General features: G+C 41.0%; 4 protein-coding genes across 12 annotated transcripts in view; 1 reads left to right on the forward strand and 3 right to left on the reverse strand.

Moving 5' to 3' along the window:
* Positions 1 to 5,641: 5,641 nt before the first annotated feature.
* Positions 5,642 to 19,197, forward strand: SLC26A3 (solute carrier family 26 member 3). Its single transcript, XM_054631848.2, has 20 exons — positions 5,642 to 5,772; positions 6,597 to 6,736; positions 6,849 to 6,959; positions 7,052 to 7,209; positions 7,962 to 8,126; positions 8,825 to 8,977; positions 9,726 to 9,808; positions 10,621 to 10,768; positions 10,899 to 11,012; positions 11,124 to 11,201; positions 11,625 to 11,720; positions 12,451 to 12,557; positions 12,820 to 12,889; positions 12,977 to 13,069; positions 14,428 to 14,523; positions 15,135 to 15,368; positions 17,044 to 17,098; positions 17,596 to 17,741; positions 18,517 to 18,582; positions 19,174 to 19,197. The coding sequence occupies exons 1-20, from the start codon at positions 5,642 to 5,644 to the stop codon at positions 19,195 to 19,197; spliced, it is 2,268 nt and encodes a 755-aa protein (XP_054487823.1).
* Positions 19,198 to 25,975: 6,778 nt separating this feature from the next.
* On the reverse strand, positions 25,976 to 33,768 carry CBLL1 (Cbl proto-oncogene like 1). Of its 4 annotated transcripts, none has more exons than XM_054631919.2 (6): positions 33,704 to 33,768; positions 30,982 to 31,149; positions 30,537 to 30,634; positions 30,205 to 30,288; positions 29,318 to 29,391; positions 25,976 to 28,798 (listed from the first exon to the last, which is right to left on the reverse strand). In XM_054631919.2, the coding sequence occupies exons 1-6, from the start codon at positions 33,714 to 33,716 to the stop codon at positions 27,757 to 27,759; spliced, it is 1,479 nt and encodes a 492-aa protein (XP_054487894.1). In that variant the 5' UTR covers positions 33,717 to 33,768; the 3' UTR covers positions 25,976 to 27,756. The 4 variants fall into 4 exon arrangements, with proteins under 4 accessions (XP_054487894.1, XP_054487893.1, XP_054487895.1 ...); XM_054631918.2 differs by having other exon boundaries at positions 30,537 to 30,637; XM_054631920.2 differs by lacking the exon at positions 33,704 to 33,768 and adding an exon at positions 33,309 to 33,484 and having other exon boundaries at positions 30,537 to 30,637.
* Positions 33,769 to 34,656: 888 nt separating this feature from the next.
* Positions 34,657 to 59,752, reverse strand: SLC26A4 (solute carrier family 26 member 4). Of its 5 annotated transcripts, none has more exons than XM_077179094.1 (20): positions 59,375 to 59,748; positions 58,681 to 58,820; positions 56,456 to 56,562; positions 54,618 to 54,808; positions 54,003 to 54,167; positions 51,300 to 51,452; positions 51,106 to 51,188; positions 50,006 to 50,153; positions 47,537 to 47,650; positions 46,708 to 46,785; positions 46,420 to 46,515; positions 44,286 to 44,392; positions 42,877 to 42,946; positions 42,468 to 42,560; positions 42,271 to 42,366; positions 41,147 to 41,377; positions 39,640 to 39,694; positions 39,178 to 39,323; positions 37,940 to 38,023; positions 34,657 to 37,429 (listed from the first exon to the last, which is right to left on the reverse strand). In XM_077179094.1, exons 1-20 carry the CDS (start codon positions 59,678 to 59,680, stop codon positions 37,406 to 37,408), a joined length of 2,487 nt encoding a protein of 828 aa, XP_077035209.1. In that variant the 5' UTR covers positions 59,681 to 59,748; the 3' UTR covers positions 34,657 to 37,405. The 5 variants fall into 5 exon arrangements, 4 of the variants coding, with proteins under 4 accessions (XP_077035209.1, XP_054487574.2, XP_077035210.1 ...); XM_054631599.2 differs by having other exon boundaries at positions 56,452 to 56,562; positions 59,375 to 59,659; XM_077179095.1 differs by lacking the exon at positions 56,456 to 56,562 and having other exon boundaries at positions 59,375 to 59,659.
* A 6,134-nt stretch (positions 59,753 to 65,886) lies between these two features.
* Positions 65,887 to 70,871, reverse strand: part of BCAP29 (B cell receptor associated protein 29) — a 22,969-nt gene continuing 17,984 nt past the window's right edge. For both annotated transcript variants that reach the window (XM_077179102.1, XM_054631752.2), the window contains 2 exons: positions 68,201 to 68,301; positions 65,887 to 66,841 (listed from right to left, as the gene is read on the reverse strand). In XM_077179102.1, coding sequence (XP_077035217.1) covers positions 66,803 to 66,841; positions 68,201 to 68,301 — 140 coding nt within the window. In that variant the 3' untranslated portion in view covers positions 65,887 to 66,802. The remainder of the gene's footprint in view (positions 66,842 to 68,200; positions 68,302 to 70,871) is intronic.

Consider the following 70,871-nt stretch of genomic DNA (forward strand, 5'->3'; position numbering starts at 1 on the left):
CTAGTTAGTTTAGCTGTTTTTTGAGTATCTGGTACAAGGACAATAAAGTGTTTGCACAGCTGAACTTCTGCAGTGTGGGACACAGGCAACCACCCTCCTGTGTGGCCTTTGTGCATGAAAGCTCTTTCTGCACCATCAGGGGAAAATCATGTTTTTAACACTACTGCTGCAAACAGAAAAGCCAAAGTGTTTATTCCCTTTGTCACTTCACATTCCACCTTATTGCTTCAGTGAATTAGTGGAAATAATCCAAAAGTAAAGCACTTACAGGTAAATGTGATGAAGCCAAGGACAGGACCCTACTGACTTGTTTAGAGCCAAGGGTTCCTCCTGCATTTAAACCTAGTATTTTAAATCTGTTCTCTGGTTTATGTTGCAGATTCTTGTGATGTATCCTGAACACAAAGAATTTAAAATTTTAAAGTACTTCTATAATCACACCATGTGAGAAGGGAAGCTAAAAGCTGTTAAACTGTTTTATGGTTTTTATGGCGCTTTATATAGTTTATGGTTCTACTGCTTTTAACATGTTTGTTATTTTAATGGTATGAGTTAATAACGAAACTGTGTCAGTTTCACAAGCTGCAATTAATCCCTTCAGCCAACAGCAGGTACCAAAACAGGGTCTTGCTGATGCAGAGGAGGCACTCAGAACAGTTTGGGAGGTGACTTGGGAACTCTACTGACTAGACAAGCTTGTGGTCTTGGTTAGAAGTGTAGCTCTAACTTTCAAAAGAACCTGAGGTCTGTAACAACTCTCAGGGGGCTAAAGCACAAGAAGGAAATCCTGCTGAATGGTCTAATAGAGGTCACACCTTGTGAGATTGGATACTGGGGTTCTGCCTACTTCATCATATCTTGGTCTAATAATTGACTGAAATGTAGGCAAACCACCTGAGGACAGAATTCCAGGCTCCTCCTGCCTCTTCTCCTAGATCCATATGTGTGAGTGATCCTGCAGAGCATTAAGGGTACCCATCCTCATGTTGAGACCTTTCACTAGATAAAGAAAACTTTCTTCAGGGGCAGAGTCTGCAACTTCAATTCCCCAGAGGCTAAGTCAAGCTCTGACTTCTAGAGCCGAGGAGTACCCCAAGGAGCCTGGCAAACCACAGTCTCCATGATAACATAGGTATCAACAGCTGAATCATTGCTGGGTGTTCATGTCAGTGTGACTTAAGCAAAGGGGTGTAAGGATGGTTTTCATCAGGGCACATCAATGCTGGAGTGTTCTCAGCACCTCAGCTCACTGCTGTCATGAACACAGGCACCCAGAACTGAAGTTGCAACTCGAGGCCTCAAAATGCTATTTCATGTATCTCCTTAGGAGATCATTAGGTGGTCAGGACCTAATCATCAGGAGATTTTAAGTATCTCAGGGAAATGTTTATCAAAGGTTCACTTTGGCCTGGGGGGGATGATCCCCCTGGTTGCTCTGTGGGCAGTGGGGGGCAGCAGGAACCTGCAGTTCAGTCCAACCCACCCATGCCACAGCTCGTGGCCAGACCCATGGTCGGTGCCTTCCCCTGTCTGCCATGGGCTGCCACGGCTCTCAGCTCCACCAAGTCACAGCTGCCCTTTGGAAATCCCTGCAAAGATTATTTTTGGCAATTATCTGAGAATCCAGAACTTGACTTTGGAAAGGCAGTTTAGACACTGTTAAAGATGCTTTGGAGGAAGGTCTGGGGAGGCAAGCTTTGCTCAGAGCTGGCATGCCCAGCAGCCCATCTCCCTCATCAATGACTTAGGCCTCTTCAGAAATGAAGGATACCATAGCTGAGCTCTGTCCACACTTCCCTCTTCAGCTCAGCAACACACAGGATTGCATCAGACAGTTCTTCTTATTCATCCCTATTTTCCCATATGATCTCTGCAGACCAATCAGAAACAGTTCACTAAACAAAGATAAGAAATATCCCAGAGAACTTTAAGAAATTACTCCTTATCACCCTCCTGAAGATAGGCTCAATGGTCAAGGCCACAGTTAAATCTTCCTTTTCTTGTAAAAGTTAACTAAAGTTAGTTATTAAAGTGCTGGCAGTATTTAGGGAGGTTCTGAAGTGAAGAAGAGCACAAGGTACCTGCACTGCCTGTGAAAATTTCAGGGGCATCTTTATCCAAAAAATCTTGGTGTTGTTTCTTCTGAAGAGCTTCCTGGAACATATACCAGGTACAATTTAAAATTGTCATTTTAGGTATGGGATATGTGAAGTGATGCTTATAAATGAAATGCTTCTAGTCATGTGTTTTATTTTTTTTAAATGTAAAAGTTTCCTTTGTGGAATTTTCTTGTGTTTTTCAGTTGTTTATATTGCAGAGAAGTTCAATTTGTGAGTGATATACATAGATTTAAAAGTGAGATGGACCATGTTAATATTTAATTATTCAATTAAAATTACATATTTTTTGTGTAGTTCTTAGTCAATATTTAGGATAAATTAGTAAAGGAAAAAAAAATCCTTTTGTTAATCCTCTCAACAAAATGGGACACATGAAAATACACATTTCCAAGATTTCACAGAGCTGAGGGATTAGCAGTGGAGTTGGAGATTTTTACGTGTGAGAAATGCCAGTGCTGTTAGTTGCTGACCATGAGAACAGGATCAGAGGCTGTATGTTTTAAAACTGAACCAGAATGTTGTCTCTGGAGTTCTGTTTCAGATCTAGTCTAGGTCAATAGTGACTGATAATTGTTACCACTCAATAGCTGTGCAGTGTGAGCTTGGTCCATGCTGACACATTGCAGAAGTCATCAGAAAAATTGGTCTTGTCCCCCAGGGAGCCCAAGGCACTCTAGAGAGCAGTGTGGGTTATGGGAGTACAGATTTCTCTTTTAAGGAATTTGTGAAGGACATTGGTCTTCACCATGCTGGTACTTTTCACAATATCCTCCTTTTCTTTAAAATATCTAAAGTAAGTAATGTCTGATAAAAACCCTCCCTATACTGAGGGCATCCCATCTTTTTAAAGATATATGGGAAGGAGATGAGAGTGAGCAAGAGGAAGGCAATACTGGCTGCACTTGTGGTATCTGGCAGCTGCTGACAGAGCCTTGGGAGGGGGAATGAGACAGGAGAAGCTTGCCTAGCAGCAGTGGTCATCTATCTGAAGCAAAGTAGCTCCCTGTGGTCCTGCTTACCTGCCAGGGAGCAGGCTGAAGGCACCTTCCACTGCCCTGCAGGTGCTTGGGCTGGCTTGGTTAAACCTCAGTGAAGCACAGCACTGTGGTTTTTAATGCAGACTTCAGCTTGGCAGGGCTCCTGGTCTCCCCTGCAGCTCTAAGCCATCAGCCCCCAAGGCAGTCTGTAAATTGGGGGGGCATTCAGGAGGTAAAAAACACATGCAAAGCACTTACACCTTCAATAAGACCAGCACTAATAAACCAAAGGATGTTTAGAGAGTTGTACAGAAGATATTGTATGCTCCCTGAGATTGGGGCAGTAAATTTGGCCTGAAGAAAGAAGAATGGCTGGGCAAGGGACAGGAGGGACAACTGAACTACTCTCAAAAGCTTCAGCAGCTACAGCACTGAGGAAAATCTGAAATGAAAGAGTCACCCATACACTTCTTTTATTTTTATGGCTTATGAAATTTTCAAAGGGTACAAATAGTACATCTTGTGCCCTACAATGTAATGGCAAAACTATTCCACAGGACTTTCAGCAATATCCCTCTTTGTGACATGAAGTCTAAAAGGCAGATACCCAGACTAAGAAACAGAGCAATTTAAAAACCTTTAATAGATAAAACAACTTCTTGCAAATCTCAGTAACCAGGATTTATCAGGGAATAAACTGAACTAACAAATTTTTTTCATTGAAATTTTATCAGCCTCTGTTTTGGAGCTCTGATCCCAACAGAGGGAGGGACACAGTGTAAAATTACAGATCAGAGTATTATTTTAACTGGCTTTGGATCGATGTTTTGAATGAGCTTAGAGTTTGAGCATTTGCCTGCTAGAATTATTGCCTGCCAGTTTTTGGAAAAAAGAGTAAAAATGTTTAACCCATTGCCAGAATAGTGAATCCTTTGTGCAAGAATAGTATGTCAACAAAATATCTAAGATGTTTGTTGACATTGTTTGGACTTCTACACGTCTATGAATTTCCACAGAAAGAACAACAAGGAAACTAAAAATGAAATCATTTCAAGTAGGTCAATAATAGGCTCTGAGCTGTAGCAAATTTCAAGATGGGATTCACATTTTAATGCCAAAATTGCCATGGATTAAAAGCTTTTCATATGTTCATAACTATGCAAACAGCTTTGTGCCACATTAAAATCTGTGCTGTGATATCTCCAAATGTTGAGTACTCCCAGGTCTGAATTAGAAATGCATGTAGGGTATTTCAGCAAGAGTCAGATGTTAGATATGGGCAAGGAACTGGTGCTGGTCAGGCATCTGTCAAGAGACCACCAGCCAGCACCAAGGCACCATGGAGCATTTTCATTAAGGGAGAGAAAATAAATTGAAAAAACTCTATTATCAGTGTCCCAAAAGACTACTTGCTTCCTACAGCACATCTTAATCTCTGAGTCAAAACAAAATAGAACAGGATCGAACAGATTAGTTCCAGTTGGCAGGATCTTACAGTGATCATCTAGTCCAACTGTTGCTACAAAGAGCAAGTTCCACAGCTTCTGTCTGGGACTAACCCTATATTAAACATTTAACGGTGGCTTCAACTGAGAGGAATATTTTTAGACAGTACAGGTTTAAGGTGAATTTAATGTGGGAAGAATGTGTGGCATAATGGGAAATGTAACAGCACAGTGAGCAGCACAATGATGGCATCAATTAATTGCTGCAAAATACCCAGGGTATTGACTGAAGTGAGTGATGAGCAGATTCATTCTCATGTATAATGTGGGCTCCAGGGGTCATTTCTAGAGTGACCCAGGACAGTTTCTCTTCAGCACAAACATGCAAATCTGGGGTGGGACAAGGCAGAAAATAGCATTCAGGTGAGACATTGCAACAACTGTTTGTGAACATGAAGCAGAGGAGAAGCAGTCCAGACAGTTAGTGGAAATAAATCTTACAAATAACAAGCAGCAATATTATGCTTTTTTACTCCTGAGCCTGATCTCCTTGTCACACAAATCCAGCCCAATACCTTCAGCCTTTTCTCTGAATCCAAGAGAGGATGGCTGAGCCCTGCCTGGGCTCTGTCTTTCCCCTCATGTGTGGGTTACAGTGAGCTCCCTGCCCTCCCAGCAGTGCCACAAAGAGAAACTGCTTGGGATCTGCTTGTTTGTTCTTTAGGAAATTAATTTCCTTTGAGGGAGGAAGTTTTTGATTGTACGCGGCTGAGTGAGAGATAAATTAACTCAGAAACCATCTTGTCCACTTTTTGGCTGCATCTTTAGAAAGAAATACTTCATGCTCCAGTGAAACACTGCTCTGCAGTGGGAGGAGGAGCAGGGCAGGAGATCACCTTGGCAAAGTGAAGCGGGTGTCTCAACCATCCCTCTTTTGATCTTCAAAGGTGGTAACGCTCAGTTTGGAGCTCACTCAGCTATGCTATGGCTACCCACAGTACATAAGGAGCTAACCCTGTTCTTCATTTCAGGTTTTTAAGTGCCTGGAGCAGAGAGGAGCAGACACAAGTAACTATCCTATCCTGACATTTCAGGAGAAATGGTTGAACCTGTGGGTAACCATTATGTTATAGCCAGACCTGTATACTCGGAGAAAACATTCAATGAAGAGCATGAGAAATTGCACAGATACCATAAAACCTTTTGGGATCACCTGAAACTCTATTTTAGGTAAGAAGATTTTTTTTTTTCAAATTAGATCTAATAAACAGTTTTGACTGCTCTTGCACTCCATCTTGACAGTGTCCATCTCCCATTCCAACATAGCAAGTGAAAATTCATTAACTAAATTCAATGTCAGATTTTTCTAATGGATTTTGACTGCTGTTACCCTTAGAAGTCTTCCTACATCTGTATCTAAGGTAGCTTCTCTTTTTCTGGGCCCTCAGCAGCACAGACTCTAGGAAGACCTTACTGAACCCTTTCAGTACTTAAAGGGGTCTTATAAGAAAGACATACTCAGGCTTTTTACCATGACCTATTGCAGCATGGGATGACATGGTAAAAAGATGGGACATGGGATCATGATTTTAAACTAAAAGAAAGTATATTTGGACTGGATATCAAGAATAATTTTTTTATGATGAGGGTGGTGAGGTACTGGCACAGGTTGCCCAGAGACATGGTGGATCCCCTCTCCCTGGAAATGTTTAAGTTTTGATTGGACAGGGCTTTGAGAAACCTGACTCAGTGGGTGGCATGCCTGCTTATTGGGGTGGGGGTTTGGATTAGATGGCCACAGAGGCTCCTTTCCAACCCAAGCCATTCTAGGGTTCTATGGGAATTTGGTTTGGAAAGGACCTCTGAAGGCCTCTGGATATACCTTGAAGCACAGATGGCAGTGCAGGTTGATCAGGGCTGTGATTGATCAGGGTGAGATTTTGACTTCTGGCATCCAGAACCTGAATCCTTCCCCTTTCCTCACCTCTCTGAAACAGGCTGCAATTCAGCCAAGCTGTTCACTGACAAAATTTTCTTCCCTTGTGCCTTTGCAGCTGCTCCCCACAAAGGGCCAAAAAAATTGCTTTGCGTTTGTTTCCAGTCGTTTCGTGGCTGCCAGCGTACCACTTCAGAGAGTGGGTCCTGAGTGACATCATCTCTGGCATCAACACAGGGCTGGTGGCTGTGCTGCAAGGTACCTGGGGGAAATGTGTGTCCTGACACAGCCTGCTAAGCCAGCTGCTAAGGCCCTGCTGGCTTCGGCCTGCAACACACACATCACCTTCCCTGGGCCTCTGTCTTTGCAGGCCTGGCCTTTGCTTTGCTGGTGAATGTCCCCCCCAGTTATGGACTCTATGCAGCATTCTTCCCTGTCCTGGTCTATTTTATCTTTGGCACATCGAGACATATCTCAGTGGGTAAGTTCAGGCACACCACCTACCCTCCTCACTGATGAAGAGCTACATGCTGCCTCTTCAGATCTTTTAACCAAGTGCCTTGTGCTGCTCAGGTCCCTTCCCTGTCCTGAGCCTCATGGTGGGAGGAGTCGTCACCAGGCTGGTCCCCGATGACAGCACTGGAAATGGCAATTCCACAAATATCTCAGCAATAAATGATGAGAGGGTGATGGTGGCTGCATCTGTAACCTTCCTTTCTGGGGTTGTTCAGGTTGGTAAATGTATGTGTGTATGCACACCTGTGTGAATAGATGGAGGGTGGCCTGACCTTCCTCTCTGGTTTCTGCTGTTGTAGTCACCAAAGTAATCCTCTTCCACTTCCCATGGAGCTGACCCTGGCTCACTATTAGGAGACATCTCTTCCCTCCAGTGACCAGGCACTCACATGTGCTGTGAAACCCTTGGTTTTGCTCAGGCCTGAGCCCACAGCCTACACAGCTACAACCTACACCTACAGCAAAAAACAATCTACTGGATAGGAAAAAAATAGCTGTGAAAGTAATGTGTATGATGCAGATGCACCAAGGGTATTAAAAGCTCTGCCTTGCAATAGTAAAATATTTGGATTTGTTTTTTAAAAAAACCCACTTATCCTTACTCCCTAATAAAGAATTCCTATAGTTCCTCCTTTCCTAACATACTAATATATTTGCAGCTTTGTGAAACACTTGTATCATGTGAAAATATAGGAACTGGAAACCCTAGAAATAAAGATGTATATTTTAGCTGTAAAATAAAAAGAATGGGTTTTCACTACTGCAGCAGTTACTCATACTAGTAGTGTGCCCTCTGTTGCTATATATCAACTTTTGTTGCAAGTCTGGTGATGGTACATTCCTTAATCTCTGGATGGATGGGATTAGGTGAAAATCTTTACTTTCATTAAATATGACTGTCTTTCTTTCAAAGATTGCTTAAAAACACAAATTAAGCCCACTGACATATGCTAATTTTGTGTTTCAGTTGCTTCTGGGAATTTTCCAGTTTGGATTCATCGTTATTTATCTGTCACAATCATTAATCAGTGGTTTCACAACTGCTGCAGCTATCCATGTGTTGGTATCTCAACTGAAATTCATGTTTCAGTTACCTGTCCCCGGATTTAATATACCATTTGGCATCATCTATGTAAGTGCTAGGTGCTCATTATTTGCTAATGCTATTGATGTACCTGGGATATATTTCTGACTGTGTATCACAAGGCAGTAATAACAACTCAGCAAAAAAAAATGCAAAGCAGGAGGAAAAACAAGAGAAAAATGAGAATATGTTATTAGTATTTAGGCAATCTTTACATTTATTACCAAGCACTAAGTTACACCCTATTAGGATAATTAGATAATATTTACTATTTTGTGTTGGCGTACTTCAATTAAGCACTCAACTCTGCCTTAAGGATTTAATTATTCATTTTTACTGGGCTGATATTATACATATTTAATTTGCATATGACTCTGTGAGGGCTGTTGGATGAGAAAGGAGGGACAAGAAGAACAGGAAGGAAGGAATGGAGAAAGGCACCTGCCCAGCAATGCCATTGCCCACATTTCCTATCACGGACTTGCCTGTTGTTTCAGCCCTCCCTCAGGGGCAAATGTGGAGGAGAGGATCACAAGTTAGTGGCAAAGGAAAAGGTCTTTTGCAGATGCTTCTATCATTTGGCAGAGGCACATGCATAGCAGTCCACATCATCCCACAGGGCATAAATCCTGAACAGCATAATCCTTAGAGCTGCCCAGATACAAGGTCCTTCCGGAAGGAATAGTGCTACTGTGCCAGGGCACAAGTGTTTTTAAAGCACCACATGTCTCTTCCTGATCCTGCAGACTCTGGAGAGCATTTTCAGCCAGATCACAAAAGCAAACGTTGCTGACCTTGTTACATCACTGATTGTCTTGCTTATCGTGTTCGTGGTAAAAGAAATGAACGATCGATACAAGGAAAAGTTACCGGCTCCCATCCCAATCGAACTCCTTGTGGTGAGTCACTTCCTTTGATTTTGCAATTGCTCCATATTATGACATGGGAAGCAGAGTTTTAACTATTTCTTCTCCTCTTATCCACTAAATGATGCATTATCATTTTACCCATAAAGAAAAAATTGCAGCATTCAGGAGCTATTGTGAGATGTTTTACTTCCACATAGCTGTTCTTAACTGACATATCTGTGATGTTATAAACTATGATTTTTTTCCTTGGACAGTACTGGCTCTGACACCAGCCAGCTGCAGTCTCACAGCTGAGGCCCCTCTGCACCATACCTGCAAGCAGTCACTGAAATCCTAGATATCTATGGCCACACACAAAATTATTTTGCCCTCCAGAAATAGAAGGTGTTGCCCACTCTGAGCAGCAGAGGGGTGGAGGAAGCTTCACATGGGCAGCAAGCCCCTAAAATCCTGGAGGGTGTTGTATAAACTCAAGCAGCACTTGTTTTCCTCCAGAATCATTACAGCACCTTGTTAGAACATACCTGGTTTACTGGGTGGGATGATCTCTGTTGTTAGTAAAATATTCTGTTACAATCTGTGTGATTTGTGAATGTAAACCCACACCTGTAAGGTCATTCAGGAATGAAATCTGAAGGAATGTGAAAACTTGGGGCATAATTCTGCACTAGTGATGAGGCTGGACAGTGTGTAAGAGAAGGAAGGTAATTGTGTTTAATAGATTCTTCACACTCTTGCTTTAATGTGCCTAATGGAGGTGTGCTTTATTATCTTTCAGACAATCTTAGCAGCACTGATTTCCCATTTTGTCAACTTTGAAGAAAAATTTGATGTCGCTGTCGTTGGAAAACTAGAGGAAGGGTAAGTGACTTACAATTCACCAGTGGAGCAAGACGTTCTCTTTAGTTCGGCAGTGTTGAACGAGTTCAGCTATGTTTCTGATTAAAATTATCTGCTTCATCTTCTTCAGTAGGTAAATAAACATTTTTCTCTCAATGATATGATACACTTTCAGTACACAAAAGTTACACTTAGAGCACATCTCCTACTTATCAAGGAGTACACTGAGACATGAAATAATTGTGTACTTCACTTTCTGAGATAGCTGGTGAGCAGGAGGTTGATGTTTGTGCTTTTAATTGAACTACTCACTCCTGAACTCCTCCATTTCCCTCACAGCGCATGCACACTTCATCAGCCACCACCAACCCTGGGAAGCTGCCAGGACCCTGCACAATTCTCCTGTCTGGTCCCATGACCAGCCATCAGCATCTCTTCAGCGCCATTATCCTCCAGAGGCCTCAATATCTGCCCATCCAGAGCTATATCCCCATAAAGATTATTTCTCCACATATAGAATATTTAGCCTTCATCTGGCTATGCCAGAATTTTGGCATAAAGAATCAGGTGGCACATGTCAAGTTAAAAAGAGGGAGGAAGACATTTGCTAGGACAGCAGAGTGAGTCTGGGGTGGTCTCTGTAGCCCCAGGGGTGTTAGTAGGTGAAGCTTGCAGAGCAACAGCTATTTCTGCTCATGAGTCTCCTTTCTTCAGACTTCAGTTCACTGGAAAAAAAAAGAAGGGGAAAAAAGAAGTTCAGAAAGGAATTCTCCCTAGAATCTGCAAAAGACCCTTAGGCATCTCCTTCATGAGTTGAGTTTTTTGTCTTTCAGGTTTCATGCACCTGTTGCACCTGATGTAGGCATCCTCCAGAGCTGTATTGGTGATGCCATCTCCATCGCAATCGTTGGGTTTGCAGTTGCCTTCTCCGTGGCTAAAGTGTATTCCATCAAGCATGACTACCCAATAGATGGCAACCAGGTGGGCAATAACACAGAGATCAAGATACTGCATTTATCAATGGGAAATAAGTAATTTTAGGAAAGCTTTGCCTTGTGAATAACTGTCACAAAGCAGCTCTTAAAAACAATCTCTTCTATTTTTATTTCAGGAGCTAATTGCTTTTGGGCTGGGTAATATAGTTGGTGGATCATTCAAGGGATTTGCCTCCAGCACTGCTCTGTCAAGATCAGGTGTGCAGGAGAGCACAGGAGGCAAAACACAGGTACAAAAGACAACAAGTCATGATGGCATTTAATGAAAGACAGCTCTTTTTTCCTAGCTAACCATCATGCCTGTGGGCACTTATTTATTGTGGAATTGTTCTCTCATGCAGATTGCTGGCATTATCTCATCTGTCATTGTTTTGGTTGTGATCTTGGCCATTGGGTTTCTCCTGGCACCATTACAGAAGGTATTCACTCATTTCATCTAATGCTTCCTCCTGCTTCCCAAAGACAGGGCTAATCTCTGAGCACACTGAGTGTTCGTAGACTTCAGTGGGAGCCAAAAAGGTTTGAAAAGCTCAGTTCTTCTTCCCATGTTATGCCAGAAAGGACCCCTACATCTGGTCCTTCAAAGGGAACACAAGTACCCAAACACCAAAAACCAACTTTCAGGTGCCAAAAATAGGTGAGATTTACAGCCTCAGTGAGACACCTGCACTGAACTGTAGTGCAGTGTTGGATGTTCCAACAGCAGTATGCACTGGGAGCAGAGCAGCTCCCTGGCCTTTCAGCTGCACTTTGGCCCTATTTGTATGATCTTTTAATTCCTAATGTTTTACATTTTCTTTGCTTACTTAAACAAGGAACATGTGTTTTGGTCTTTTTAACAGTCAGTCCTTGCATCTTTGGCTCTTGGCAATTTGAAAGGAATGCTCATGCAGTTCAAGGAAATAGGCATCCTCTGGAGAAAGGACAAGTATGACTGTGTAAGTTGAGTTTCACAAGCACCAGAAGTTAAATGCTCTGAAAAAGTAATCTATCATACAAATGTTCTTTTTTTTATCCCAGTTTCACTTCACTAAACAGAAAGTACAAAATTTTCATGCCTTTTTTACTTGTATATCCCTTCTTAATGTTTTCCATTTTGTTCCATTTATTTGGAGTCGATCCTCACTCTTAACTTCATTTTCATCCATTTCATCAAAATCTGTTAAAATAGTGCATTATATAAAATCAAATAGAGAAGACAGTTACAGAAAATGCCTAAATGACAGAAAATATCCAAGTATCTACTGCATTGACTAAGCATTCAGGGACATTTCTCACAATCACACAATGTGTCATATGGAAGATACACAGCAACAAACAAATTAAAACTGGGACTTGAAGGGTCTACTCCAAATGGTAAAGCTTGTGGCTAGAGGGCAGACTCGTTACCTCTCAGAAAATTTAGGCTCACAAATTGTCCCAGGCTTCAGTTTTCCCAGCTATCAAACAGTTATCTGCCCCATGAAAATACTTTGAACTCTGTGACTAAAAGTTATTCAGCATTATCTAGTAATTTATCAGTCGTGTACACTCACAGGACCTATATTTGCGCATTTACAACTCTCAACTTTAGCAGATTTCTGATTCACTTCTAATCTTGCCTTTCTGCTGGATTTCCATTAGGTTCTTGACATGTTTATAATGTTGCCATCCACTGTGTCCTTACAGGTTATATGGGTGGTGACTTTCTTAGCTGCCATCTTTCTTGGCCTGGACATTGGACTAGCAACAGCTGTGGCATTCCAGCTGCTGACTGTGGTGATCCGCTCCCAGATGTGAGTACTAGTTCAAGGCAATGGTATCCCAGGGCCTCCTGTTATATAAGTTTTCTCCCTCTGTACAGGGAAGGGTAACAGCCCTGTCTGTGCTTTGGTCTGTCCAGAAACCGTGCATGGAAAAATAATTTACAGGCATAAAACCTTTGGATGTGGGGCTTGCCTCAGCGTGCCACTCTATCTGAGATGGTTTCATTTGATCCTTGGCATCTTCCAAGTTTCAATGTGGGACACAAATAATTGTGTGTGTGTTTGTTCACAGTCCAAGCTGCACTGTTTTGGCCAATGTTGGGAGAAGTAACATCTACAGAAACAGGAAGGATTACACTGATGTAAGAAATGTCTCATTTCTTTTACCACCTGCTACACTTGTGCTTCTATAGCAGACATTGCCACTGACACTTTTCTTCATTTTACAGATCTATGAGCCAGAGGGAGTGAAGATTTTCAGATGCTCCTCTCCAATCTTCTTTGCTAATATTGAATTTTTCAGAGAGAAACTCATCACTGCTGTAAGTGTCTGGGGCTGTTCTGAACATATGAATTGTGTGACACTTTAAGGTGGATACAGTTTCCCAATAATTACTATATATGCAGTTATTCCACAGTTCAAGGGTGAACTTTCTTTATACTGTTACCACTACTGTAATATAACATGTATGCACACACCTCTGAGAAAGAGAACTGCCTGTCTCATGCTGAACTTACACCATTGCAATGTCTATACCATACATATACCATAACAATACATATTTCAAGAACAAAGGAGTGTAAACATAGATAATATAAAGGAAAATTTATTTTATTTTATTCTCTTTGCTCTTGTACTATTTACACAGAATACGTTCTAGCTTACTCATCTTGCCCCAAGAATGTAACCACAACAGTCAGAAGAATGCCAAATGGAATCATCCTCTCAAAGAGGCCTTAACATCTTTCATAACAAACTGGTGAATGCAGCCAGTGTTTCCATAGCCAGCACAGAGATGCAGGACCCTGAGCCCCCACTGTGTGAATGAGGCTCACCATCCCCAGCCCAAACACAACTTGCACCATAACCTCCCCTTCCTGCTGCTCTTAGTGGGGAGTTGATAAGCAGTGACTCCCCTGAGCACTCGTAATGAGCAGTTTGCTCTTCACATGAGGGACTGAAACTGGCAGAGGAATGAGGGAATCTGACATGTTTGGTTCTCCATGTGCTTGGCTTTCACCTCAGAAGAGCCTGAAGCTTTTTTTCTGAGTGCAGATGTTCACACCACTCTTTCTCTACAAATACAGATACTTCTAACACCTTTCTCCTCTACACACTAGATGGATGAGGCAGAAGACTTGCAGGAATTTAGTATTTTAGCCTAATTTTCTTATTAGCCTAATTTACCTGCCATCTAATTCTTTAAAACCAGCTCAGCGTTTCAAGAGACATATGCAGGCAACATGATAAAATCTGGCTTTCTTCTTCAGGAAAAAGAGTGGGTGAATGACCCACGCTGCAGTCAGGAGGCACAAAGCAGATACAAATCATGAGCTTTCAGATCTTGGCCACCCCATAATGCAGATGAGTAGGAGATGGCAGCACTGTGCCAGCCTGCTGGAGCTGCTGGCCTGTGCACAGCACTGTCACTGCTATAATGCTCTCCATGCTGGTGTCCTAAAGCAGTACAGATAGCCCTGCCTCATTTGCAGCCATTCCCATCGACATCCTTCCAACCTGGAATGAGCTCTTGCTAGAATTTGTGAAAAGTGGTAGACAACATCAAGTTCAAACTATGGTCATCATGACTGTAACAAAAACCTTATTAGATGCTTTGTCCTTCCCCTGGTGTCACAGAGGTGGTTTTTTGTTTAATTATTCAAAGTGCTGGTTTTGCAGGTTGGCTTCAACCCACTGAGAGTCCTGAGGAAACGCAATAAAGCTCTGAGAAAGATTAGGAAGATGCTGAAGAAAGGAGAGCTGCAAGTGACACCGGTATGTCAGGCAATCCCCTGGGGTGAGGGGGGAGTTAAGCAACCAAGCTCCCTGTTTTACATGGCAAAGAAGGACCTCATAGCCTTCCTTCTTAATTAGATACACTATTCCCCAAGTTGCCACTTCATGACATAAACACATTTTAAAACCAAGATTTTAAATGGCTCTCACAGTTAGAGACCTACAGATTTACCATGGGCAGAGCTTCTGCATGTCCACTGGAGCTTTGTTTGACAATAAATAGCAGGATCAGATCCCACAGAAGTGAATATCTTTCTGCATTAATGGTAGGATAAAGCTAGTTTTCTCCCAGCTCAAATCCTGCATGCCTTTTGTTGCCTTGTTCCAAAATTACTGAATTAAAATGTGTCTGGCAACCGGCTTCAGGAAACAATAAAAAGCCATCATCAAGTGATTATGATGATGATTAAATAATTTCCATATTTCTCCAGACAAGGGAGAGACAGAACTTTCCAGGTGGGTCCTGCTCTGTCTCATGGGAAGATCAGTTGTGTGTTGCCATTACTCTTGCCCTTGTGTGAGAAGTACCACTATGCTGGCTGGGTATTGAAGAAGAGAACTAATTAGGACATTTTTCTATGTCAACACAGAAGGGCTTGATTTGCATGGCTAACTCTACATATGAGTCAGAGGAAGAGTTGGACAACAACAAGATAGAGGAGCTGGACCAGCCCGCCATCATGACAGACTTGCCCATTCGGATCAACTGGAGCACTGACCTCCCCCCTGGCATCAGCGTGCCCCAGATCAACCTCCACAGCATCATTCTGGATTTCTCATCCGTGTCCTTCCTTGATTTTTCTGCCATGACAGTCCTCCGAAAGGTAATCACAATTCACAAGACAAACAGTGATCATATGAGAGAAAATCTTACAAATGCAATTACACTTGAGGGATACACATGAGCGAAGGGATGGTGTCCAGAGGGACCTGGACAGGATTGGGCCCACCTGAACCTCATGAAGTTCAACAAAGCCAAGTGCAAGGTGCTGCAGGTGGATCAGGGCAATGCCCAGTATTGATACAGACTGGGGAATCAATGGATTGAGAACAGTCCTTCAGAGGAGGAGATGGGGATACTGATGGATGAAAAGTTGGACATGACCTGGCAATGTGCACTCACAGGCCAGAAAGCCAATCATATCCTGGGATGCATAAAAAGAAGTGTGACCAGCAGGTGATTCTTCCCCAGTCTCATGAGAGATTCTACTCCTCTCTCATGAGACCTCACCTGGGGTAGGTGACCACCTGTGGGGTCACCAACACAGGAAGGACATGGACATCTTAGAACAGGTCCAGACAAGAACCATGGAAAGGACCAGAGGGCTGGAGCATCTCTCCTGTGAGGAGAGGCTGAGAGAGTTGTTCAGCCTAGAGAGGAGAAGGCTATGAAGGCTGTACCATTAAGTATGGCCTTTCCATACTCTATGGGAGCCTATGAAAAAGCATGGAGAGGGACTTTTTACAGCGGTATACAGTGACAGGACAAGAGGCAATGGCTTTAAAGGGAAAGAGGGCAGGTCCAGATTAGAAGAAATCTTTTATTGTGAGGGTGGTGAAACACTGGAACAGGTTGCCCAGAGAAGCTATGGATGCTCCATCCCTGAAACTGTTCAATGGCAAGTTGGATGATGCTCTGAGCAACCTGCTCCAGTGTAAAGTGTCCTTGTCCAGGGCAGGGTTTGGAACAAGATGGTCTTTAAGTCCCTTCCAACCAAAATCATTCGATGATTCTTTTCTGTGTTTGTAGTCTGCTTCTTAAAGGCATTGCTACAGGGACTAAAGGCCAGTGGCAAACCTTGAGTTTATGTAAATTTGAATGTGCATTTTCTATAGAAAAAGTTTAGGAAATAGTTTAAATAGTCAATATAAATTGTCTTGGAATTAAAGTGTTGGCTGTGGTACCCTTTCTTCACCTGGTAAGATTTTGGGAATCTTTGCAGAAATGTAGATATGAAATATAGCTTTGAACACCCAGCTGGAGTTGGAACATTGGATTTCTGCTCCTGCTTTTGCTTGCTCAGATGACCTTGAACAAAGCAAAAGGTACAACATTTTCAATAGCAGCAGCTGCAGTTAACTGTCTGGAGACACAGATCCATAGGACCTAAAGACCCACCATGACAGTGGGAATTCTAGTTCTGCTCAATTTCCCAGTTACAAAAATCTCCCCCAGAAGATTGTGAAGTGATTTTTTTTTAGTTTCATCATGTATCATGTAGAGACAACAAAGCCATACAACTTATGAAAGATCACCTACTTCTCTGTGAGCTAAACCTTTTCAATACTGCCTCTTTTCAAAAGGCTTGGCCACCCCTGTCTGCAGCCATGTGAAGAGATTGTCCTGCCTCTATGTGCAACAGAGTTTGAGTCTAGATCCACTTACCATCATAGATCTTAAAATCATAGAGTGGTTGGTATATTTGCTGTGGCTAATCACTATAGTGGCAATCAGCAAGCCCAGCAGAATCTAAATGGTGCCTCCTTCTGGTTTAACAGACTTTGAAAGAGTTTGTCCGGCTCGACATTGACATTTACATTGCTGGGGCGTACGGTGAGTACTGGCCTTTGCTTTGGCATCACCACAGATGCCTCTTCCCACTGCCTCCCCTGCTGACCACTGAGTATGGCTGTGAAGGATCACCCAGTTTTACCTTCCAGTCTTGGATAGCAAACAGGTCCCACTAAATGGGAAATTGTCCTTTCCCTGCTGTTCCCAAAAGGCTGGGACCATGTGTGATGGCTCCTTTTGCCTATGGCCACTGCTGTGTTGTACAGCTCTGGGCTGCTGGACCCACCATCATGCACCCTGGGCTGGGCATTGAATAAGAAAAGGGGCTCAAATTCCTTCCTGCCTGGCATAGAGCAGGGAACTACTGATGGGCATTTATGTTCCATCCTCTTGATATCCATAAAGCCATCTGCTTTAATAAATAAAACTGCATTATACCAGCAGCTCCCGTGTTCACTCAGTGGGCATGCTCAGGATACACAATTTCTTCCTTTTTAAGGCCTGCAGGTCATTTGTGCTTTGATTTTGTTCACTCACAGAGGGCCTCCTGGACAAACTGGAGAGAAGTGCATTTTTTGATGAAGAGATTAAGCCATCCATGTTTTTCCTCACCATTCATGATGCAGTTTTACACATTTTGCTGAAGAAGGACATAGCCAACTCCCCCAAATTAAAGCTGGCTGAGGTAACACTACAGTCTTCATCTTTCATTACTTTAGTGTCTTTCCAGTATTGCCAGGCTCCCAGCAGTGCCCTGCACAGCTATAGCTGTGTGTGCTACACTGTCTCTATTTTCAAAATGATAATCATTAAAACTCAGCTGATCTCCAATCAAATTGAAGAACAAGAGTGGCTCCTGATTCAGGTGTGTGGAAAACCATTTGTGAAAGGAGTGAATAATCCCCACTGGTGGCTGGCCTGGCTGTGGACTTCAAGTCATCTCTTTGGGAAGAGCACAGTGCCCATCCACCATGCACCTCTGTGGTCACCCACCCAGCAGAGACTGCTCAATTTGCTGCAGTGGCTCTTGAAAGGCAGACTTTATGCTGCTTGCATATAGGCATTCCAGCCCTGTCTGTCTTCAAAAGGAGCACTAAAGTAGTGTGGATAAATTGTACTGCCAGATGTGGTGATGGCCTTTCTGGGAGTGTTCTTAAATCACGAGCAAGAAAGGATCCTGTGTACAATGAATGTGTTGAAATGTACCAGACCCAGAATGCTGCTCATGTGGAAACTGCCTAATCCCACTTAACTGAGCTGGTCCAGATCTTCTGCACTGACCCAGAGATGCGGTGGAGGTCATAAAAGCCTGACAAGTGAGAGCTTCCTTTCTTCTATGTCAACATCCCAGGCATGTTCCAGAGATTTAAAAATCAAGACCTTCTTTAATGTGAAAAACGATAAACAGAAAAAGAAAAGCAATCCATTTCCTAACCCACAACTTCTTGTGCTTGTTGCAGGAGAAGGGTAGAAGCAGTGACTTTGTCATCATCCCCAGGAACGGACTGCGCAGCCGCGAGTGCACAGTAAGGCTCTGGCCATGGCCCTCCTCCAGCTGTAGACAGTGCAGCCCAAAAGAGCTGCTCATGGCAATGGCTAGCCAGATAACAAAAGCATCTTCACAGCTGAGCTCTTGTGTCAGCCCAGGGCAGAAAGCCACCAGACAGTTTACTGATGGGATTGGCTTAGGGCAAAGCCTTACTGGGGTAAGAGGGATGGAGTCAGCTCTCGAGCCTTGCGGTGTGCACGGAGCAGAGGGGAGGCAGGCAAAGGCTGCCTCACCAGCCTGCCTCACCTGGTATCCTCACCTTCCACCACAGCTCCTCCATGATAAAGCCACTGGTAGAATGGCCCTGTGGCAGAGAAGTCAACATTAGTCCAGTTTATCTAAATGTCTCAGGCAGAAGGGGAGTCTGGAGACAGAGATAAGGACGGGACACATGCAGCCTTCCAGCACAAAGAGAGAAGGGCAGTATCAGCATGGGGCAACCCTGTAAGGAGGAAATGTCAGACCCCAATGCTTTAGGGGATCAAATACTTACACCATTTACCAGATGATACCTACCATGGCTATTCTTTACAGAATGTGGAATTTTTTTTTTTTTTATTCCCTACAGATTCCAACAGAAACAAAATTTTAGACTTAACTTCCTAAGTATAATATCATCCAGCAACACAATGTCAGAGAAGATGAATGTGTGATGAGCATGAAGACAGAAGGATGCTTTTAAATACCTTAAGAAGGATTTACTACATATAGATATGTTCCAGGTTTTGAAATGAGCTTGTTAGTCTTTATGTGTCTCTGTATATATAAATGTATTTATATATAGACATATATATATATTTATATAGAGAGGCTAAAATCACACAGACTTTCTTGTTTCATACCACAGTTTGTAGACAACCTGTACAGTTACTTGAGAATCTATAAATATTTGAAATCTTGTATTGGATACCACAGAATAATAGTTAGGACTGATATTTTATCTTCAGCATGTATATAACTTGAATAAAGTTTTCTTGATGGTTTGTAAGATATTTAGTAGACTGAGTTAAACTTGCTCTCAGCTTACTACCACAAGCATAAGCACAGTGTACATAGTGACTAATGTATCTAATTATGAAGATTGTTCAGGAAAGACACAGGATTTTCAGGTCCAAACAAGATTCATTGATTTGGATTGAGCTTGTGTAAAGTGCACAAGGGAGGATGCATTTATAGTGAACCATTGTATACAGAGAGTGAGCCACCATGGTTTCAGTGACTGTATGTGCATTTGTCCATGCACCACCAGGGTAGCTCACAGTCAGTGAGACCAGCCTGTGACAGACACTGGCCCCAGCAGTTGGCTGGAGGAGCTGTGGGTGTGGAGCTCCAGGTGGGCAGGCTGAATTGCCTGGATCTATGGGCAGACAGGCAGAGGGCTTCAGCTTAAAGAGTCTACTCTGACACACTGCACAACTGCTATCAACCCCTGCTGCAAGTCTAAGGCTTGAAGATGAACTACATCACAACTTTCAAAGAACACCCAATGCCCACAGTGACAGAACTTTTAATTTCTTATAACAAGTGCTAGAGGTATAAAAATCTTCAGCCTAGAGGAAAATGGAACCATTCCTGGAGTCTGAAAGAAACAGCACTCTGAAATCACAAGAGTTTTTAGTTTTCAAAGCCTGGTTATGACTTTCAGTTGAGCTGGGGTAGCCAGAAATGTGCATTTGGACTTGAAGAAGGGCTGAAGGGAAGGAGAAAGTGTTCTGGACTACAGTTTTTATCTTCAGAGTATGCAAGTGTTAAAAACAAAATCTGTTAAATATTTTCATCTTTTTTAAATTATTTTTTTAATCTGGAGTTATCTGATGAGAACCAAGCTGGGAGACAGTATTAAAATTGAGGAGATTTTGAATATAGAAAGAATTAGGTGAGCTTGAAGACAGAAGTAGACAAGTTCAGCTTTCAGGAAACACTCATGCAATTTGAAGATGAATAACAAGCTGTGCTTCTGTGGTGGGTGATCATGTGCCTGACGTGGTGTGGGAGACGTGGCCCTCAGTGGCATCACAGAGATGCTGCTTCCTGCAGACACCAGAGGGAAGGTGAGCAGCTGCTCACAGCAGCCCCTGCTCTTCTGAGTGTGCCACAGCAGAGTGGCACACTCACTGTCAAGTACCTGTCATGTGCCAGATACTCAGCACAGCAGTACCTGAAGACAGGTACAATTAGCACACTGCCAAAGTGCCCTTCCAATGCAGCCTTCCAAAAAACATAGAGTGAAACACAACAGATTTTCCAGAACAAGAAAGTGATTTGGTCACCACAATATAGAAAAGACATGAAACTATCAGAGAGTGCCCAAGGAAGGTGAAGGACCTCGAGGAGAAGCCACATGAGGAGTGGCTGAGGTCACTTGGTCTGTTCAGCCTGAGAGGCCTCAGGGGAGACTGAGGGAAGACCTCACTGCAGTTACAACTTCCTCATGAGGGAAGAAGATGGACAGATGCTGATCTTTTCTCGGTGGTGACCAGGGACAGGACCCGAGGGAGTGGCCTGAAGTGGTGCTGGGGAGGTTTAGATTGAATATTAGGAAAGGTTTCTTCCCCCAGAGGGTGGTTGGGCACTGGAACAGGCTCCCCAGGGCAGTGGTCACAGCACCAGCCTGACAGAGCTCAATGCTCTCGGGCACATGGAGTGACATGAAGGGATGGTGCAGGGCCAGGTGTTGGACTTGATGATCCTTATGAGTCCCTTCCAACCCAGCACATTCTGTGATTCTGTGGTACTGGGCAATGCACAGGGGAAATTTCACTCTAAATAGTCTGAACTTCAGGACTGAGCTCTCCAGTTCAAGAAGAGCTGTAAATGAAGAAAATTGTTATGAGATCAAGTGTAAACGAAGAAAGTTGTAATGAGGATCTTTATAAAATGGAGAGCCTGTATCTAAGGACTGGCAAAAAAAGAAATAGATACAGGGATTTAACCTAGGACAGAGGAAAAGTTATGCAAGATAAAAAAATAATATTGTCCTGTAAGGGGAAAAAAAAACCAACTGGAGAAACTTTAACATGAACAAGATACTAGAAGATGGTTCCTCATATTTACAATGGTGAGATCCTTTTGAAGCTAGAACAAGAGGAGCAAAAAACTAAACTGCTTTTAGGATGAGATGTAAACATGTTCATGAAAACCATGATACCACATAATACCAGTGTAATCTGAACTGTCAGACTCAAGCTGCTCTCTTCAGTCCTGTGTTCACACGCACCTAGACAGACCCAGGCAAACATCCCTATCAAAAGCAATATATGAAGTGTAGTATCTGGTGGAATACCACATACTGCACTTCAAAACCATATGGGATTTTTTGTTAGGCTTCAGGTTAATAAAAAAAAGTATTATTTTCTAAATTGTATGTCTCAGAACAACTCATTTCTATACTAATGACTCTTCTGACACAGCACAGTGCCACACAGGATCACTCCCCCTTTCAAAACTACTCACCTTCTCTTAAATGGACATGGTGCATAGACAGCCTTGGCCAGAGAGCTTTGCACTCCCATGTCACACATCCCTAGCAGCAACCTGACATGTTCTTAAATCACCCTGCTCCTTCTTTTTCAATGTTGATACCAGCAGCAAATGTACTTCTGATGCTTTATGAGATATTCCCTCCAGGTACTGGTTATTTCTGCAACTCTCTGTTATTCCAACACCAGCATTTTTCTGGGCAGTTTACTCTCCTGCAGATGATAACATCTTGTGGGATACTGTGCTGATGCAGATTTACTGCTTTATTTTTGAGAAAGGGACTTTCAGAAACCCAACTATTTAGATTTCTAAATATCCTGCACTGGTTGCTGTTGCTGCTCAGTTAGAACACTACCATATACTGTGTTTTAGTAATTTGCTCAGGAATTAAGCAAAAAAGGCAAATTCCATACCTGCTTTTCAGAAAACCTGACAGGTTTATAATTTCTCATCACATATCCTGAGCCTGTATCTCTTCAGCACAGTACAGAGACTTTGTAATTAAATAACAATTTTATAGCCAGCAAGAGGGATGGAAAATAGAGAAGCCAGAGAGCCAGTGATGCTCAAGCCTACTCTCAAGCGTGATTATCACTTTGTGGTGCAATGTGAAATACAGAAACAAAAAATTAGAAGTGTTTATTCAAGGTCTTAGGCCCAATGGAGAGTGGATTGTAACACACAAACCTGAATTTTTTTCAATTTCAAACTGAGTTCCTATTAAGGGAGAAGTATCCTTAAGCACTTCCTTACTGAAATGCTACTCACAGCTCCCTATTCCTCATCCCTGTGCTGAATGTGGAGAATTTGTTTTCTCAGTCTATATGCATTGCTCCCTTCTGCTTCCTAAGAAGATGCCTGAAAGTTTACCTGGCCCAGAAATGGCAAAGGACAAATTGAGCAACAATCATCAGCACTCATGTGATTTTATTTACTGGAGGAAATAATTCACCGTAAATTATCTTGGAGGTGTGTTCAAACATTGACTTTCACAAATAGAACTGAAGAAAACCCTTGATGACTGACACACTTCCTTCTATTTAGTTACTCACTTGGGGTTTTTTCCCTAAGCAATTCTGCTAAAGTTCTTTTGTGAAACATTACTGCACAAAAATGGAAACATTCCTGCTGCCCACAGATATTAGCACTCTTCCCATTACCAGAAGTGTGTTACAATGAGCCTTACTGGCACTCAGGAATCCCTTCAATTGTACTATCCAAATTGCTCACTAAAGTTTCATCATGACTGAGCTGATTTACCAGCTTCCTGCTGCTATTCCACCCACACATTTCTGGATGTATGCTGCATTTTTTAATACTTTAATCTCTTGCACTCATTAACTGAGTCTACACTGAAAATAAATTAAAAAAAAAAAAAAGAAAAAAACACCAACAAATTAATGCCTCATACTCAAGAGAATAAAGAGATCCCATTTAGAGTAGGAAAAGTTTCTAAAGTTGGTGTCTCACGGCTAAGTCAAGACTAAAAGGGGATTTAAACATCATTATTTTCACTTGCACTGCCCAAACATATTCAGCCAGTTCAGCCTGCAAACTGGTCAGTGTGAATCACTAGTGTGAGTATAACACATCTGAACAGTGCAAAAGCTCACAATTGTGAAGGGACAATTACTGTATCAAGATGATTTATGAATTGCTAAGAATTGTTTTTAACACCATAAATACAAAGGGAAATACAACTTGTATAATACTGATATTTACTTTAGAAGTGTAATCAGGATGGAAATGAATCCAAACCTTGCACATTTCTCTGCTGCACTGGACTCTGTGTCATACACACAAAAAGTTCAAACTTATTTCCCATACATTGAATATTCCATGGCAGCTCCAATGCACAGTGCTCTTCTGGGACCTTCTGCTGTGAACCTGAGCCTTCTTTTGTCAGCAGCCCAGCAATGCACACAGAGAGGAACAACTCAAATTCAGACACAAGTTTTACAGAGCAGAAAACAGTTTGAGAGGGGTGTGTTCAGACTTGATCCACAAGGAAAGCATATCCACAAATGTGAGAACACCTGGCTTCCACTAAGGGGGAGATAGTTTCCTCCCTTCTATGTGTGGAAATTCAAAAGTGGAGTTAGGTAATAATGGAGTTACTTCCACCTCAGTTTGTAACAGTTTTTGACAGTCTTTGAGAGCAGGAAGTGAAAAGAAGTGGAAAATTCATCCAGTAAGGTTTTATAATTCTCTTGGATCAGATTTAAAAAAAATAATTCACAGTTTTAATTCTTCTTTTTAGAAGAAAAATATGACTTATCACATGTAGGCAACCAGTCTTTAAGTTAACAGTACTAAAAAAACCCTACCACAAACAGAAAGCATAGTTCACACAATCGGTCCCCTGGTTATAAAGTATGCATGGCTGCAGGCAACTCTTGAAGCAAAGTTAGAGATAGGATCAGGAAGAAAGTGTAAGGAGACAAGCATCTAAAGCACAGGTGTTTTCAGGCCATGAGCTGGTGTCCTTTCATTCTTTCCATGGTGAAACCATCTCAAACTCTTTTTCATTGCTTACGTGACTTTGTTAGAGGAACCTGCAATGGCTGACAAATTTAAATGCCAGAGTTCTCCTTCAAACCTGAGATCTGCTTGGCAATGCTTCGGGAAGGTGATCACTGCCACAGACAAGGAGATTTATTCAAAACAAATGCAATTAATTAAATTCAAATGTTTGTCTTTACAGTAAGAAGGAATCCAAAGAAATCACATCTCACCATTTCTAACTCTGTCAATTACATAGTTAAATACAACACATGAATTCTGTAACCTCTCAGTAAAATGACCAGGTATTTATAAAAAAAACCAACCCAACCATCAAATCAAGGGAAAAAAAACCACCCTAAAACATACATAAAACCCATAAACAAACTGAAAAGACAGTTAACAGAGGGTTTCAAGCAGAGGAAGCATTTTTAAACTTTGTAAATATGGAAACATCAACAGTGCCCTTAGTTACATAGGTAATAGATTTATATATACAATCTAATCCAGATTTAATAATTAAAAAAATATATTTAAGTCTTCCTCTTAAAAGACAACATAGAAATTTGACTCAAGTCCAAGACCTGCCTACATAGGATGACTTTTCAGCTAAGTTCTCTATCACAGACTTTTGGTCCATGGTCATTAACCAGCTCAAGGGATCCCACTGATTTTTTTGGGTAACACATCATTGTCCCTATGATATATGTCACCTTTGTTTCAAATACAGAGAAAAAAATTCTCACACACTGTCTACAGTGACAATGATAGAGATACATTCATCTTCTGTGCTTCTTGATAGAGCAAAAAACTGCTGTTTTCCCTTAATCAATCTGCCTCAGCATTTTCAGGAAAGCACTTTAACAGTCACGTCCAGAATAGCTTTGGACACAGAAATATCTTGAACTCTTCATCTGGGTTAAGAGATGGGCGAACGTGGAACAGAAGCTTGCAGCCTGACTTACTTCAAAAACCCAGCACGGTGCAAAGCGTGGCCTCATCTCCTCACCACCTGTGCCTGTGGGTAGTGGCTCATTCCAGACTGTCAGATTTCCCAAACCCAGAGCAGGGGTGAAGTGGAGCACAGCACAGGCAGCTGGGGCCCTCTGAGCCCTGTGACACAGCTGTGCTGCTGGGCTCAGCTTGGCTGGGCAGAGCCAAAGGACGAGGATCAGACATGCAGCTTTCCTCAGATGAAGCCACGTGCTGTAACAGAATGTGCCTCCTCCCAGGCAACTTCACAGTGACAGAAGGGGTCCTGAAAAGTTCCTCATGTGTTTGTTAGTTACTGAAAGAAAAGAATGCTGGCAGAGACATTTTTGCCTTCACATGCATAGAAACAGTAAATTTTCAACCAGCCCATTTCACAGCACACTATCACAATCAGCCTCTTTTTCTTCACCACTGTATTTTATTTAAAATTACTTAGTTTTCAGAGCAACCAAACCAAATAACTCTCTCTTAGAAAGAAGTATGTTACAGCTAAGCAGATTTTCAAGCAGTTGACACTTACTGGCCATTTGCATATCCTGGAATTTATTTGTATCCCACCTCTAAAGAAGGTTTTACTTGAAAGGCAGTTCAAAAGATTTGGCCACAAGAAATCAATGGCAGTCAAGAACAGAATAAATCTAAAGAGCCCTTGCTCTACCAATTAAAAATATGAAGTTTAGACATAAAAATACAAAATTTGGAATGTTGCACTGTCACAGCTCTTTCATAAATTTAACACTTATGATTCTGGAAAAGAATTTTCACAAAATAAAAAGTAACATTGAGGCTTTAAGATGGCTCAGATTATTTGAGACAGTAGGAAACTACAAACTTTTAAAAAATCCCAAAGGACTTAATCTAAAAGCACCACTGCCAGAAACGTGGCATTTGGAAAAACAATGGTTCAGTGCAAATACTTATAAGAAATGGAAAGATAAACACTCCAACCAACAGACAGTACTGTCTTGTTAGTGTCTGCTTCTGCTACCAGCTGCACTAAAAAGGAACCTTCTCATTTTATATTATGTTTCTCTTTAAATGTATTCTCACAAAACAAAAATTTTGGACAAAAACAGAACTAAAAGCCTGCTGATATTGCTAGTTTTTGAGAAAAGCAAAACACCTAATGACTGACTGATCAACTAAACCTGTATCACAAAATCAAAGCAGATAAATAATGTGTACCTTTTTATTTCTACACAGGGGATTTCAGACCACTTTTCTCATGTTATCCAAATGGGAAGTTCTCCTACTGTACACATTATATAAAGTGAGAGAGGCAAGTGACTTCCCTGCCTAAAAGAAGCTGCTTTTCATGGACATGGCAAGCCAGTTCACAGCCACTTCCACACAAACACAGCCATAGGTAAACACAGTAGTTTGAATTCAACTCCACTGAGCAGCTTACATGTAAACAGAACCTTCCGAATCAAAACTAGCTTTAAAACAAACTCCAAATACTCAAACAAAAAAACCCAGAATACATGGTTTCATGTCATGCCCAAAGCTCTATCTTTGATAGATTCATTTTGATGCATAAAGAAAAAAGTGGAAAAGCTGGAATGTGGTAAACGCAGAATTCTGCATGTCTGATTTTTAGTGCCAAGAATTCGTTACAGCCTGAAATCCTCATGAGTAACAGTAAATGGCAGTAGGAGAAATATTAAAGTTCCTTTAATATTTCACTACACTGCTGTTTGGAAGGTATACGTGTTGAAATGGTGTCCCAGAACTATGTGTATGTTAACTTCATATAAAAACTCACCACATTTACAACCATATTTCAATTTAATTATTGTACACAGGTTAACAAAAACACTGGGTTTAACAAAAACAATATTCAGAATGGTACAACACGTGTTCATCTTCTCCAGGAAATAATATTACAAGTGATCATCTTAGGACAATTTAGCCACACTAGCAACAGGAGTTCTGTTAAAATGCAACTGTGGTCTACTAAGCCACTTATTTTAGCACTACAGAGTATTTGAAGTTAAGAGTCCTACGGCCAAGGCTTAAAAATCATTTAAGATTCAAACCTCAAAATGTCTTACAGTCAAAATGACGGTATTCTTAAAAAAACCACAACAAAATAACCCCAAAACAATTAATTAAAAGGCTTCTGTATTTAGTTTTATCCTCTTCATGGCATTCTCTATTCATACAGTTGCTTGTATCATTGGTAATAGGGTCTGTATCTGGCTTGATCAGGGTGATGTGGTCCAGGAAGGGGGGCCTGAGCAGGAGGCCCTTGCATCCTGGGAGGTGGAGGCGGCCCCCTTGGAGCTGGCCATATCCCTGGACTCATTCCCCCAGGCTGTGTGAAAGGGGGACTAAGAGTTCCTTGATCTTCGCTGAACTGTGGCAAAGAGTTGGGGTTATAGTGGTGGGGAGGGGGAGCATTGACATTTACAGGTGGGCCTCCGTGCTGCGGGGGGGGAGGTCCCGGAGGAGGATGGTTCATGTAGGGCGGCATCTGGGCGATGATGTGTCCGGGCGGCGGCGTGATGGGCGGCGGGGCAGAGGTCATGGGGGGCGGCGGCGCCTGGCTGTACACCATGTGGGGCGTGCCTGCCGCCTGCGGAGGGTGCTGCAGCGGGTGGCTGATGGGCGGCGGCGGCGGCGGGGGCGGCGCATAGTGCTGCTGGGGAGGCATGATGTGATGGGGGTGCGACACCACCGGCTGACCCTGGTACTCGGGATGATGGTGAGCAGGTGCGGGTGCCGGCGGGGGCGGCTCTCGAGCGCCCGAGTTGGAATCATCCTGGATGGGGACAGTTATTAGGTTGCTGTGCTTCCTCGTGGAGATGCGGAAGGTGTCCTGACTGACGGGGCGGGGGGGCGGCGGGGCCATGGACATCTCTGCGGGAGGAGCACGGATGTCCTCGTGGGGCTGGTTGTAGTGCTCGTGTGGCACGTGCTGCAGAGGAGGAGGTGGCATCATGATGTGCTGCTTGGGCGGAATGTGGCTCATGTGGTGCTTCTCGGGGGGCATTATGAAACGCTCGGGAATCTCGGCCGGCGGCGGGGCGATAGGAGGATGTACGGGTTCGATGGGGGGACGAGTAACAGGCTTGCCAGCTCTCATGTGACGGTGGTTGATGTGAGCTTGTAAGTCCCTCTGTGACAGGTAAGTTCTCTTGCATCCTTGAACAATGCTGCACATGAAGAGAGACCCTCGGACACACTGCTCGATTCGCTGCACAGGTTCGTTACAGCTAAATTAAAAGAGAATATTGATCTACTGTCATCACAGAGAGCTCAACATGCATTCTCCCTTGTTAACGTAATTAGACAAATTAGAACTGACAATTTTGCCCCACTGTAGCAATGAAAGAAACTTTTCAATGATTTTGAAGTTTACCTAGTTTATAAATATCGAAATGTAACTATGAAAGAACATAAAAATGTCATGAGGTAAAATTTTTAAATAGCATCTCTCAAACAAATTCTTCTGTGCATTAAAACATAACACGAGTCATTTTCACTAAGTAAATCAAACTGCCATTAATTCCTTTTTAAATTACAGCAGTAACAGGTTACCTACCCAAAACCAACAAAGTAAACACTGATCTCTTACAATCCCAAAATATGGAATAGGAACAACAAAGTTCAGAGCACACTACTGCCTCTGCTAAATGTACATAAATAAGAGTCATGTTAATAGAGTACCTGAAATAAGATATTTAAGTTACTTTCTTACACTTCCTTTAATAACAAATCTTGAGATAACTTACCCTGGACACATCTTGTCTCCCTTTTTCTCATGTAGTATAGCACAGTCATAGCAGAAAACATGCTTGCAAGGTATCTAGAAATAAAACATTTCTCTTAAGACATCATGTATAAGTATCTATGTCATTCTGCAGACTACAGTTCCTCCCTCCAGTACACAGCTTATAATAAAGTAACTAAGTTACCTATGAGGTGAACAAGCAAAGCAGTGGTTAACAATTTACAGCATCTTTGCACAGAAACCTAGAACAGTTTATGCTGAGTTTGGGGTTTTTTGGAGTAGTGTTGTTTGGGGTAAAGTGTAAAAAGTGTAAAAAACATTGGCAGAAGTTTGAGTCTTGCACTATCACCAACACTGAACTTTCACAGAAGCTGCATATGCAATCTGATTGCACTTGTCTTGCTGGCAAGGAAGGAAAGTTTTAAAAGCATTAACTGCCATTAAGTCAGATGCTGAAGCCTGTTACATCACGCTTATAAATCTAAATTAATCTCAGGGATTTTTAAGGGTACATAAAAAAGTGAACAGTGTTTTCTAACTTCACTGCAAGTCTTCAACTGAGATAAAAAGCTTATTTTCAAACCTAAGTGGTGTAAGGTCAAAACCCCAGAAACTGAAGGTTTTTTCCTTTGTCATGGTGTTCTGTTTTTTGTTTAACATTTTCAGGCTTACTTTATTGAATCAGGGGGTAAAGCAAAATCAGTCAGACAGATGGAACAAAAACACCTGAGCAGTGAAGGCTTCCAGCTCCATCCTGGTACTATTCTGCTGTTTATTCAGATGCCTGTTGAAATCAGTGATCTCTAGAAGCCTCATACAGACACAGTAAAACCTCATTTTATCCAAAGGGAAACCATGGCTGCATCTTCCACTGGTAATTTCACTCACCATGCGTCCATACATTTTGATGGGCAATCCACACTTATCACAGAAATGGACTGGTGTATCATCCTTCTCCCCCAGCAAGTTTATCTGGTAGGACAGAGAAAGGGGTGAGAAAACAAACCCCAACATCACTAAAGCGTCTCATTTCAATTATCATCAACAGACCCATTATTTCTGAATTAGTTGAAAAGGAAGCAAGAACGTCACAAACAGGAGAAAGCAGAGGATGTAATTTTAGGCAGAACAAAAACAACTGAAAAACTTTTAATTAACAAAGTATCTACCAGGACTATCTACAACTTGGTATGAAACACAGTCAAGATTCATGACTTTACCTTATAATCCCAAAAAATGGGTCCAGGAAATCTCCTTTGATTGCCAAACATTTCGCCTCCTTTACATTCGTATCGCTCCTCCTTGTTATAATCAAATTCTTCTGTGGAAAGGAGAAAGAGAAGAAAGACACGAGCCAACCACAACACTTTCATAACTGACACCAGCTGCTATTAAGAGCATGGGTCATTTTTACTGAAATCATCAAAAATGCCACAGCACTTCCAATCTGCTGAGCCCATTCTACAGAAAGGCAGAACCAAAGTAGTAAGACAGCCTTTTTTGGAAATGGGCACTACTGAAGCCCTACAGTGCAGCAGTACTTGCAGATTTGAAACTTGCTTTGTGTTTGGACAGAACACTGGACTTTTCAGTCTCTGAGTAAAGTCTCAAGCAATGCTGTGGAATAATACACTTCCCTACTATAGGGAATTTACATGAATTTACCTTCATCACCAGCTTGTGTCTTCGCAGGCATCCTGTTCATATTCCTTGGAGTTCGAGGTGCAGGTTTGGTTTTATTGGTCTGTTTTGAAATAAGCTTTATAGGGATTCTTCTACGGACATCAAGACCACCCAATGATCCTGAACTATTTGTTCCTTGCAAATCATTGTCTGTGAAAGAAAAATTTTGAAAGTATAGATTTTTTAAATTTATCTAGTAGTCTCTAAAGAGGTTAAATATTAACAGAAATGTTTTAAGAAATATTATTTTTAAAGCTTGCTTAAGATTCCTACAACATACCAAAATTTAATCACTACAAATAGGTATCTTCACAGACAATTTATTCCAGAAATCATGACAAAAAACTGTTTTGTGACCAGCAACAAATTTAGGAAATCTAGTTTAAAAATAAAGCTATTAAAATAACTTAGCCAGTCACACATTTTTCCACAACAGAAACATTAACCTTACAGCTTTTCTCACAGTGCGAAGAGCACTGGAGAGTCAATTCTTTGTACAACCTTGATTACACAGAATTTCTTATGTGAAAAGATAATTTTTACAATTTATGTATATTATTTATTAAAGTAGGAAGGAAACTAGTTCGTATATTAACTCAACATCTTGATATATCACTTGGAAAAAAAGTAGCACAAAAATACTGGTACTTAGGAATATGTAATTGTATCCTTCCTAAACTGAAAACTACTGTTCCCAGCTATATACAAAATTCTCCTTAACCAGATTTACATCTAAGTACCAGGGCAAACAAAGCAAGAAACAGCCTGACATATGATGCATCAGCAGGTACAGGCTCCAAGAGATAACATAGACCAGGTAATGCAACAAGCAACACCAATGAGGAGACATAACTCCCTCAACCTCCAGCAAGTTTATCTGAAACCACCCCACAGCACCTCATTCATACAAAAATGAAGTTACATCCTTCACAAATCTTCCCAGCTCACTGGGATTTTAACTGAAAATGCCACAGGTGTTTCAAAGCAGGGCATGCTCAGTCTGGAAGGGGTGAGCCCCGAGCAGTTCCAGCCCTGCAGTTCCACAGCCCTGGAATGACTGCAGAGGCCCCAAAGGACTGCAGTGCAGGACACTGAAATTAGGGTTCTTTAGTGTAATTCTGCACAATGCCTCACCAACTGCTGCCTCTCAAAGCCTGTAACCACCACACACAATGCAACAAGTAGAAGGAAAACCAAGAAAAAACGGGATAGCTCTCAAGTTTTTCAGCAGCTGCCAGCAAAGCTAGGAAATGTGTCAGTTGCAAAGTGGGACTGCGCCCTGACAGTCCTGTTCTTCCAAATCATCAAAAGCCCTCAGTTTCCTCAGACAGATCAAACTCCTCTTAGAACTATGGTTGACAGTTTCATTCTAAAAGGCAATATACAAAAACGCAAAACCAATAAAGCTGGTTTTCACTTCTGGTCATTTGTTATTTCTTTCAGCTGTCCGGAACCTGCAAACACTCAACTGTGTCATCAGGCTTCCCCAGGGAGTGCTTGACCAAGGCAGCAGAGGTAAAGCCACTTCTTTCTCACGTGTTGGGAAATTCTGTTTTCTACCAGAATACACAAAACCACAGTGCCATAAACCACAAACAGTTTCTGCAGCAACTCAGTCATCTGCAAACAGGGATAACTAAAAAGAATTTTAAAAATCAAAAACCTATTTATTAGTTAATCCACTGAACTGCCAAATACGTTCTGTCACTTTTCCTCCTTATATCCTTTCAAGCCAGGAATATTTACATGAGTCAGCTGTAACTAACCCAAACTAGGAAGTTTATTAGTCACTCATGCTTCATGGAAGGATAATAAATTCCAGTCAGCAGGAGCATAATTTGTGAGATGATGTCCAGAAAAAACTACGACAAACATACCAAACTTGTTGAGACTACCTAAAGAAGTTCTAATTAGAGGTGATGCAACCTACTGAAATGTCACCTTCATCAACTTAAGTTTTATTTTTGCATTTCCAGCTTTATTAAAATTCACAAATACTGCCCAAATGCTTTATACAGATAGAGTCATAACGCAATCTTTTGTAAGGGAAAGGAAAAAAACCTCCAAAACCACCCTAGCACAAAACCCACGTCCATTCATTTATTCACTGCACTACGCCAGCGCATGAACTAGCAAAGGATCCCAGCTACGCCAGCGCGCTCGCGGGCAAACGACACTCAAACCACGCAACCGAATTTAAGCACACGAGGAAGTTTCCTCTCGGGCCCCAAACAAACACGGAATCAGGAAACACATTATGGGCACCGATGCCGGGAAACGCCGCGAGCAAACGAGCGTCTCTGCCCCACCTCCGGCACGTCACGGCTGCATCCGGTGCTGCGGGCCCGGCACCCGGCCCGGCCGCGCCACCAGCGCCCGCCGCTCCGCCCGGGACGGGACGGGACGGGACGGGCCGTGCCGCCGGCAGCGGCCCCTCAGTCCGGCCCAGCGCCCTCGGGGCGGGGGCAGCGCCGGGCGCCGTCGGGCCAAGGTGGCACCGGGGCCGCCGCGCCTGCCCGGGCAGGGAGCAGGCCCCGCGGCGCGCCCGAGCCCCGCCGGCGCTCCCGGGGGCCGGGCCGGGCCCGCCGCCGCCGCCCCTGCGCCGCCCCGCGCCCGCCGGCCCCGCTTGGCCGCTCCCCGCCCGGCGGCGGGCGCGGGCCCGGCGGGCCGGGCTCGGACGGGCCCCCGGCCTCCCCCTGCTCACCATTGTGGTCCATGATGCGGCGCGGGGCGCTGTGGGAGCGGAAGGGCGCGGCCGGAAGCGGCGGCGGCGCGGGCGGGGCGCGGGCGGCGGGGCCCCGCTGGCCGAGCCCGGGTGAGCGCTCCGGGCCGGGCCGGGTGCGGCCGAGAGGGAACGCGGCAGCCCCGCGGTGCGGAGCCGCGGCTCGTGGGACTGCGAGGCGGCCCCCTGGGTTTGGGGGAAGGATGGAGTGAGAACATGAGCGGCTCTCTCCGTTCGGGAGCCGCGGAGGCCCCGGCCGGCCCCCTGTGCGGTGCGGGCCTCAGACACTCGGAAAGTGTGAGCGGCATCGCGCTCTCGGCTGCTGCTGGTCAGCCTCGAGTTGTGGCATGGAAATGGCACATTGCATGGAAATGGCACATTGCTGACACCCTGTACAAGTGATGGAACAGTGAATCTCCAGAAGCTTCACAGCTATAGAATTCACTAGCTCAGGAGAGGACTTAAATGTTAAATTTAGCGTTTTGTAATTCCCGTGTAATTCAGTGCGATGCTGAAGAATAGCACTGAAGAAAGGAAAGAAATAAAAATACAATGAAATCATAGGTTTTAAGTAGCAAATGGCCTCGAGCAGTCCTTCCACAGCCCTAAAGTACGGGTAACTCTACTCCATGTGCTTCACATGGGTGATTGTCTCACTAAAAGCCTCCCGGGTTGGGATCTTGTGCCCCTACAGACAATGTCTCTCATTATCTTTATAGCCTTAACATTTAAAAGCTACCATTAAAGTCTAGCATTTCTTGTCTTACCTGCACAAGGCAGAGGGAACAGGTTTTCCCTTTTGTCTTTGTTGATCCTCAGAACAGACCCAAGGGAAGAGTGACATTGATCCTTTCATAATATGCTTTATCTCCCCATAATAGGAATTCACAAAGAGAAGACGTAAAAAACCCAAAACCAAAGAAGACACCCGCATGTGCAAGGAGCACATTTTCAGTATGCACAACTTTATTTTCTAGTTAATGGGTACAATCACTTTTCAAATGCAGCTTTTTAAAAGTGTAAAAAAACTTAAAATACATCTCCAAATTTGATATATGACATGCAAAGACAGAACAGTAATACTCAAAATGCATACAAAAATACCACTTTTTCATTCTACTGGAAAAAGATAAGCACATCTAGTTACACAACATAAAGATATTTTAATTAGTACAAAACTGTAGAGAATTTTAGCTTCGTTGCAAAATCCATTATTTTGGTATCCTTAATTTTGATGGATACATAGAAAATTAAGCACATAACCACTGAGAAAGGCATTTGAATGCATTCTGCATACTACATCTTACTCTTCTGTGCCACTGTAGGCTTTGAGAGAAATGCTGTTTTTCAGAAAACGTTTAATATTTTGTGCCTGTTAAATTAAGAACAACCATGTCTGGAAGAAATACACAGGCCAAGAATAAGTGCATTTTATCATATTTTATCACAATCCCAGATCAGATGTCCTGTTTGGAAAAGAACTGGAAGACTGTTGAGTATTTAATTGCTTTTTAAATACCTGTACAGACAAGAACTAGAGAAAGTTCAAAAAAGAATGTAATGGCATCTCTGTCAAGTAAGAATCTATACTCAAACTTCACAGTGCAGATGTTGCCTTGAGGGAAAAAAAAATCACCAAAACCATTTTTTTACCATCTTTCTGTAGACTGTGTCCTGCATAACAATTAGCTGAAAGCTCACTTACACAGTAGATTATTTTACTTTTTACTTAAAATGTACATCTGTTTCAGAAAAGCAGTACAGCTTCTAAAAAACATGTCACTGGCCTTGTGCACTGGCAGCTGTTCCAGTAGTCAGGTTAACAGGAGCTGGGGCCATGGCCTGATGGGGACTTCAGGCCAGTAAGGTGGGCTGTAGTGCCAGCCTCCTGTGAGAGGCTGGCAAGGGGACAGACAGGTAGAGTTAAAAACATGAATTGGCAAATCACAGGCTGGGCTGAAGCACTGGTGCCAATAGAAATGAATGTTTCCATCTGCAGAGGTGCAGAGTGGTCTGATTTGCCTCTTGAACACTTGCCCCATCCTCAGATGGTGGAGATGCCCACCCCACAGCCCATGTCCATTGTGAATACAATCCTGCTGTTTGCTGGCTTGGACTGGAGCACCAACATCACCTAAATTCAAGTGTCTGTACTGAGAAACTTCACTGTTGTGAAGGCTGAAGTCTGTGCCTTAACAAGAGACTACAGATTTTAGATTGGTGCTGTTATCCATTATTTAAGATACTGTCCAACTGGCCAAAGTTTGTAGGATTTTTTTTCCCTGATATTAACTGAGTTCACTAGGGTCCTGAAGCCAGAATAATTCATTTAGTGCTTAGCTCTTTCACTTCCACCTGCAGCAGAAATCTCTGTTCAGTGTAATGTGAGAAAATTTCTCTGATGAAATCAAGTTAGGAGAATTAAATATACTGAAGGTAATTTTCCACATTGTTGAACCTAAAGGCATTTTATACCTGTGGACATTTCTTACACTTCAGTTTTTATCTGTTTCCTTACAACGCAGGGTTTTTTCCCATTTAAAAAATAATGTAATGCTAAAAAAATTAAGGTAGCAGTCAGTTTTCCATCAAAATACATTTCTTCTTCATGAAAACTAAGAATATTAGTTAAGAATTAAAATTTTGCTGCTCAAATCTTTTATCTTCTGTAAATTATTGCACTTGTGCATTATGAACTTTCATATGTCAAAGAACAGCAGCAGTTTGATGTAGACTATTAAAAGAAAAAAATCTCTATAAAAATATAACTATTCATTAAACAAAAAATACATCTATATTCTATTAAAAAACCCAAATATCAATACTAGGTCACATTCTGACTTTCTTGCTTACACTCAGTATCAGCCTGTTTTACAGATTTCATTAAGTACCCAGGGGCTAAGGTTTTCCTTAATTTATGTCATGATCTGCCTCTTGATGAAGATTATGTAACCTAGCCAAAATAATCTTCTCTGTCCCTTATTTAAGGGACAATCATTAATAGAGTGCAAGACTTGCTACAATGGGATTAACACAGATCTAATGAACCCATATCCAAGGGTCTTTAGAAACTTTTCCTATTTGAAGCATTACTGTAGTTCAGTGCTGTTTTCTGTTTGTGTGACAGTTTCACCTGTCACCTCTTTCAGTGATCTAACTACCTGCAGCAATTTAAGGAATTGCTTGAAAAAAATGATCATGGTACATTTTTCAAGGCACACAAATGTTCTTGAATTCACAGCCTTGGCCAGCTAGAACTCCAGCCCTTTCACTAGGCTTTGTAGAAATATTGAACAAGGCTTGCCATCCAAAGAATCTGGTCTCTTCCACTCTCCTGGGCCAGCCACAGAGCAGCTTTTCATCCTGTACACACTGATAAAAGTGTAGTGCAACTTCTGCCTGACTAGTCCCAAAACTGAGTACATCTTTCACAATATTCTTCTGATTTTCTTTTTTATTAATATATATCATAGCAGAAAGTGCTTGCAGAATCAAAGTCCAGAATATTTCTGGGATAATGCTAGCTAAAATTTGGAGAGTTATAGAGATCTGTATCATTCAAACAAACAATCAGGGTTTTCTTCAAGTGCAAAGATTGGTTTCATAGCAGAAAATGCTGGTATGGACAGTACTGGTGGCTGGATATTGCTGTGCTCTCACAGGCAGGACGGTACCAGCAGTCCTTCAGGAGGCAAGTCGGCGCATAGCCTAGAGAAACGGGTTTGGAAAGGTGGAGAGAAACAGGCTCTGGTTAGCTCTCAGTATACACACACCATCTGGGAAAATTACATGTTTGTGGAAACTAAAAACACAGTGAAAGTACAAAGGAAGTAACTTCTGTAAACTGTGCAGGTTGTGCAAGAAGTTGTCTGCTGTGTTAAAAGGAGGAATGAAAGGAGAAGGTTGATCATCATTTTGGACTCTGGTGCCTCAAGCCTTACAAAGTCTTCTTTTAGGTGCCCAGCTTATATTTAGATCTACTGATAAGCCTGTGTAAGGCAAAAGTAATCCTAAAGCAAGAGAGATGAGGAGATAATTAAGTAAATATAATCTACTACCATCTCAAGAAAAATGTGACTTCCTCCACCTAGTACTGACATTCAGTATCCAGAGAGGGTATGTATTTATGGAGCAGGTACCTGCTGAGGGCCATACTCTCACAGCATGACTCAAGGCTACAGGCAGAGGGATAGACACTTTCAGTTCTGAAGTTCTTACCTCTTCCTGAACATCAAGTTCATCATCAGGCTGGCTGGCTTCTGTGAACTCTATGGGTTCTTTTGACTCCTGCATGAGTGAAATCTTGGTAGAAAGAAATTAAGAAACATGATGAGTTACATGTTGTCCATATAATTGAAATTTATTTTTTTATTATAAAATACCTTAAAATAACTTCCACATCTTAGAATAGTCTTTTGTTTACTGTTCCTTGACAAAGATGATGATTTACTTCAGCTGAGAGGAACTTAAAAATCGCAGAGCTTTTGGGCCTGTCTCTGCTCATATGACTAGTTATGGCTTTGTAACAATAATAAAGGCTATCTTTAAACTGCTGCATAGCATTATGAAAATGTTAATGTCCAGCAGAAAAATTAGTATGAAAAAGTTCTAAAAATAAGAGTTCTAGCCTAGTTAATTATCAGTAATATTAATTTTAATTGTTATTTATTCATAATACTGTAGTAGTGATTGCTAGGAAAGGAATTGTGGTGAAAAGAAAGGAGGACATTATAGGACCATTTTCCTAATGAGAGCCTTTTAAATGCTACAGAGCACAGCAAACCTTTAAATGCTACAGAGTGTTCTGGTTATCTGAAAAAAACACAGAATACAATAATGAAATGCACAGAGAAGGGCAGCAGGAATTAACACTAGTGTGGAACAGCTTCTGTACACATCTATGCCAAGTAGAGTGAGACTATGGCTTTGATCAGAAGTCTATGGAGTGTTGGGAAAGGGAGCAGAGAATGATTATTCATTGCAGCTAACAATCCAGAAATCCAGCAGGCCTAAACCAAGCAGGAAATATTTGTCATATAATTGAAAATTAGAGAACCCATCTCCACAGGATAGTGTCACAGGTTCCAAAAGAAGTATTAGAGACACATTGAAGAAAACTCCATCTGTAGCAATTAAATATAATGTTGCAAATGCAACCTCCGGCTGATGAGGTTCTTAAGATGCCAGTAGTCAGAAATCAGAAAATGTGTCTTAGGATGAAGTGTTTTCCATATGTGCTGTTTCTCATGTTCTTTTCACTAACAAGCTCCTGGAGCTGACAGACCCTTCCTTTAATCTACAAAAATACTCATGTACTACAGAAGCTGCCTAATTTACTACACTCCCACTTTTTTTGTACTACAGTTCTAGGTCTAGTTTTCAAATGTGCCACAGAAACTTCCAGAATGAGTGCTAGATGATGGAAGGAAGGGGAATGTACTGCTGGATATCCTTACCTTCTCAAATATGGGATCCTGGTTGTCACTGTATGTCATTTGATTCCTTATGTAGAGCACTGCATCATGGACAGTCAAGAAAAATATGTCTTTTCTGACAGTGTCATCAAAGAAGGCACCCCGTTCCAGCTGAGATATAAGGTTGTCTGAATAAAAGAAAGTCATAGCTTGTTTATACAATATGAAGTATTTAAGAAATAAAAGTTAAAATACATGGTTGCAACTGTCAGAAATCGAGTGAATCCAAATGAATCCCTCAATTATAGTTTAGTTTTGACTTTTACTTTCCATATCTCCTTTGCACTGCACAATTTTCTGTGTCCCAGTGGAGCCAACAATGCTTATCAGTGTTACATTTCACATATTTATTAGTGTGGATGCCACACAGACACATCTTGAGATCCCTTCTCACCTTCATTTTATATTTTGCATGAGTGAAAGTAGAAATACTTGTATATTTACCTTGATATGAAGCAAAGTATACTCTCACATCAATTCTCTCAAACTCTTTAATTATCTAAAAAAAAAGTTTGCAACAAAGACATCAATAAATAAAGTCTGTAAGGAGAAAATACATATCTGTTTGTATGTCTGTGTAATGTATAGGCACATACACTTTATTTTTTTCTGATTGTCTCCATTCCACATAGTACATTTTGTTTATTCATCATAATTAAGGTACTGCTATACTTTGCTATACTTAAAGATCCACTAGTCAGGTACCTGGTTGCTGAAGTGTCCTATCTTGAACTATGTAAGTGGAAGTACCCATTTTACATGCACAAGCATTGCTGCCAATTAAGGTTGTCATTCTGTTCTCAAAATTCAAATAATCATCTCTCCAAGGGAGACCACATGGGGCTGAGTGAGCTTTGTTTCCCTCATGTATGTGTGGTATGGTACACTCATTCACTGGCACATGCAGATTTTTTTACACAGATTTTTCCCTCATGCAGTGCACAGATGGACCTGTCCTTGGATGAAAAAGCTACATATGGAGAGAGTCATGTCAACAAACCCCATATTCCATGTACCTAGGCAGGAGGCTGATGCAAGGCACACACTGCTCCTGTGTTTCATTTAGTTAAAAGGCAGGAGACTAAAATCTACCCCTGGCTCCCTGATGGCAGGCAAGTCTCTTAGATTGGTGTTTTCAGAGGTGATTATTAATTCTATTTCTGTTAGTTGATAAACTTGAGTCATGGTAAAGATCTGCTTTTATAGATAGGCTAAGTAGTCCCAACTGCAAAATTAAGTTACTGAAAGCATTAATCTGAACATGAGAACCATCAGAAAAAAATGAAGACTGAACAATCTGGTCCTATATACTTGTAACTGGGCACCAAAAAATAATGGAAATATTAGGCCTTAATCTTTACACCTCATTTCCTTCTTCCTAGGAAGACATATAATCTCCTTATTATGTACTGTGAGTTTGAAGATTAATTAATGAATGTTGATGAAGCACTTGATACTAGCCACAGAAAATACTATAAAGAAATGAATCATTCTTCCTTCATAATTAAAATGAATGAATAAATGAAGGAATGAATAAATAAATCTTATGGCTAAAAACTGAACTGGGATGGTAAGATGAAAGTTTTACTACCTCTGTGTTGAGTGAGCATCATCCTGTGCCCAGATTAAAGCAGGAGGCATGTGGAAAGAAAATATATAACTAGAATATTTTATAACATTTGCATATAAGGGGACCACATTTTGCAGTTAATTATTTTGAGTACTTGACTATGCATCCTTCATATTGTTCTTTTAATGCTTTTTTTCCCACTTTAAATACACACACCACTAATACTCTATTTCTTGCTGATATTTTCATATTTATATTTTCATGGTATTTTTCAACAACATACTTTTTAAAACTCAGGAATTAATTTCAGCTAGCAGCTCTGGATTTACATACTACTGACTAGTTTCATTTTCACAGAACATCAGAAAAAAATGTCCTTACCGTTTTTATTGATCTCACAGCTACAATATCCAAGAAGGTTACTGCTCCAAAATCAAGAATGAGACTGTGGATGGGCACCTTGGGGATGTTTACTTTGACTGGGAGTTCTGAATTCCAGTCCACCTGGATCTCTACTTCTTTGGTGGGAACTTGAGGATCCTGGTTGTCTTCAGGTTCCTCATCAGTCTCAAAAGCTTCATTATTAATACCAGGCTCACTGATGATGCCATTCTATTGCCAGACAATATATGGAATATAGAATTTAATCATGGGTAAATTTTGGGAGTTACAGAAAATACCACCCTGTGGTACCTTCTATTGAAGGAATTGACAAGATATAGACACTTGTGACCAGTATCCCCTGCTCCCAATCCTGGTACTGTGGGTAGCATAACTAATGCCATTTTATAAGGCAAGAAGCCATTCTCTATGGCTGAGCAGGTCATGTATTTGTTCCCTTTTCCCTCATTCTCAGGCCCTGAAGGTCCTGTGAACCAATCAGACAAACAAAATCAATTTCTTCTTCCTCTCCCTGCCAGCCTCAAGATTCCTGAGCACCACGCTGATCTCTCCCTTCCTTGCTGGCCTTGAAGGTCCCAGGCACGTGGGCAACCAGGTGTAATTGGTGACCCCATCAGAGAAAAGGGAAATGTAACACAGGAATTGCCATAACAGAGCACTCTCCATGGCAAGTCCTGTGTGGGACATTTGGACCAAAACTGCTGCTAACAGTGAGACACCCCCAGGGGCCAGGGATGCCTACACTGTCTTTTATTTTCTCTGAGTATTGGTGACTCAACTTCTTTCATGTAGTTTTTAAATCTAGATTATAATTGTTATATTGATACATTAAACCATGTATTAATACCTCACCTGATCTGCAGAGGGTGCAGGTTGTTAGAAATTCTAAGTTAAGTTAGGGTCTAGGTGATTAAAACTGTGAGTTAAGTTGTATTATAAATTCTGTATGCTACTTATGAACTGTACTACCATGTAGTAAGTCACACTTTTCATCTCTATTTTAAAGATGAGTACAGAGTAATTCATAATTAGACCTTAACAAAAAAGCTCCAGCAGTAACCCTTTGAGAAAAAATAGATATAAATAATTTTAAAAAGACCTACCTTAGTAGCTTTTAATTTTCCCTTCTTAATTAGCTTTTGTATTTTCCTCAGTGCTTTGAGTCTCTTATTATATACCTTGACTGCATCAAATCCCACCTAAAGAAAACAGACCAAAATTATTTAACTTAACTCAGTATAGTTCTGAGGAAATCTCAAGGACAGTTAAGAAGCTTCCAAACCCCTAACTTCTCACTTACAGTGGATTTGAGGCTGCTTTTCAGTCCATCAATGTTAGCATAAAAAATTGGACTTGAAAACTTGAGAATCTTCACACCTTCTGGTTCTATAACCTGTAGCCAAAGAATATAAGGTTAAACAGCAAGAGCCACATTTTGACAATAAGAAGCAGTTTAACTATTTCAGCAGTTTGACTACATATCTAATTTTTAAAAATTGCATGGATTTGTTGATGATTGAGGGAATTCTATTTTTAGACGCTTACAGCCCCAACGTGCAAGATGGACCAACCATCTGGATGAAGAGGGTGCTGAAATTTGTTATCCTTGAATACCCCATTCCAAATTCAAGTTATGTACAATATGCAAGGCACCACCTTTTCTTACACTGACGTGTAGACTCAAGGAAAACAATTCAGCCATGACTTACATTTTTGTAGTCCTTGACCTTCTTGTAGATGTCTGTGCCAGGAATGTTTCCAAAGCCTCCCCATGAAGGACTAACAGAAGTAAGGACAGTGAAGGTAAATGTCATACATGGGCACTCACAGTTTTGAAGGGATTGCTGCATACAAAGTGGCTTTGACTCCTGTAGTTTGCTTTCTAATGCCAAACCAACAGACTTGCAAAAGTGTTGAAGTTATTTTGTGTCACTGTAGTGAACAGGCCTTTATAAAAACAAGGTACTTTGGTCTCAGCCTACTTAATGCACCATTTTGATTTAAGAGCTGAGTGAACAACTTTTCCAGTTGGTTTCCCAAACCAGAAGAATATTTTAAAAGCAAATAAGTTTGCTTGAAGTTTAAAAAACCATTTTTTTTACACTGAAAAAAGAATTGATGGCTTTTTTTCATTTCAAATCAATTGAAATGCATTTGCATTATTTTCAGATTATGTAAATCTTTTTGTCCAACCTTTTAAATTTTTATTTTAGTCAATAACAAAACCAAAATGTTTTGCAGTCTCCAGATAAATATTTAACAGCTGAAGCAAATTGTTCTGAAGTTTGTAAGGCTTCATCTCCCCTTTATATTTTGGTAACATCTGAGTTGAATTTGGGAATGCTTTTTTGAGGCTCTTCAAATTTCATTTTTTTTATAATCTACAATTGTGTAACAATTTTTACAAGGCTTTATTTTTATGCATTTGTTGACAGTGCAACTATATATTGGTAATGCTAGTTACCATACTCTCTGAACTCCAAGCTGAAGGAAAGAAGTAATGTTGTATTTTCAGATAAAAGGTCAATGAAAAAGAACAAGATGACTGAATAAGGTTCTTCAAATCCACCTTTTCTCACCATTCCACTCCCATATATTCTTTAAGCAGCAACAAATCAGCCAGAGGCACAATTTTTTTTCCTATTCTCATGCTTTCTCTTGCTCTTCTTTTACAGCCATTCAATCAGTCTTGTATAAGCAATAAGTGAAAAGGTTATTGGCATGTGCAACATACTGTAGTAGTATTACCTGCTGAGAGTTACTATAATGATCAATTCACTACCAAAGCCATACATCTGTTTATATGTGATCTAGAAAGTTCCTGTCCCTTTTCAGAACTCAGCTATGTGGCTGCATATAAAACATATTGCTAAGTACCACCAGAGTGGCCAACATGATATGAAATACTGATCAAATAATGCAGCTTCTCTTTTATCAGTGTAATTAAATGATAACACACAAAGAGTGTCTTGTTCTAAAAGAAACAGATTTTTTTTCATTTCAAAATTTTTGTAAACCAAAGCAGATATTCTGCCACAAATCATCTTGCATTTCAGCATATTATCTTCCTTTTTTATAATATAAAACTAAGAATTATTTCTGATTCTGTATTACTTACAACTGAACTCTCAGCACAACTGTCAGCAATCCAAACAAAAGGCCAGCAAGTAATCCCAAATCAAGTCCCAGAATGATGGATGCTATACATGTAAAAACCCAGATCATCTGGAGAAGAAATAACAAATGTAAAGTATTTTCATTTTAACATATGACTCCTAGTCACACAAAAGAAACACTAGACCAGGTAATATGAGAAGCAGATTTTAACTTTGGAGCTGATTGTCTAGCAATCTGCTGACTTCCATTCAGAAGTCTTCTTCTTCCTCCAAGATGCTTTCATCCATGATATTATTAGGCATAGTTAGCTTTTTAGGAAATAAGGTGGTTTTCAACATAACAATATTTTTTAAGGATCTGATTCCTTTGACAAAATTAAAGGAGATACAGTTAAGCAATGTATTTACTTACTTCTGATGATGGCAATCTTTGTTAATCTTTCTTAAAATTGGAAAGAGTTTTATTTTACCAAGATGTAAAATACTGTAAGGTGCCCCCCATGCAGACAGACAGGGAAGGAAGGGGATTTCTCAGTGACATTTAAGAATCAGAAAGAACTGTTGCAAAGAGAGGTATTTCATGTTAACAGGTTGATGGCACTTCTCTAAGATCTCCACTGAATATTCAGGCAGAACAGTTGAAGTGCACTCCTCAGTTCTTTCCTACATCACTGCCCATGCAGTAGACTCAATTTTTTCAAAAGCTGAGTGTGGGATCTCAGCACATCGTTCCCGATGTCCAGAGATGCCAGGAGAACCCTTGGGGGTCTCGAAAACCCTGGAATGTTGCCAAGAGTGTTTGGTGGCTTGATTTTGATCCATCCACAGAAGTAACAAGAGTCTGAGGACAAGAGAATCACTTTAGAGTAAAAGGTGTAAAAGAGACACATTTAGAAGGTGAGATATAGACTTTAAGGTTTTTGGTACAGGGGGGTTATGGAGACAAGATGGAGAGATCGGGGCGTGTCTTGTCCTTCTTCTTTCTTCTTCTTGTCCTCCATCTCCTGTGATGATGTTGGCACTTAGAGATTGGTTTCTAGTGAAGGTGCACTTGCCAACATGGGCGAAAAGCATTGGGAAATAAAGGTAAATATTGTATACGTAGGTTTTAGTATAAAAAGACATGACCGCCCCGTGGGTGGTCAGAGAGTGCCTGTGACTGCCTGCAGATCAGACCTCTGTTGGGCAGACAGAAAAATTTTGTAGATAAGAAATAATAAACAACCTGAAGACCGAAAGCTGAAGAGTCCAGACTCGTCCTTTGCATCGCGCCCACCAAAGAACCACTCTACCCGTGTCGGGGCAGAGACAGACAGCCGGACCCGACAGCTGAGTGCTTGCACTTCTCACTGAAGTCAGTGGGATCTTTTGTCTATAAATCAGTAAATGATTGACTAAAATATCTGAGATCTAAGACAGGTACTGCCCAATGACACTCACCGTAAAATAATGGGAAAAATGTCTTCCATGCAATCTTTTCCTGCCCTAAGAGCCACAGTGAAGGTCTGCTCCACAGAATACACAGTGGGAGATGTAAGCAAGTACCCTGAGATATGGTTATAGTGGTTCATAAGAAAAGTCTCTTCATACACCCCTTAGCATGCCAAATGAATCCACATCCTAGCTTGGATTAGTTTTACCACAACAAAAAAACATTTTTCCTGAGGACTATCTGAGATTATTCAGGCAAATGGGATGTTCATGTGGTACAACAGAAATATATGTACATGAATTAAGGAAAGGTCTCTGACTCATTTAACAGTGCAAAAGATAAAATCAGAATGGTAAAGGTGGCAGCAGGCCATCTGCTTTTGAAGCCATATCAACACAAGATTGCTGTATACTATGGAAATGGCTATGAAGGAGCTATCAATACACAAAAATACTCTGACAGGCACCGTACAGCAGGGTTTAGGAAATAAAGAAGATTAGCAGAATACTGACCTAAACACGGTGAATTTTTTACTGACCTCATAGCATTTGCATTTTGAGGATACACATAAAAGTTTTCTGATGTTAACCCCACAAAGTCCTGCTTATGTGGTAGTTAAGAGAAACTTGGATGGCATTAAAAGGTAAAAAAACCCCAAAAGTGGACAAAAACATTCAGGAGGAAAAAAAAATTAGGTTACTTACAGCATCCACTTTATTCTGTCTCCATAGACGGGGAACATCAAACACTTGCATGAACATCCCTTTCAAGTTAGCTATGACTACAGCTGCCAACACAGACTGTGAAGAAAAATGATGAAAAAGTGGTATTCAGAAGCAAAGATACATATTAAGATAGTGCTCAGCATCACACACTATAAACCACAGCCCTGTCTGGAATCAGATAGCACAGTTTAAAGTGGGATATTAATCTTGCCCATCATAGTTGAACATTTGGATCTGATGTGGCTGTGCTGCAGAAGAGTACAGTACCTTTTGTAAGGGCTCTAGCAATTTCCCCAGGGCAACAATAGAAATCAAAACGATCCCAGCTGAGATTATACCAGCAACCTGCAAAGAACAGTGTTTATAGGAAATGAACTTACTATGATTCTATCATCTGATTCTAGGATTACAAAGAGAAAACTACAAACAGTTGCACATTACATTTCTTTAGGAACAGGGAGACCTGCCAAAGTGCCATTATGTTTAGGCATATGTGGGCAACCATTATTCACTTCAGCTAACACAGAGGGAATTCAATTAAGCAGGAAGTCTAAACAAACACAGGGTAGTAGCTCTTGAGGGGTTATGTTACAAAGACAGATGAATGGGGCAGTCTGTGTGTAAGCTGGAAAAGGAGCTGCTGGATAACCTGTAGTTTTTCACTATTAAGAACCACACAGCTATAGTTTGGTAGAACAAAGTAATTTACTCATCATGATGAAGATGTTCCATGGCTGATGGTGAATGGCAAATGGCAGAGCTGCTCAGGCCAGCATATGGCAGTTTAAAGATATCATAGCCAGCTGGGAGAGATTTCCTCCCACATCCTACTGTGATAAACTCAGTCCTTTAATTGGAAATGAAATTCTGGGAGACTAGAGTTAAAAGGTTTCTGACCCCTAAGGTAACTCATGCTATGTAAAACTTGATTGCCCTCTTCTGGCAGAGCTACAAAAATGATTCACTACTAGAGCCGTGGCTTTCCATGTGCCAGCAACGCAATCATTTTAGGACTATTTTCATCTCACAGCGAAATCTGTGCACTACACAAAATTAAATTTACCTCTGCACAGTACTAATAAGAAGAGGCCATTACCTGAGTCTTTCCACCAGTACTTTCTTGGACTGCAGTCCGTGAAAGAGCAGTAGTTGCAACAAAACAAGAAAAGGCACCTGAAAAAATGTTGCTGAACCCAAAGGCAATAAATTCCTGAAAGATAATTGGATAATGTTGTAAATAAAGATGCCTGAAGACAGTTTTTCAATGGAGAAAGACAGCAGCAGCTTCTGCAGCAGTTGATAAAGTAGGTAGCACAATAATATTATGAAAAGTATGAACTAGTTATAGCTGTTAAATGTTTACACAAGTGCCTCTTGTGCCAATGCAGCTACCTCTGTTTGGAAACCAACACAAAGAAGCTGGTTTACTCCCCCTGAAGTGGACATACTCATCTGAGTAAAAGGTGTTTAAAACTTCCATCAATGTTATCAAACCTAACATTTCTAAGAATTACACTGGAATAATTGAATCAAGAAATGAGTACTAGAATAAATTTAACTTCCAGGTATCATAAGCTAAACAAGTTTATTGTACTAAACTCAGTACAATAGTTTGAGTTTAGACAAGACTTTAACTAATGCAAAGCATTGTATTATTAGTAGAACTGTTAAGGAACTTTGCAATAATGCACAATTTCACTGAAAACTTCTAGTTTGCTAAGTCAGAAATTTTTCACTCTAAGCATCCCAATGAACTCTCACAGAGTCTGAGGCTGCACTCTCATAGATTTGCCCCAGGGTCACTGAAGCCAGCACCTGCTGATGCTGGTTTTTCTGCTCAAGTGACAAGGACCCTGGAAGCTTTATGTCCTGGGATCTGGGCCATTCCTCTGCTGGGAAATCAAGAATTTGGGAGCTGTCTGCAACCAACCCCATATAATTGACAGAAACCTTGTTTTCACCAAGCTGACACAGGCACAAGAGCTTTTCACTCACTGCAAAATTTTTAAAATATAGTTAAAAATTTGATTTTGGCTGTCTCCCTTCTTTTGTACAAAATTAAACTTCCTGTAAATTTTCATTTAGCTCCAACCACAAGAGCAGTAACAGACTTAAATGATTCATGACTATTCCCATGTAACCACTGTGATTGATGAGAAAATATTGGAGGTATTGTTCCTAGTGTTCTTAGGTGTTAATGATCTGGATCTATGAAGATAATGTAGACACTGGTAGATAATAGTATCAACCTGTCCTTCAAAATTATTTTACTACCTGCTTTTATGATGTTATTTTAACTTCTCCAGATCAACTAAACTATTTGCTCATCATCCTGGGCTGCATTTAACCTTTGCTACATGTAAAATTCATAACATAGTACTGAAAGGAAGGCACTCTGCTTTTATAAACTGATTCTTCTACTACAATATTTAATCAGTATCTTTGAAGCACACCACTGCTGGCAGAACAACGTATTCAACAACAGAACAGCATAAACAGCACTTCTAGGATTATGTATTATGCTTTGAGATTTATTAAACTGAAAGTTGGTGCATTTTTGTCACCTTTAAGACCAAGTGTTACCAGATATGACCTTAGAGGATTGCAAACTGACAAACAGAAGCATAATTTTCTTATATACAGCAAAGCAGAGTTTCTAAGTCAAACTTTATGTAATCCATTAGGACTCAAATAAAGGATTCAATAAACAAAATACTCATCTATTGGTTGTAGTGCAGGCATTTTCTAACATGCTCAAAGGATAAAATTAAAAATTAGCATAGATGCAGGATGAGGAAGCTTTCTGACATTTTAATTCCACACCACGGGCGAGCAACATAACCCCCAGTGAAGTCATTGAAGAAATGCAGGAATCCTGTAAGAGCTTGTGATGCACAGCTCATGGCACATTCTAGCTCTGTGCCCCTAGAACCCAATGCTTAAAGTAGTTCAGCCACTTAGTGCACACAGCTACTCCAGCATGTTCATATGCTGGTAGGCACTTGTGTGTAACTGTGTGAAGCTGCAGGACTGATCTGTTAGGTTACAAGTGCAGTTATATTGATGTTACTGGAGTCATGCTGAGAAGTACAATTTATTAACTGTAAAGTTCAGCTGATTCAAATCCTGCATGAAGTCTAAGCCTAAATAAAGCTGTCCAGAGCTACTTCTTAGCTTGACATTGCCTTCATCTGCCCAAGCAACCCACCTCAAAATATGCCTTACAAGTGGAAATGGAAAGTAAATTGCTAGGCCATGTCAACTTGACATCACCAGAAAATTCCCCTATACAGTGCTCAGCCCTTTCAGAGCTACTGCAGTCACTAGACCAATAAAGAAGGAATGAAACAGTATGAAAAGCCCATTCTGCAGCTGGATCTGGCTCATCTCTATGTGGCCATTTCAGCTATTTTTTTTCCAAGAGTTGAAAGGATTTCTCCTGTCAGACTTTAGCGCTTGTCTGAAAAATCTGTGTGAATGGTGTTTCTTTCATTTGGCTATATAAGTCAGCATGTTTTACATTATGAACATGACTATGTTTATAAACTATTTTGGTTATACATACCTGGTTTCCATCAATAGCATAGTCATACTTGGTTGCATATACCTTCCCCACAGACACAGCAATAGCATAAGCAACGATAGCAATGGAAAAGGAGGCTGCAATCATCTGGGAAAACAGGCTGACATTTGGAGGCTCAGGAGGCAAAAATCTAGCATTTAGAAAATATATTGGTGTTACCAACTTTGATTGAATTCCATTCTTACCAGAACTGTCAAGGAGTTTGAGACAGAGGCATACAGGTTGCTTATAATATGAAGTGTAATGTTTCAAGTTAATAAAAAGGTGGAAACAGCCCATTGACATACAGAACACGCTTATCTAGCTCACCCCAGCCCAAATCCTGATGGTATTAGTCAGCAACAAAGTCCCCATTGTTCTCAGCATGACTGAGATTTGGCCTTATGATAGCAAAGTGAAAAACTACATTTTTTGAAGCATCGAATAAAGAATGTATTGAATAGTGTGATGAATTATATAAATATGTTAATGCCACTTCATACTATTGTTAACATACTTCTTCAGTAAGATCTCAGAAGCATTTTATCCCCTACTGTGTTTCCACAAATTTTAATTAATTAAGCCCTGAATACTAAATGGAATGTGAAGGTTACTACTGTGAAGTGCTCTGAATCTTTCAAGTGGAAGTCTCTACGAGTGTAATCCTCAACATCCTTGTTCCTATGAGTATGGAAGTGGCAAAGTTGATTGGGATAACAGTAGCAGCAGGATTATGAACTGCAGTGGGATAACTCAGGATTACAGAAATTAAATCTATGCAGAATTTCTTTATTAAAAATTATTATTTTTTAAAACCATTTTCCACAGTCCCATAGTCACTCCATGAACAGGAAGTAATTAATTTTCAGATGGAATTCATGAATTAGACAGACATTCCTAAGCCCACTTTACAGAAGGAAAGCTGGGCAACACATTTGGGTGGCATAACTGATAGAGCCAAAAGTAAAACTCAGAAAATTTCCAGATCTGAGTTCTAAACTCAGGTTACAGCTCTCAATGTTTCTTTTATGCATTTTCTCTTACTACAGTCATTTTTAGCCAATTAAAATAATACCTTTTCCCCACAAAACAAAGAAACTCACCCTCTTGGAATGCTCTTAACAATGCCTGCATTGTATTTTTTTTCCAAGTCAGCAGCATAGGAAATGCCAGTGGCTACTATTGTCTGTAATAAGATAAAACAACAGTTTTAAGACTTAAAAAGAGCTCCTGTCTTCCTGTAGCTAGACCTATCAATTTTATCTGTTTTCAGCTTTTGTTAAGCCCCCTTGCTTACCACAATAACTTCTATTGGGATAGGTATAGGTATCTTGTGTTTGAACCGATCATTTATTTCTTTAACTACCATGCAGACAAAAATGGTGAGGAGTCCAGCAATAAGATCTGCAATGTTGGTGGTCCCAATTTTTTCAAATGTTTCAACAAGAGTCTGAAAAACAAAAATGCCAGCATAAGACATGCCCATGTCCATTTGAAGGATGTGCAAATACTCATGACATGATCCAGATGCATAGGGTTTTGGAGAAGGCCAAGAAACTTCATTCAAGCCTAGAGAAGCCTGAGGAAAATGTATTGTCAAGGTGCTATCAGTAAATGGATTTAATAGAGAATTTAATGGAAAAAGCATAACTGCAAGAATTGTCCACACAGGGGGCTTCTGCTTCCCAATTTTAGTTAATTAATACTAAGTAAAAAGAGCTAACTCTCTAACTGTGTTTTACCTCTACCTGTATCAGAGAAAGGAAGGGAAGATCTGGAGCTTCTTCACTTTGACAAATAGCAAGGGAGATCCTCATTTTTCTAAAGAGAGCTAGCAGACCCACGGGCAAAGCTCTGGTTCACTTCATGCCCAGTTCATGTGGTCTGTGCATTACTTGTTTCCTATTTCCACTGCTGACAAACAGAGAATGAGTGTGAACACACAGGTCATACCAGGCTGTGGAGAATCCTGCACTTCAGAAAAGCAGCCACTAAACCTCACTCTACAGTAAATTAACCCTCCCAGCAGAGTTTAGCCCCAGACTGGAGCACTCCAACTGGGCTGCAATAGGCTGTTCCCTTCTCTACCCTTCCTGTGCCCTTGCTTGATCCTATTGTTTATTACAAGTTATTGTACAGAGAAAACATGAAGGAATGATTACAGAAAGTCACAAATATTACTCTGTCCCACTCCTAACCATCAGGGTAGTTCTCACTTGCCTCCTGTCTCCAAGAAAATGTAATTATCCCATGCATAGTGAAGTAGCTGTAGCAGAACCATCTGGTAGAAAAGGGGCTAGAAACAGACTCCTTGCATCCTGGTTAGCTCCCCAAATAATGAGCTTTTGGTTTAAACTAAGAGGAGGTTTGCAGCAGCAGCACTCCCACCCTTCTGAACAGACTTTGGTTTGGAAATACAACAACTAAGTGCTTAATTGCCTATGTTTCCTAAGGTAAAGAAGCCTTCCTGAAACACTGAATCAGACGCCCTCCGTTGGCTGACTGAAGCCATTTCTTGCCCATTCTTCTCTTTACCACAGATCCCATGAGAATGGCTGAGCACCTCTTGCACTGCTTCACTCCACAGGGAAACAGTAAATTCCTAACTTTGGCTGCAGATTCTGCTAATGTTGGATGCTTGGTGTTGCAGTTTTTTAAACACTACTGAAGCAAGTCCAAAACTTGCTGAAGCAGACCCAGCAAATCACTGGTTGAGCAGACCAGAAATAACAATTTCTTTGCTCTACATGCACCTGCAAAGACATTCACCTGGCTCACCTGCAAGAACACAGAATCTTTGAACTTTAACCTAAAAAGTCAGCATCCCACTCAGCCTTGCTGGAGCTGGAAGAACCATGCAGTCCTTTCAAAAAGTGTATTCTACTAAATTATACCATTCATTCAATAAGCAAACAGATGGAAAAAAATGCTGGATTAACAAGCCCATCATTCTGCCAGGTCTGCTGTAAGGTATATTATACAGTAAGTACTTTGTCTCATCTAACTTTCCTTGTTCTGAGGGGAAGAGTTTTCACTAGTTCTGAAAAGGCCCGTTAAGAAAATAATTTTTTACCCCCACAAATAATCCTCCAGATCTCTTTTTAAATTTTTACCTTGCTGTTTATAGTTATATTCATCCTATTATTGTTAATCTAGATGTCTGCTGTATTTTTCCTAGTCTGGTTGCTAGAACTGGCAGGTAAAATCTCCAAATACTTTTTTTTCCCCCTAAAACAGCCTCTTTTAGAAATCTGCTATTCTAATATGAAGTGCTATGGAACATCTAAAATACTGTGAACCTGGATAGTTTCATGCTGAAGTCAGTGACACTACTCTGAATAATTTTCCTGGGAAAGGATACTATTCTGTAGTACAAGACCTCTAGGAATTCAATATTTCTGTAATGCAGCCAAAACATTTCTCCATTTGAGCATTTTCTAAAAGATCAACAAATGGAGTTGTAACAGTAACAATCAGCCTCACATTTGCTAACCAGTAGATACCTGGCCAAAGGATGGGAATCTGTATGTATCCTTTAGGAATTCACATGCATGGCTACAGTGGGAAATGGAGAACAATGCCTTTTACCACAATGACCTGCTGGTTTAAGTGTAAAGAGCTTTGGGAGATGACCTGACAGGGTTAATAAATGATCAAATGTCCTTCACAATAAGTGAGAAAGCAAGGGATGGGACAAACTGTAGTCTCCAGAAGTGAAAAACTGTTTTGCTTGGCATTTAAACTTCATGTGAAAAAGTGCTCTGTCTGAAAAAGACTTCAAGATGGCAATTTCTGTCTGAGGAACCCCAAAGGCAGCTATTTAGAGCCCCACAGCTAAAAATAAACAGCTGCAGATCTTCATGAAAGGGAGAACTGAAGGAATGCCCTATACTTACTACCATATATATGAACCATCTCTGTGTGAAATGGAAGCAGAAGATAAGCAATTATATAAAAAAACCTGTCATAAAACCCAAGCAGATTAGAAGGGCATACTTACATATATTATGGAAAGGACACCATTATAATTTTTAGTTGAAACATTCAGAACTATTTTCAGTTGTGACACAAGCACTTGAAAAGCAGCTGCAGTTGTGAATCCCCCAACTAATGGATCTGCAAGGTACCTCACAATGAAACCAATCTGGAGAACTCCAAATATAACCTGGAAAAATTATGAAGAATAACAGCTCGTTAAATAACAAAAAGGTACACTTTTATTTGGAGATTTCTTACGCTTTGTTTTCTCTCTTTGTTGATGCAGAGTCTTAGGACCATATTTTCCCCATTTCAGCCTAGTGTAGCTTAGTATTGTCCATCCAAGGAAATAAAGGAGACCTGAAGCAATGTGTGAAAGGAAGCCCCAGGATATGCACCATTGTACTCAGTTTCATGCAGGTCTTCTGGTCTGCAAGGCAGGGCTATTCTACTCTCTGTGCTCCCAGTCATGCTGTCAGAGACTCCACACAGGATATGAAGCTCTTAAAAGTTTGTGATAACTTTCCTTCATTTTTGTGTTTTACTACAGGAAAATATCTGACTGCTGTAGTAGGCATTTTTCTGCCATTAACATTAAAGCAGTGTCAAACTTGTGTCTTCAAGTCAACTATTTTACCTGTAAAATTCCAACCAGGAATGTGAGAGTGCTTGCAATCAGCACTCTCTGTGCATCTCTGGACTCAGTGTCTATCAGTGCCCCTGTGACATTAGTCCCTGTAGCATTACTGCCTTCTATGAGAAAATTCTCATCCGGGGCCATGCTCAATACAACAGATCCCACCATCAAACTGACCACTGGGAATGGACCTGTAATGACAAACAGAGCACACTGAACTTTAACACACATTGAGAAAAACCAACATTTATCAGACTAGACAACCCTACGTCAAAAAAATCATGTAATACTGTAATTGGGGTACATTGGTAGTATTAGGGGGCCAAGAGCCACAGGCACTGCATACATGAGACAAAAATACTGCACCTTCTTTAAATACTGCTCCTTCTTTAAATAACTTGTTTTGTACATACCGATACAAGTGCAGTTTCATGCTTTCCTTGAGCCAATTTAGGGCTGTACTGAGGCCAAAAGTGGCAACATGTTCAACACACTCCAACTATCTCCCTTGTATCTGCATCATAACCAGACAATACAGATAACTGATCCAGGTGAAAGCAACATTTATTTCTTTGAATTTTAGGGTTTCTTTGTTTGCTTGTGATTTTTTTCTTGGTTGGTTTTTTGATTTTTTTGTCATGGTTAGTTTTCAGCTGATCCAGCACGCCACATGAGCAGGGTTCCCAACAACACACATGTGGCAGGAACATGTTCCAATGGGTAGGACTACATCTTTTGGCAGTATTGTGCTATTATATTGGCTAAAGATGACTGAAACTATACTTTGGGCAAGATACAGAGAAAGTGATCATTGCATCAGCAAAACACAATCTAAAAGTAATCGTATTTGTTGCAGTTATTTACTAAAATTATGAAGAAAAGGAAAATGTCACAAAATGTCTTAAAGAAGGTTAAGTTAATTTTATAGATACCTTAAAGGACACTTCATGAATAAGAGCATTGGGAAAAGCATAAAAAAAGGAATGTTTGATAATCTAGAAAGTAGGAATGCCACCATAAGTTGACATAACAAGTCAGATCTGGATAGCAAATGTGAGCTGCTTGGTAGGGTAGGAAGAGGCTAACAAAGTTGAGAAAACATACAAAGACTTTTGATGCAGCAGAGAAGAAAGCTGATGAAAAAGTGTAGTATCATGCCAAAGCTCTGGGAGGGGAAAACAATGTGTTCTTGGTAGATAGGAACAAGAAAAGATTAGATTTTACTAGTATGAAGAAAAAGGCACTTCAGTGATCAAGCTGTAAGAAGAATTTTAAGTGTGAGAACTGACAGGAAACAAACCTCATATTCTAAAGAAAGTATTCAGAAAGAATCAACAGAGTTTACCCATAGCCTTGATGTGAGGCCCTACAGTGAGGCTGGAGTGGATACACAAGTTCTGGGTCTCCATGACAGGCAATAAGATTCTGTCCACAGTAATGAAAAAAGAATGCAGAAAATAAGGCTTATAGAGAAGACTGAAACAGCTGTGTTTTAGCCATCTTGAGCTTTAGCTGATAGACAAAATGTTTGTCATTCATACTGCCTACTGAGGCCTTGAGCTTGTAATTTCTTGCATAGAGTGTAGCCAAAGACAAGAGTTAAACTTCAGCACAAATTCAAGCAAAAAGCAGTGGCATACCTAAAGTTAGCTATTATGAACAATTGCCTGTATAAAGAAGAAATAAGCCTTAATTTCCCGAGATCCACCAATGTTAATATTCACCATAGCCAATTTGTTTCAGAAAGTAGTTATATTGTATGAAATATGAATGTCTGCAGTAAGGATTAACACTGAAATAGATAATTCACTGTAACTTGAACACATGCAGTTACCAACTGAGATGTGCCTTGATGTTCCCAGGAAAAAGTATGTCAGGATGGGGAAAAAAGCAGAATAGAGACCAAATCCAACAGGGACTGCAACCAGCAAAGCATATGCCAAACCTGAAATGATAGATCATCAAAATCATATTTAAAATCTCTCAGCAATCTACTATCTTGTCTAGATTAGACTTTCAGAAAGATTTACTGCTGTGGTGCAGATGCAATTTAGAATATGTTTTGTCTTGTAAGTCAGTCGCAGGCACACCTGTGAGTGAGTATCAATGACTGTAATTGACTGTACATCCCATGCTGGTAGCTGAGTACTGAAAGATGTTCCCATGTTTGCATAGGGAGCCCAATACACAGGCTGAGACAGAAACCCAAGTGGATAACATTGCTGCAAGTGTGTGCTTCTTAAAAGAAAAGGAGGATGTGTGAAGGTTCTAGTTTCAGACAGAAATTTCAAGCACAAGTCTCTGAGTTATTGCACAACAAATACACTTCAGTATCTTCAGCTCTTGTGAAAACAGAGCCACTTCTTTTCCCAGTAAAAACTAATCTATCAATAGCAAGTCACATAAATTTGAGAGTCTTGGTTCTTCTTCCTTTGCATACCTGTGCAAGCTGTCAAATACAGCAAGCAATAAAAAAAAACTGCTTTCAAAATCATATCCCAGTTAGCCAGAGTTCTCCTTCAAAGATTCTCCAAAACCTGTGAGAGAATGACAAGTCCTGAAGTGCTGGTCATACTACTGAGGCTGACTGAAGGACTGCAAGCAACACATTTAGTTGCTGGGAATTAGGGACTTCAGGGACCTCAAGATCCCAACATTTTTTTGCAAATATTTTGGCCAATTTTTCCTGTAATTCATGTTCTAAAATTTCAGGGTGGTTTTTTTTTTAATTATAGCTAGGTGTAGATTTGCATTAATTTGGGTTTTTTCAATTTTTTTCTACTTTTTTTTTTTAATGCACAGGTGGGAGACCAGACAGTGTATTTAAAAATTGGCTTTACAAGTAGATTCTATTTAGGGTAAAATAAGAGCACTGAAAAAAAAATAAGGAGGTTATAGTATGAGCACAATAGGTGCTATAAGTAATATGAAAGTTCTATCTAGCCCTTCATTTTAAAAAGGCACAGAGATCCTGTAACTGTGCCATTACCTTCAGCAAGGATCTTCCAGCTCTGACACTCTTCTTTGGGAAAGAATCACTTTCTTTATTTCTCAGGTCAGCCCCAGCCTGGGGCAGAAGTTTGTAATGCTTTTTTCCTGCCAGTCTCTGCCTTCCTAGCATGCTCCAAGGGAACAGACAGGAGAGAATACTTGTGTCTAATCGGGAATGCGTAAACTGCTTTCTTTGTTCCCATGTAAATCTTTGTCCTCTTCCGCAAACACTGAGTTTCCATTGAGGGAAAGTGTGGGGTTCACACAGCTAGTTTTGCCTGCTGCAGTCCCGAAAAAAAAATGAAAATAGTGTAAGAACTTTACTGAGATTAAATTACTGGATGTATCAGGGTTATAGTCAGTCTTGTCTTAGGCGGATGCTGCCTCAGGCAGGTTGGTTCTGCCCTCTGAGTCTTCCTTAAGTAGCTTATTTGAACTAATATCTGCTTATTTCTAACACTTTCCTATTTTTTTCATCTACCGAAAGCTTTACTAACAAATGGAATAAGGAAGTAAGGAAAACTTAATATTGCAAGCCATGTACTCTAAATATCCATAAAGTTTATTTTTTTTAAAAATCTGAATACATCACCACCTCCTTGATGGTTGTCTTCTGCAGAGACCTGAACAACCTTATGTGAAAACTTTTAAAGAGGATTAGATATTAAGGGTGCATTATTTTAGGGGAATAACTAGATTTTTGTAGGCAGTTGCAGAAGAACTATAGGCTTAGACAACCAAGAAAGAGAAATAAGACCACACAACCTATCTGATTTATCACAATGTAATTAAAATTTTAAATATCAAAATAAATACTCTTTGAGTAAAATGCCTGGAAAAAAAAGTTAAATACATCCTTGTAGCACATCACAGGAAATTTAAATCTTCTAGCCAAGGAAAGAAAAAGGAATAAATTAAAACCATAAATTATTTATTGCAAAATAATACCGAATATCTAGTATTAAATAACAAGCCTCAGATTTGTAATTCCATCTGCAAAACGTTCCGGTGTTCAGCCGGCTCCCTTATGGGGACGCCCCGGGGAGCGGAGCGCGGGCTTGCCTGGCTTTACCTTGCAGGGTGGCGACGAGGCCGGTGCTGAGCCCCGAGATGATGTCGCTGATCAGCCACTCTTTCACCCGGTAGTTGGGCAGCCACTCCAGGATGGGCAGAAAGGACTTGGCAATCTGAAAGGCCCTTTTCCTTGAACATCTGCGAGAAAACAAGTGATGAACACACCCCACGGAGCCGCAATTGGAGCGCCCCAAGAACCCCAAAGTGACGGAGAGCTGAGCTGATGCACATTTAAATTTAAGGGGCAGTGGCTGTCACAGCCCTGTCTGCCAGACTGGGACGGGGCACGTAGTGGTGTAAAAAGCGCGCCCTGGGCAGTGCGATACGCAGGGGAGCAGGGATGTGTCGGCGTGTGGGGCAGGGGAGCAGGGATGTGTCCGGCGTGTGGGGCAGGGGAGCAGGGATGTGTCCGGCGTGAGGGGCAGGGGAGCAGGGATGTGTCCGGCGTGTGGGGCAGGGGAGCAGGGATGTGTCCGGCGTGTGGGGCAGGGGAGCAGGGATGTGTCCGGCGTGAGGGGCAGGGGAGCAGGGATGTGTCCGGCGTGTGGGGCAGGGGAGCAGGGATGTATCCGGCGTGAGGGGCAGGGGAGCAGGGATGCGTCCGGCGTGAGGGGCTCTCCATGCCTCGGCGGGTGGAGTTTGCGGGCGCCGGGACAGCGCGCCCCCGGCTCCCTCCCGCCGCCCGGACCCACCTGCAGGCCGCCTGCGCCCGCTCGCGGAGCGTGGGCGGCAGCGGCGGCCGCCGCTCGTTCTCCTCCTGGAAGCCGGGCTCGCTGTAGATGGGCCGCGCCACCACGTAGTGGCTGAGCTCGGCCAGCGGCTCGCTCGTCCGCCCGCCCGCGGCCATGGCCCCGCCTGAGCCGGCGAGCGCGGCCCCCCCTGCCGGCCCCGCTGCCGCGCCCGCGGCCCCGCAGCGCTGTCCGCGTCCTGAACCGCGGCTCTGCCTGCGCCCGCTCCCCGGCCTGGGGCAGGGCGAGGAGGCCCCGCCGCAGCCGCATTTATACGGCCGCCCACGGCCCGACGCTTTATTTACGGGGAAACAGAGAGACCCGGCTCCGGGCCGGCCCGGGCGACGCCTCCGTGCGCCCTCCCCCCGGTGCCCCCTGGTCAGCCCCGCTCCGGCCGGCGCTCCCAAGCGACCGCCCCGACAGCGCCCGTGCCCTCGGGCGGGGGCTGCACTTCAAAGGCGGCGGCCCGCGGGAATGGCTCCGGGGGTGCGGAGCGGGGCTGGCCGCACGCACACGAACCCGCCGGCAGGTGATGATGGCCTCGGCCCCTCAGCAGCTGCCCCCCAGAGCCACCTGCCCGCCGGCGGCCGCCGAAGTGCTCGTTGTTAAAGCGAGCCTGGGGGAGTGAGATAGGACCGGCCACTCTCGCACACTGCTTGGCCCGCACGGAAGCCTCCTTGGAGTTCCCAAAGCCTTGCTGTGTCCCACGACCCAAGGTTTGGGAGTCGTCTCCATGCATAGATGTAAATGCCTAACAAACAGCACCTTCTCTCCAAACCACCCCGACCTTACGCTGCAGCCTCGGTGGGAAGAAGTGGCTCAGGCCCCACAGGCTTTTTGTGCCACACCTGAAAGGAGAGAAGGTGGCCCAGGGCTGCAGCTTCTGGTTTGCTGGAGGAGGCTTGCAGGGAATGAGCTCCATGATGGCCCTGCTGTAATTTAGGATTACAGATAGGACTGGGGCTGAAAAAATCAATCCTGCATGCTGAATACTGCTGGCTACATTTCAGCTTTTCTACCTTACGTACGGAAGACAACCTAGCACAGATCTTGCAGGAGTGAAGCAAAGCACGTGTCCTTCTCACCTAGGAAACTTCCTGAAGTAAGAATCAGTGCCAGTGTTTCAGCCAACACCAAAGAGGTGCTCAGGGCATACACTGAGGGTACAGCATCAAGCAAAGTATTTGTTCAATGACCTACTCAGGCACGGAGTTGGTTTCAAAGCAATGAAGTACAGTCCTAACTTCATTTTAGTAAGTATTCCATTTAGTAAGTGTTCCATTACTAAAATGGAAATAAGCTATTTGCTGAAGTATTTTTGTAGGGTTAACACAAAAATACTTCATTCAGGCTTCCTAATTCTGCAACTGGCTTCCCCTCTGCTGCAGTGTAAGGAAATCTGGGTAAACTGCTGAACTGTTTTGATCTGAGCAATGTTGTATCCAGCACTGAAGCAGCCAGCCTCCCAAAACAAGTCCCAGCGTTTTGCAGACACCTGTAAGCATGGCACTCCAGTCAGTAAAAGCTGCCTTGCTCCAGAGGAGCAAGGGAAGTGGTCTGATGTAAATGTTACTTAATCCAGGGTAGGAAACTTTCAGATTTTCTCATTAGCAGATAACAGTATGGGGAAAATAGGTGTCATATTGGAAAAGACATATTAGACATATTCTAAAGCACATACTGAAAACTGAGCTGGCATCAAACCTGAGTAATGTGGTATATTAGAATCCACTCCAGATAAAAATGGAGCACCATGAAAAGTAGTTTTGAAAATTAACTTTAAAAAGCTGTTGTAGTAACATCATCTTAGTTCTGAAATGAATACAAGTTAGTATGAATTAGTTAATAAATATTTAGTTCTAAATTAGTTAATAAATACTTAGCTCTAAAAGCAATACAATTAATACAATACAAAGACAACAAAATTACTCTAGCAGGTATAATGGCTTCTAGGCTAATCATAGAAGCAAAGAGCAACAGCAAAATCATTTGCAGGAACCCAATGTAGATGCCCTACACTTCCCACATAAACTCAAGTTTTCAGGACTGGCGGTGTATTACATATTATTTTCTCCTAGAACATCCACAAAACTACATTTATCTTATTACTTATATAACTAGGATTTGAGAGGAGAAGTACTTGATATCAAGAGGAAAAGACCTACTACAGAACAAGTAATTAACACAGGAAGGGTACAGAAGAAGCTGAATTGACTGTAACTCACAATCCTTGCAAATTTCTTTCCTGCAGCACATCTGTCTGAACAGTACTCCAAGCTTCAGCACCTCAGGTGATGATATGTGGTAGGAGCACCTGCAGATCTTGTTTAGATGAGAACTCTGTAGGACCATGAATCTTGGCAGGGCAGAAGTATGCAAGTTCGAGGACAAGAGGTTTCAAGAAAAAAAAGATTATCTCTATCTGTGTAACACAATGCATTTACCAGAATTTGAAGACAATTATTGGAGAAGAAGCTAAAGACTGTAAACCCTAACTCAGAATGGATCCCATACACAGAGACACATCTGTGTCAAATCAGCTGCAACGTGTTTCTGAACTGTGATGTTGCTGACCCCACTCAGGATGCATCTCCTTTCCTTTTACCTTTCAAGCCAGAAGGCAGGCTCTTAGTTTTTCATTTTTTAACTTCAGCTTTTTTATTTGGTTGGTTGTTCTTTTGTTTGTTTTGGTTGGGTTGGTTTTTTTTGTTGGTTTTTTTTTTTTTGGTGGAGGGTCTTCTGTTATTTTTTGGGGGGAAGGGTGTTCAGGTGCTTTTTAGCTTAAAATCTGCATCAGTCTTCTGAATCTTTTTGTTTACCTTATTATTTGTTATTATTTTCTAATTAGTTCATGTTCACTTTGTACTTGGTATGAAACAAACAACCTAGGACAGATACACAGCCTGTTTCCAAGACCTCTACTTCACTGTATGCTCTGTTTCCTTAGACCTCTAATGCCCAAGTCATGTCTGGAGAAGAATCAAAGCCTAAGATTTTGTCCTTACTGGCCAAGAATAACAGTTCCTTTCTTCCTTCCTCTCACATTGTCCATTCCATACACTGTTAAACTCACAAAGAAAGGAGTAGTTTAGCACCTTCTTCTTCCATAGTCACAGGAACAGGGATTTAAACCTCATGCTTAGTAAGATGTAGCATATGGTCTCACCACCTAGGTGAGAAGTTATTACACTATCTGCAAAACACAATTATCACCAAACCTATTGCCTCTTCTGGCTGTGTTTTCAAAAACAAGAACAAATCAAATCAGGCTACACACACAGCCTGACCTCAAGGAGCAGGATAAAGGGTTAAAGCAAGAGCTATTTATGTCAAGGGTCTTGCAGACATGCTTTTATGACAGCAGTAATTGGTGTCCAATTTCCAGACGAAATTTCAAATTTGAAATTTTTCAAATTTCATTTGAATGATCCTTCCCATATTCACGTTCCCTGGTAGTTGGTTTGGGCATCTCCTTCCTTCCAACAGACACACTAAAACTAGTATCTAACTCGTGCTAGTCACTAAACATAGAGGGGAGGTTCCCACTCGCTAAACCCTGGTGCACCCAAGTATATTTGAGAACCCGAACATCTCAGAGGTGCTTCACGCAGACCAAAACCACCTCCAGGGAATCTTTTAGCATGTATAGTCCTGGGCTGTATAGCCTGCTTCCCTCTCTGCTCAGCTCTCCCAAAGCTAGAGACAGAAGAGCAAAATCTTTTCCGGGCACTTGCCCTTGCAGGCAGTACAAAAACTTCCTTTGGACCACAGCTACATTTCAGAGTGGACACAAAACTAGAGGGACTCTTGTTTTCCTCACAAACACACCTTGCAATGCTTGTCCCTATTTGTACATTACCTTATAAACAAAGCACAAGTGTTACATTTTATAACAGAAAATAAAACATACCCTATTATTCCTGAACTGAGGATGCTCAGTTCTAGAACTAGATTTTCAGACATTCCACAATTAATGCACACAGCAATACACAGCACAGAGTACTGAAGGACAGGAATGACATAACTGAGAGCTGATTTTCCAACTTATCTGTAAAATGACTTGTATTAGGTTGTAGTAGGAGCCAGATTATAGCTGACAGGGGGATAAACATTGTCCAAAGGCATGGCAAATGAGGGCTTCTGTCCCAAAGAGTAAATTCAGATTTTCAAGGAATACTTGAGAACTGAGGCAGCCATGTAGTACTTTTACAGTAACTTCACATTTGGAAAAACAAATGTTATTTCAATGCTGAGAGAAAAGCTGAGTTTTCACCCTTTACAAGAAGCTAGGAAAGCACAGTGTCTTTTCAATGAGGCTATGTAGCCAGGGACTACTGTGGCAGCAAACACACAGGGAGTGCGAATGCAAGGCTACATTTTCAGAAAAGACTCTGCACAATTTATGTTATCAAGGAAGATGTATTTTTGCACGTTTGTTGCAAAAATAAAAACAGGGAAAAACATCCTGCCTAGCTACAGGTGCTTTCATTTAAGGTAACACCAAAGCATGCAGCCAGGTCTATTAATATTCAGGTCAGCTCTCATGCACCCACCATGACCTCACTGCTTTCTTGACTCAGCAGAAAAAGGGGTTTATGAAAAAAATATGGAAACACCCCTCAAGTTTTTTTGAAAACTACTGTCAGTTAAACCTGTGCAAATATTTTTAGAACAATCTCTCCCATGCTTCCTCACCGAAGTACAGAAAATGCACATTTGTACTTTTGTGAAGAGGGAAAAAAGGCAGTGAAACAACCAGGCAATTACTTTGACATTATTTAGAGTATAAAGAGCTCCAAATTCTTACTTTTGGAGACATACTCAGAATAAATTAACTGTCCAACATCAGTACAAAAGTTATTTTGATTCCACCAGTATTAGCAGAGATTTAACTTTTTTCCACTTCTTTCCCACAACACAGACACATGTGACCAAAATGTGACCCAACAGCCTGAAAGATCAGGAAATAAAAGCAAGAAATTTTGATTCATTCTTTCCTTGTATATCCACCATAACTTAAAACAATACCAGTGAGTGAACCTAAAGTTGATCAAGCCAGAATCTCACAAGCCCTGAAAGCATATCATGTGAAACAATGCAAATGCAAAGTATTCACAAGGATTTGCCATCTACTAGAATTTCCAGATACACTACTTAGACTTACAATTTTACAAGACCCACATTCTTTCCAAGAATAGAGTTCTACATAGCAGAATCTACAAAATAATTTTAATCTGAATAACAGAGGATTATTTTTCTGTGAACAATTTTGGGACTCCAAACAGTCCCAGTTGTGATAATGCAACTCAGTCCAATGCGTGTGACCATCCACAACAGACAAGTACAAAAATGATGATGGTCATGCTCTGTGACAGGGAAACCTGACAAAGGATCCAAGTAATGGACATGACAGAAGAAGTGAATGGAGACAAAATACAGCATGTGTGTTTAAGGAATCTCCAAGGCAGGGAACATTTCCCTGAGGCCCCATATCAAGGTTTTCTGTGTAATCTATTACAGCATGGATCTATTGTGTGTTGAATGCACGTTGCATGTCTGAAATGTCATTGTTGCACGTTGCATGTCATTCCAGCTCCAAGGAAACAGTGCATACCACCTGTATTCCTTCACACTTCAGTCATGCTCTACAGCAAGAAACTGTGTAAACCATTCAGAGTTCCTTCTCAAGGAGAAATATCTTTATCCCTGCGTTCACAGCCATCTGTTTTTTATTCCATATTATTTTTAAGATACATTTTTAAGGATGAAAAGGACAGTGCACAACATCATTCATAATAAGCTTCTAATTTTCTACCCCATTATCTACTTATACTAGAGGAGAAGAGTTTGAAATTTGAGTAGATAACAGTAAATAAAAAGCAAGAGTTATTTGCTTTTGTTCAGTGTCTTGAAGAAACTTAGGTGAGTTTTTTTGTTCTCTTATTAAAACCAGCACTTCTTGTTATACCTCCAAAGGTTCCAACCACAGCCTTTGGATCTGACCGGAGATAACATTCCACCACAATTTTAAATATTTCAGAAAGGGGTGGAGAAAAAAGAAACAAAGATGCATTCAACTACATCTTCAAAACACGTGTATGCAGGTATGAAAAATCTGTAACTTTTCCTGGAAGTTTTTATATGAATTAAAAAAAAAAATCTTGAGTGTCACAGAATCTCTGAAAACACATTCTGTACTACTTCAGCAAGGATAAAGTATTTTTAAAAAAACATATGCCTTCTTATTTAATATGGTATGCTATTATGCCTTATACTACTTGATAAGCTGTGTTTAAATTCTAAGCTAAACAAATTTTATTTCCAGAGTAAGCAAAACCACCACTATGAAGATTGTATTTTCAAGAAGAGTTAAACATCACCAAGTTAGAAGTATATTTTGTTCCTGGTGCATATAACTATTAACTATGATGAGACAGCACACTGAGAGAGATTTACAAGAAAAAATCCAGAAACCATGAACTTAAACAATCCCTTTAATATAACAAACATATCAAACTTTCAAATATAAACTGGAACCAACTAACAAATAAGCTCAAAACAACTTTCTGAATACCAAAAAGGTCTTATGCAAAACAGTGCACATTTATTTGAGGTATCGTATCCATGAAAACAGAACAAAACAAACCAAACTATCTACATTTAAAAAGATTTTTACTTAGCGAGGCTAAAGAAGTTAGGTGGTACATAAGGAGTAAACCAATGTAAACAGTGAAAAAACAAAGACTTCTAATACCAGCCAACACAAAAATGAAATATCCCAATATATTAAAGAAAAATAAACCAGAAGCATGCAAAATATTGTTTGTTAAAATACACTCAAATCCATGTGGCTAAAGTGAAAGTCACAAGCTAGTGAGGTGGATTTGCAAAGGCGATGTTTCTTTCTTTATTTTCCTTAGACTGATTGTCATTCAGTTTTCCACTGGTAAGTAAGTTTTCAGCCTTCTTCAACCCACTGGGAACTGAATTTCTAAGATTCCAAGCAGGTGCTGCACGGAGGTTTAAGTAATTGTTTTTATGGTCTAGTGTGATATACAACCCCACTCAAATGCTACAAGCAATGGTGATCTGTTACCATTATGGAGGAAAAAGGTTGGTAAACAGGTTGCTCCAGGTGGAGTTGAAAGATTTTTGAGTTTCTCCTCACGAGAGCAGTGACAAACTCCATGGTAAATCTGGTAAGCCACTTAACATTTTATTTGCAACACAGAACATTTTGGCAACCGATATATTAGAGGAATCTGAATAGGGACCTGCAATGCATGTGCTTTTCAGAAAGATCTTTTGTTTCAGGTATGCATCAGGAACATCAACAGCACAAGCCTTTTCTCATTCAAGCAACTGTAGCAATGCCATCCATCTCAGATGTGCTTACAGGTCTTTCTTATCTTCTGCTTTATTTAAACGTTGCTGAAAAGAGACAGATGAAAAATAATTTCAGTTTGGCAAGATCAGAAACCACTGAGTCCAGACACCAAATTTTGCCCCTTTGCAGTCACACCTGATTTGTTCATCATACACCTTTCTAAGCTGTAGTCCCACCAACACTACCCCGCAGAACCCCTGAGCTTCTGCTGCCAGCAGTCAAGGCTGTGCAGCCTAGTTCTGCTCCCTTTGGTTTTACAGCTGAGCTGTGCGGCAAACTCAGCACAAAACATTTTCTGCTATCAACTCATTTATCCCTGGGAGCTGCATCTACTGTGTGCTCAGTACCTTCTGTTCCTTCTACTCAGAGGTAAACAGAGATGGTAAGGATGTGTGTTTTAGACCACAAGTCTGCTAGAAATGCAGCAGGACTACTATGGCTCATTACACAGGGAAGCAAAAGGACAGGACATGCATGGTGGTCTTGAATTGAACACAGAGATCAGTTGAGCAATCTGTAGAAGTACAGGGTGAGACTGGGAATGACTAAGCAGTTTCACAGAACACAGGAAAAAATATTATAACCAGGTCAAAACTGCCTTTTTTTATCAATACAGGGCTGAACAACTCTTCTTGAAAAGCAGGTCACCATAATTTTAATAATAATTTATTTTCTCCCAAGACCACTACTTGTAAATAGGTTAACTTTAATTTTTACTGAATTTTGCTCAAGACAGATGTTAGGTATGGAGCATATGAACACCTGTCAGACAACTTAAAAATACAAACTCCCAGTTCTATTTACTGATACTTACTGTGTATCTTATGGGTATTATAGCCACGTACATAAGAAACTCAATCAAACAGCTAATTGAACTTTTGCTTAATATGGTTTGGTTTTTAAAAATTATTTTGTACTTGAGTTTGAATTTTATAGTAGCCTGTTTTTAACCTAGGCTGTTTGTTGGGTTTTTTATCCTTGTGTATCAACGGTATTGCAACATTTATAATCCAGGATTGCAGAAGCATGTTTTAACAGCAAACAAAATAGAATTACTTTTATAAATCATGTATATACTCCCTCCACCACCCACACCGCTCCTATAATTTTCTTACAGTATTTCAGTGACCATCACATGCAAAACCACCTGAATCTTATTTTCCAAGCAACAGTAAAATTGAAGCTAATGATAACCTGAGCTTTGTCAACCAAAGTGCAAAAAAAAAAAAAAAGCTAATAACTCTGCAAAACAAAATTCTACTATTTTGAAGTAGTTTAAGGAATGCTGCCTGTTGTAACTTTATGCTATCCTAAAGATTTTGGTAAATTCTCTCAAAACAAACAGAATTTTGCTGATAAAATTTCATAACACAGTCCTTGTACGGCAATCCAGAGCCACCTACCTGAAGCTGTTCAAATTCTTTCATCAGATGCTCATATTCTCTTCTAAGGCCTTCAGACTGCTTTTTAACTGCAGCCCCTTCAGTTTTTGCCTTATGGAAAGCTGTAAAATACCAGAATTGGTGTTTTAATTATTACTTGTATTCCTGCAGTTCCTCGGAGCCCTAGATGTGCATCAGGGCTCCACTGCAGTAAACAGTCCTTCCTCTAAAATAGCTTCGAATTTAAAACACAGCATCACAGATGGACACAGGAACCTGAGAAGTTGAGGACAGGGAGCAGAAAGAGAATGGCCAATGTTCAGAAAGATCAGCACGAGGAACAGGAAGGGCCTGTAAGAAAGGTAGGGGTGAGGCCAATAAACTCCTGAAACAGGGGACTAGTTAGTGATGACTGCAGTGTTCTGTCACATTGCAGGAGACAGTTCTAGAAAAACAAAACTCAGCAACTCCAAAATCAAAACTGTCAGACCTCTTAAGGAGAGGAGGGAACTCAAACACTGGGCAAGATTTTCACACAGCACCTGAGACCATCAACAAAACACAGTAAGGAGGAAGATGATACATGATTATAGGAACACAGACCTCACCTTTCCATACTGTTCTTAATTTTACCATGCATGAATTAATTGATTAGCAGCATCAGTTTACAGATGAAAAGGCAGAAATGGTGGTGGGTGGATAAACAACTCTGAATAGGTTTTTAAAATGAGAAGAAAGTAATTATTACTCCACTCCATCTCAACACAAACTGAGAGCACATCTATGCTGCAGTACCAAATAGCCTAGGACTCCACTGGGGCTGTTTTACAATGCAGGATAAAACAGCACAAAGTGCCATAAATACATTAGTCCTAAGCTGTTATGTAAGGTCATTTAGATATTTTCATATTCCTCTGCTATAGGTATCTCAGGGATTTTTGTATTCATCTGATTCAGCACCACAAATCTTGATCTGCTCATGTGAAAACAAAGAAATGCTGTTAATGACCTAGTAGGGCCACCTCACGTGGCCACTTAAAAACCCCAAACAACCAAATAAAAATTTTATTACAGCTAAAAAAAGAACATTAGCAAATTTTCTTGTTCCCAAAGTATGAATCTATCCTTTGACTGTGAACTCCCTGAGAGAGATTTCTTTCCCAGAGACCTCCACTGCACTCAAGAACTGCAGCACCTCTAAAAGCCTGCTCTGAAAAGATGAGGAGCTAGATGTGGTTTTTGTTAAGCACTGACTTACAAGCAGTCTGGTATGAAGCAGATTTCTCTTTGGGTGCTAGTTCCTCAAACATCAGGAAATGAGATTTGACCACACTCCTACATGCAAAAAGGAGAACTCCTTCACCCAGAATTTCACTTATTTTTAAATGATCAATTTGAATGTACAGATGAAAATAATTCTCATTTCAGAAGTCTGCAAGTGGTTTTCCTGTAACAGCACTTGGACCTACCTTGAAATTCTGATTCACTAGAGTCAGTAACACTTTGGTCTATTGATTCCAACATGATTAAAACCTCATAATTTCTCTTTAATTTCTCCTTTCTTTCATTTCCATACTCTTACACAGTTTTCCTTCATCTTTTAAGTCATTCTTGATAGCATCAATACAGATTTTCTGAAGGTTTTGGTATTTGGGGTAACTTTCATTTCCACACATGTGACAAGTCAAACACCACTGCATTTACTCTCTCTCTGATCTTAGTACTGTTTAAAGTTTTCAATAGTAAAATTTTGATATCAATAAAATAAACTTGTGACAATTTGATAGACTTCCAAATTTTAGGTTGTAGACAAAAAAATATATATGCTTATATATATGCTATTTCACTTCTCCAAGAATCTGCTAATTAGAAAGATAAATCTTGCTTTTGTTTGAACGTTCTTGTACACAGTGTAGTAAAAAGTAATAAGATCTCACTTCTGAAGAAGTTGTAACTCAATGTTATTGATCTAACACTATTTAGTTATTTATAAGGAGCAGCACAGTACTTTAGTTGCAACTAAAAGCTACTTTATCTTTAAACCATGAACAAAATATCTAGAAGTATCTACAAGTCAGGAAAGCGAACAAGCTAGTGCATTGTTTTAGTGTTTTGACCAAAACAGATGTATGACAGAAATATCTTGCCTAACCCTAGAAGAAGAAAAAGCAAAGAACAGACTGTCCTTTCCACCTGTGTTGGCTATGGACAAAAACCCCAAAACATCAATAAACCACCAAATCCAGACTCATTCCTGCTGGGGTCACACAATTAAAAGGAGCATCACGTCTTTGACAAGGTGAATTCCTCAGTGCACCCATTTCCCTGATGCCTTGTGAAGCACCAGAGTGTCCCCACACCAGTGCCCAGCTCCTCTGCTGGGAGCACTACAGTGCAGCCCAGTTCATCAGGTACACTGCTTGCCATATGGATCCTATCATATGAACACAGATCCAGCAGGAAACAGGAGATCCTTTGTGTGCACAATACACTCAGTTATTATTTCTGACTTCCATCTGGCCTGGTTCTTTGCCTCCCAGGAGCACAACAGCTGGACTGGCAGCAAGCAAGCTCCCACAGCTGACACCTCCCACCAAGTCAATGCAGGAGCAGGCAGATGAGGATGCTGCTGCTACATTAATGCACCCATTGAGAGGAATAATCAGCAAGTTCCAAACACAGAATCCAGCCT

The sequence above is a fragment of the Agelaius phoeniceus genome, chromosome 5 (genome assembly GCF_051311805.1).
Source record: "Agelaius phoeniceus isolate bAgePho1 chromosome 5, bAgePho1.hap1, whole genome shotgun sequence".
NCBI classification, from domain to species: Eukaryota; Metazoa; Chordata; class Aves; order Passeriformes; family Icteridae; genus Agelaius; species Agelaius phoeniceus.

What these genes read in the sequence shown, in the direction of transcription:
- SLC26A3 (XM_054631848.2), top strand. Translation starts at nt 5,642, where the DNA reads ATGGTTGAACCTGTGGGTAACCATTATGTTATAGCCAGACCTGTATAC. An exon ending in GTTGGAAAACTAGAGGAAGG is followed by an intron (nt 9,809 to 10,620) that starts GTAAGTGACTTA and finishes TTTGTCTTTCAG; the next exon opens with GTTTCATGCACCTGTTGCAC. An exon ending in GTGGTGATCCGCTCCCAGAT is followed by an intron (nt 12,558 to 12,819) that starts GTGAGTACTAGT and finishes GTTTGTTCACAG; the next exon opens with TCCAAGCTGCACTGTTTTGG.
- CBLL1 (XM_054631918.2), bottom strand. An exon ending in GACACAAGCTGGTGATGAAG is followed by an intron (nt 30,638 to 30,981) that starts GTAAATTCATGT and finishes TCCTTTCCACAG; the next exon opens with AAGAATTTGATTATAACAAG. An exon ending in TCAAAATGTATGGACGCATG is followed by an intron (nt 29,392 to 30,204) that starts GTGAGTGAAATT and finishes TTTTATTTCTAG; the next exon opens with ATACCTTGCAAGCATGTTTT.
- SLC26A4 (XM_077179094.1), bottom strand. Translation starts at nt 59,680, where the DNA reads ATGCGGCTGCGGCGGGGCCTCCTCGCCCTGCCCCAGGCCGGGGAGCGG. An exon ending in GAACATCAAGGCACATCTCA is followed by an intron (nt 54,809 to 56,455) that starts GTTGGTAACTGC and finishes TTGTCATTACAG; the next exon opens with GTCCATTCCCAGTGGTCAGT. An exon ending in AAAGCAGCCTCAAATCCACT is followed by an intron (nt 42,367 to 42,467) that starts GTAAGTGAGAAG and finishes TGTTTTCTTTAG; the next exon opens with GTGGGATTTGATGCAGTCAA.